The sequence below is a fragment of the Myotis davidii genome, unplaced genomic scaffold, assembly GCF_000327345.1.
Source record: "Myotis davidii unplaced genomic scaffold, ASM32734v1 scaffold448, whole genome shotgun sequence".
Classification (NCBI taxonomy): domain Eukaryota; kingdom Metazoa; phylum Chordata; class Mammalia; order Chiroptera; family Vespertilionidae; genus Myotis; species Myotis davidii.
This window is the reverse complement of record NW_006383009.1, coordinates 577,429-632,569: the sequence shown is the minus strand read 5'-3', so window position 1 is coordinate 632,569 and position 55,141 is coordinate 577,429. Positions and strand designations below refer to the sequence as shown.

At 47.2% G+C, this 55,141-nt stretch overlaps 2 protein-coding genes and 1 long non-coding RNA gene across 8 annotated transcripts in view; 2 read left to right on the top strand and 1 right to left on the bottom strand.

Annotated features, from left to right (window-relative positions):
* Positions 1 to 20,385: 20,385 nt before the first annotated feature.
* LOC107181585 lies at positions 20,386 to 32,003 on the bottom strand. Its single transcript, XR_001512244.1, has 3 exons — positions 31,961 to 32,003; positions 29,880 to 29,882; positions 20,386 to 20,396 (listed from the first exon to the last, which is right to left on the bottom strand). It is a non-coding gene; the product is annotated as an uncharacterized LOC107181585 (long non-coding RNA).
* SLC39A14 (solute carrier family 39 (zinc transporter), member 14) lies at positions 30,681 to 45,750 on the top strand. 3 transcript variants are annotated; one of them, XM_015557741.1, is made up of 9 exons: positions 30,681 to 30,949; positions 33,066 to 33,252; positions 34,049 to 34,218; positions 36,466 to 36,555; positions 38,479 to 38,601; positions 39,328 to 39,516; positions 39,642 to 39,849; positions 40,721 to 40,905; positions 43,558 to 45,750. In XM_015557741.1, the coding sequence occupies exons 1-9, from the start codon at positions 30,695 to 30,697 to the stop codon at positions 43,702 to 43,704; spliced, it is 1,554 nt and encodes a 517-aa protein (XP_015413227.1). In that variant the 5' UTR covers positions 30,681 to 30,694; the 3' UTR covers positions 43,705 to 45,750. The 3 variants fall into 3 exon arrangements, with proteins under 3 accessions (XP_015413227.1, XP_015413229.1, XP_015413228.1); XM_015557743.1 differs by lacking the exon at positions 34,049 to 34,218 and having other exon boundaries at positions 36,386 to 36,555; XM_015557742.1 differs by lacking the exon at positions 36,466 to 36,555.
* Positions 45,751 to 55,087: 9,337 nt separating this feature from the next.
* Positions 55,088 to 55,141, top strand: part of PPP3CC (protein phosphatase 3, catalytic subunit, gamma isozyme) — an 84,087-nt gene continuing 84,033 nt past the window's right edge. For 3 of the 4 annotated variants that reach the window (XM_015557756.1, XM_015557754.1, XM_015557753.1), the window contains exon 1: positions 55,112 to 55,132. The gene's annotated coding sequence lies outside the window, so the exon portion shown is untranslated. Of the gene's footprint in view, positions 55,133 to 55,141 lie in introns of all 4 variants that reach the window. The other variant, XM_015557755.1, reaches the window with a different exon arrangement.

The following is a 55,141-nucleotide window of genomic DNA, read 5'->3' as shown; positions in this document are numbered from 1 at the left end:
CTGGACCGGGGAGTCCCTCGGGAGGGTCCGCGCACGGGCCCGGGCGCTGGATGGAGGCGACACCTGGCCGCGGTGCCCCGTGAGGTTACTGGGAGCGGAAAGGGAGATGGCAGGTGCGGTCCGATGGGCTGGCGAGCGCAGGATGTGGGGGTCAGAGAAGGTGCCCAGAATGTGGAGAGCCGCGCTGCAGGCTCCGGAAGGCTTCCTGGAGCTCACCTTTAGCGGGGACAGAAAAAGTGGGGACGAGATGGCCAAATCTGGTGGGCAGCTCTTGGGGCGGCCCGGGAGAGTCACTGGTGTCCGTGCTTTGCTTTCCAGCAACGGTGGACCCCACCTCACCTCGGCCAGACTGTGCCCCAGCTGCAGATAAATGACCCAAACCTTCGGGCTGGCCGGTAGCCGGAGATGGAGAATGGCAAAGGAGGGACTAAGCCAACTCCGACCTGGCTTGCCCACAGGGCATGGCTTTTTAGCTATATTTGGTCGGTGCCGACCAACTTAGGTGGTCTGGTTTAGGCTGCCCTCTCTTGGTGGTTTAGGGCAATAGGACGAAATAACCATCCAAGCATGTTCACCTTGTGATCCTGAGGTCCAGTTAAGCCGAGAAATATCCTCAGCTCTGGATTGTGGCTACAGTTTTGAGGACTTAGTGTCTGCCAGGGCCTGGGTGTTCTGAGGACTGTGAGCGTGATTGGTGAGGGGCCTGAGGATGATGGAAGCGGGAGTGGCTCTGACCTGACCCTTCCTCCCGGAGCCACCTGGGCCTGCGGTTGTCTTTACTAGTAGTCACTTTTCCTTAGAAACCCAGGCTACTTGGGGAGGGACGTGGCAATGAGAGTGTGCAGTGGGGACCCGCCTTGCTGAACTGGCCTCTGTCCCAGCTCTGCTCCTGACCTGCCCTGGGTCCATGGGAAAAGGTCAGTGCCGAGGTCAGACTAGATCTGTGGTTTCCTATCCGTTAATCCTGACCTCTTAAAACAAGAACCATTAAAACAGAGGAGCTTGGTGAAGCAAGAGAAAGAATGTCCAGAATCGTAACTTTTAGCAGCTGGGATTAAAAGCCACATATTGTTTCCTTTGGAGACTCAGAGGCGAGTTTTAATAAATTGTGTGGAGGCCCGGAGATAGACTGGTGCTGCTCTTCCTGTCATTGGTCTGCAGGTTGACTAGAGGGCACCAAGCGCAGAATGATGGGCCTTACCATTTGGGCAAGAAGAAGCTCCATGATTCCGAGTGGTCATTCGTCCCTCAGTCTGTAAATGAGTCACAGGGCCTAGTCTGTGGTCGGCTCTGCACTGGCCACCACAGGATGCAAAGAGAGTTGAGGCCCAGTTCCTCCCTCACACTCTTGTTGGCCAGAAAGAACACCCACACATGCATGAAGAATGAGGTAGCAGGGCAAGAAGAGGTCCCAGTGTTGGGTTCCATTAAGTTCACAGAGAACTTGAGCAGTTTGCTAAAAGGTGGTGTCAGGTAGAGAAGAATGCTGTCTTCTGAGCCAGATGAATCTGTTCAAATCCTGGCCGCCTCACTGTCCAGCGGGGAGAAATACGTCATCTCTGGGCCTGTTTTCATCACCATGCAGCATGTTGTGATTGTGTCTGGAACATAGTAGAGATATTCTCCTCCTTATCAGCATCATCATTGTTATTTCTGTGGGATGGACTGGATTATTTAGGGGTCCCAGAAGCTGGTAGGTGGGTTGAGTTGTAGGAATGGGGTGAGCCCAGATTTAAGGTTGGTTCATCTCCTCCTCAGGAACATGGGTACAGTTTTCTGACTCTCTGCGTAGTCCTCTTTTCTGTGGCCAGGGATTGTCCACGGATTCCCTGGGCAATGGGAAAGGGGCTTCTTTCCCACCGTTAAGTTTTTGGAGCTGCTCTGATTTCTACAGGTAATGGAAACTCCTCTTTGGGGCTGATAAAAAAAGGCAGGAAGGCCTGACGGGTGCACGCATGCGTGCGTGCAGTATATATCAGTCACTGGACTGGTTCTGTTTTCACATCCTTCCCACCTCCATCTTCCCTTACCTGCTCACACTCTGCTCTATTCCAGGAGCAACCTCAATCCATGGCAAGTATTTACAGCATCTTGGAATCTAGAGTAGTGCTGTGAATAGATGGTATATGTCTGGGAATTGAGACCTTCTCCCCATTCTGCCAAAATAATTCAGTCTGTTTGTGTTTGATGCCGGAAAAAAATCATGCACGGATATTCTGCAGAACCACAGACTATAGGATGTTGAACTGGAGGGACTTGGGGAAGCTTCAAGTGTAGCCCCTTTGTTTTACAACTGAAGAAACTGGATATAGAGAGGCTAATGGGTGTCCCAAGTCACATTGCTTGCAAGCAGCCAAGAGGCTTGATGGTGAAGACCAAAGAAAAGTTCAGTTTTTGTTCCTAAATGTGATGATGAAATTGCTGATAATACTAGTGTTTTTCTTGAAAATGTGAAAAGCAAGGAGCCAGTTGCTCTGCTCATTTTGGGGGGGGGGAAGGGGGGACTTTGCTTGTGTGGAGAGAAGTTTCTCCTGGAGAAGTCCTCTACCTCTTTCTCTTTTTAGACTCCCTGGGGACATGGGAGGGTGGGAAGTGGGTGAGGAAGGGTCATGCTGCGGGGCCCCAGCCAGGACTCATTAGATATCAGAGAGGACTTCTCTGACCTCGAGGCTGGTGGGCTGGCACAATGCCAGCAGATAAGGAGTCCAGAGTCTGCTGCCAGCCAGGGGCCTCGTGGTGTCCCAGGGGACAAGCAGGGCAGCCTCCCCACAAGGTCTCCAAGCCCCAGCTGCTCCATTCCCACTCATACTGTAGCTATGGAGGCTCCCAGAGGGGATCCTCTGTTGGGCCCAGCTGAGCTGCAGAGACAGGGCCCCCCCTCCCCCCCCCAGTGGGCCCTCTGGGACTCCCACACAGGTGGGAGGAAGGACAGCCACAGAAGCAGCTTGAGAGAGCCTGGCATGACCAGCCATGGGAAACCAAATTCCTTGCTTTGGGAACTGGAGCTCTGACTGCCTGCTCAGGCCTCCTAACCTTTTTCCATCATCGGGCCCAGGAGAGTCGGGGGTTTGATGGAATGAGATGACTGTCTTGAATTTATTATGGTGGGTTCTTAAAGGCTCTTGGTCAGTGCACTCAGGATCAGTAGTTAATGAAGAACATCAGCCCTGGCCAGTGTGGCTCAGTTGGTTGGGTGGAAAGATTGCTGATTTGATTCCCAGTTGGGGCACATGCCAAGCTGCTGGCTTGATTCTCTGGCGGGGGCTGAGGGGGGCGGGGGCATGCAGGAAGCAACAGATCAATGTTCTGTTCTTACATGGATGTTTCTCTTTCTCCCTTCCTCTCTCAAAACCAATTTAAAAATATACATTAAAAAAAAAGAAGAGCAGCCAAAAGTTGGGAATTAAAAAAAAATCCAGGTTTTAAACATTTAATTTTACCTTAAAAGCATGTGCATTTATTTTTATTTGCCAAAGCTTTGATTTGGGCCGGGGCCTTTTCTTTGGGTCTCTACATCCCCTAATAAAACTTGAAAATTGTTTGTATATAAAAATCACACCACCTGGGATTTCTCTTTATTTTTCATTAAATGTTTTTCACCAGGTCATATATTTACAGAGCTCAAAAATCAAAAGGCTAGCCCTGGCCAGTTTTGGTCAGTGTTTAGAACATCCGCCCTGGGACTGACGGGGTTGTATTCTGGTCAAGGGCTCCATCCCCTGGCCTGGTCCAGGCACGTGCGGAAGGCATCCTATGTGAGACAGATATTTCTCTCTCTGTCTCTCCCCCTCCCTTCCACTCTCTCTAAAAATCATTGGGGAAAAAATATCCTCAGGTGAGGATTAACAACAACAAAAAAATCAAAAGACTAAAAATAAAAAGTTTAAAAAATCACACATGTGCCCTGGCTGGGTTCGATCCCAAACAGGGCATAAGGGAGGCAGCTGATCAATGTTTCTCTCTCACAATATTTCTCTGTCTCTCACTCCATTTCTCTCTAAAAATCAATAAACACATCCTTGGATGAGGAATAAAAAAAAAAGGCAACACCAATTTTAAAAAGTCACGTGTTCAGTATTCAGTGAGACATCTTACAAATGCTGTAAGTTTGCATTTTAGACACTTGTTTAGCATCTTGTTTTTTCACCTATCAACTGTATTAGATCTTTCCGTATCAGCACATAGAATACTTTTACCATTCTTTTATTGTGACTGCATATTATTCCAGAATACGGGAGTGCAGTAAATTTTTAACCAAGGTATGTTCTCCCTCTCTTCCCAACTTGGGTTGTTTTCTGTATTTTGTCATTATGTACAGTGCTGCAGTGAAAAATTGTACAGATGACATTTACTACATTGTGTGAATGTGACTATAGAAGAAATTCTCAGAAGTGGAATTGCTGGGGAAAGTATTTACATGTCTGTTAATTAGTTTTCATTTTTTAAAAAAAGACATTTGCAAACCAGTCCACATACAGAATTCTACTTTTTTATTGCACACACCTAATTTTTTTTTCATTTGTAACACAGTTCTTAAACTTTTTGATCCTAGGATTCCTTAATACTGTCTTCTTCTTATTTGGCTATACCTATTGATACTTACCGTGCTAAAAATTAAAAGAAAAATAACTTTCAAAATAAAGTTTTTATACTTTTACATATCTTTAGGATTTCAAAATAATTATTTGTTAGATAATTAGATAAACTATAATAGGTATGATGTAAGTTTGATGGTAAATACGGAGTTGAACAAAATGAGATAATCTCTGAAAATGTATATATTTATTGATTTTTTTGAGAGAAATTGAGAGAAAGAGAAACATCGAGATCGATTTGTTGTTCCACCTGTTCATGCATTTATTGGTTGCTACTTGTATGTGCTCGACTGGAGATCGAACCCGCAACCCTGGTGCATCGGGACGACTCCAATCAACGGAGCCACCCAGCCAGGGCTGAAAACGTATATATCTGGACTCTAAACTTCTACCTTAGAAATTTCTAGAAAAACTCAAAACTACCTGGCACACATTCATCACACTTTCTGTAGCTTCTGAAAAATGAGAATGAAAGGGCTTTTAACATCTTAATATTATAAGAAAAATAGTTTTTACCTTACAGACCTCCTGAAATGGTCTCAGTGACCCAGCTGTCCTCCAAGGCCACAATTTCAGAATTGCTTGTTCTAGAACACTTCCTTTACTTTCGAAGAAATCAAAACTGTGTCTCTCTGCATTTATATTTGTTACTATTTAACTTAATTATAGTCATAAAAACAAATAGAAGCGGCATAAAGAATTTTGGGAATAGGCACCATAGACTCCTGGTCAGTACATCCTCAGCTTGTGACCAAGGGGCCTGTGTGCTGCAGGGATGTGCAGGGGGACTGGAAGGGATTGTCCAAGCCCATGGTGTTCAGCCATAAGAGCGCGTCCACTCCGTGCAGACAGGCAGAACATTGTTGCTCTTCTAAAGATGCTGGTCAGATATGTGTGGAGGTGAGCTGAGTACCCATGGGGAGTTACATGCTATCTGTGGCATTCCTTAAGCTCCACTGAGCAGACAAGAGACACTTAAGGATGCGGGGCGGGGTGGGGAATGGACAGGTGAGCCAATTGGGGCCGTAGTGGTCTGGGAAGGCTTTCTGGAAGTGGAAGGAAAGCAAGTTGAGGGAGAGAGGGAGGAGGGGAGTCCTGGCAAGGAGAGTCGTGTGAATAACGAATGAATGTTCCTGGAGCAGGGGTGGTCAATATAGGCCAGAGCGGCTGATGGAGGGACACGTGATGTGGCTAGAAATTTAGTTTGGGTCCAGCAACTTTAAAGGGCTCTGGAGTCTAAGGTACCAATAGTCTGGGTTTCCCTATTAAAGACTGTTGCTCTGTTTTAGCAGCCCTCTGTCTTGGGCTCCATCCTCCTCTTAGCTAGAACAGTTCCTTGGCCCCAAACCGACATCATTTGTATCAGTCCACATATTCCAACCTCTGCCTCTGGTTATCAAAGGTAACGCATACTGCCCTAGCCGGTTTGGCTCAGTTGATGGAGCGTCGGCCTGTGGACTGAAGGGTCCCAGGTTCAATTCCGGTCAAGGGCATGTACCTTGATTGCGGGCACATCCCCAGTAGGAGGTGTACAGGAGGCAGCTGATCGATGTTTCTCTCCAATCAATGTTTCTAACTCTCTATCCCTCTGCCTTCCTCTCTGTAAAAAATCAATAAAATATTTTTTAAAAAAGTAATGCATACTTGTTGTAAAGATGAGCATAAAGATGCATGCGAGAAAAGGTCTGTCATCCTGAGGCAACCTCTATTAATTTACTTAACCATTTCCTTTTATTTCAACCTTTTTATTTGGGACTAATTTTAGACTTACAGGAAAGTTGTAAAAAAATATATAGCAGAGTGCCTTTTTATCCCTCACCCCATGGGATAGTTACCAAGAAAAGGAAATCAGCATTGGCACTTCAGCTAAGCCACAGGCCTTATTTAAATCTCACCAATATTTTCACGAATATCCTTTTTCTGTTCCAGGATCTGATCTGGAATCCCGCATTGCGTTTAGTCATTATTTCCCATCAGTCTCCTCCAGTCTGTAACAGTTCCTCTTTCTTTCTTAGAACGAGGTTATGCATTGTTGGCAGGAATGTCACAGTCACGATGTTGCATCCTTTTCAGAGCATCGGGTCAGGGTGTCAGTGTCATGGTCCTGGTGGTGTTTTCCTGAGTCACGTGGTTAACTTGGTGTCTGCTGGACTTCCATACCGGAAGTTACTCTCTCTCTCCCAGGTTGAATCCTTCTTCTCATGCTTCAAGCTCCCTTTGCCAGCAAGGGCCTGTCCGTTTTAAGGGTTCACCTGATCAGTTCTGGCCATTACAGGATAGTTTTCCCTATCTCCAGGTCCGCTAAGTTGGTCAGCTAATTCCAGCAGAATCCCTTTTGCCTACATAATGTAACACAATAACAGGAGTGATATCATATTTACAGGCCCTGCCCACACACAAGGGTGAGGGTCATTGGGGGTCATCTTGGAATTCTGCCACCCATAGCAAGGGAGCCTGAGATAAAGGGTCTTAATTCTGGTTCAAGATGTTAGTGTCCTAGGGGTGCCCTAACAAATTGTCACAAACTTGGTTTGTGAAACCAAGGTGCCAGCCAGGCCACATTCCCCCCACAGCTCTAGGGAGACTCCTTCCAGCTGCTGGTGGCCCCAGGAGTTTTTGATCCTTGGCTGGTGACAACATCACTCGCACATCTCTGCCGTCTTCACGTGCCTTCTCTCTGTGTCTGTGTCCAGATCTCCTCCTTCCTCATGTAAAGGTACCAGTCATGGGCGTCTTAATTATATCTGCACAGACCCTCTTCCCCAAAAGCTCACCTTCTGCACTTTTGGGTGGACATGGATTTGGGGATGTTATTCAACCCACTGCCTTCAGGATGGGAGGAATGTCCTTTGTAAACTCTGGTTCACAGAGCTGCACAGGAACGATTTCTTTTTAAACCTAAGACAGAAAGCAGGCCTGGTCCCCTCAGGTTGACACAGATGTGAGAAGCAAGTGGGTATAAGTTACAAAGTTGCCTCAGAGGCCCTGTGTTCTTAGGACCCACAATCCCAACAGCTTGCCTCTGTGGGAGGAGCTCTCATTGTCAGCTCCCCTGCAGGCTGGGCAGGCTGAGGTCTGGTACCACAAGTGGGAGAGGGGGAGTTCAAAGAGTTCAGAGAAATCACAGGATGTCGTAGGTGGTCCTGTCTAGTCCAGCCGTCCTGAAATGTCAGACCAGTGCCCAAATGAGCAAGGTTCATCTATCAGAACTCGGTCTGCAGATACTGGATCTCACCCAGGAAGCTCTGATTCAGAACATTGGGCAGCCAAGTTAGGTAATTTAAAAAGTTTTTTTCCCCTGCAAGAATAAATGTACAAGGATAGCCAAAAACAATTTTAAAAAGAAAGTAGTGAAGTTGGACTTGCTTTACCAGAAAAAAATAATAGTGACATTGTCACAGGGTTAGATAAATGGAACAGAATAGGAACATCCAAAAACAGACAGACCTCAGTATGTGTAGGAATTCAGCAACCGGTAATGGTATTATTTATTACCAATTGTGTGGTTTTGTGCAAATCTACTTAGCCTGTGTCCTCATATGTAAAATGCTTGCTGAATTTTAAGATGCTGTTTGTTGTTTTAATGTTTCTGAAATAGGGAGTTGTCTTATAGAGGTGCAGGTAAGCCAGTGTCTTTCTCTACTCAGAAGAGCTGTCATTGATACATATCATTGGAGAAGTACTGTAAAATGTGTCTTGTTGAGATTAAATGAGATAATGAAAACAAATTGCTTAGCACAATGCCTGGCAAGTAACAGTAAATCTTAGCAGTTCTTATAAAATTAAGGGAAAAAAAAGATTATGGTTGTATTACAAGGGGGTGTTTAGATGCAAATAACACCATCGTCCAGCCAGTGCTGATTGGCAGATAGTGAAGCATCGTGGGAGGCCGCGTTCCTGCTCAGTGATACCTGTGGGAACCCAGGCTCTCTCCAGTTATCTGTCTGCTCTGCCATCCTTGGCACATTGGACTTGGACCTCATGGTTGTTACTTGCCAGCTGTGCCCCTGAGCAGGAAGGAGGAAGTGAAAGAGATGGCACCCACACTATGCTCCTACATGTCATTAGCTAGAGCAGCCACCTGTGGCCTCTCTGTGCAAATGATATATTTGACTTTACCTCAATTTCTAACTTTCTATCGACTCCACAGTTGAGGTTTACAAGGAAAATGGATATTCATTAAACAGTATTGAGATAATTGGCTAACTATTATTAAAAAGTTAGATTCTCTTTCTCTGTGCCAAAATTAAATTCTAGACAAATTAGAAATTTAAATTTTTTTAAAGGGAAGAAAATATAGGTGTGTATTTCTATAATTCCAGGGTGGGAAAGGATTTTCCAGGCATGCTACTAAAAGCAGAAACTTTATTTTTTTTTAAATATATTTTATTGATTTTTTTTTACAGAGAGGAAAGGAGAGAGATAGAGTTAGAAACATCGATGAGAGAGAAACATCGACCAGCTGCCTCCTGCACATCTCCCACTGGGGATGTGCCCGCAACCCAGGTACATGCCCTTGACCGGAATTGAACCTGGGACCTTTCAGTCCGCAGGCCGACGCTCTATCCACTGAGCCAAACCGGTTTCGGCTAAAAGCAGAAACTTTAAACAAAAAGTGTGATATATTAACTTTAACCTTTTAAAAATTTTTATCAATAATACTGTCAACATAAGAAACATTCAAACCTGTGAAGAATTTTTGTGAATTTATTTGAGCCAAACTGTTGACAATTGCTGGGAAGCAACATCTCAACAGATTGAGAAAATGCTCCAGAGAATGGCAGTTTTGCACCTTATTTTATATATTACAATCAAAAGAGGAGACTTAAGTGGGTTACATGAAATTCTTTGGTGATAGATTAGGGAGGTGAGAGAAGGCAATAAAAAGAAAAATGATAGACATATGCATCTTTTCCATAGGTGGGTACAGGATAATTAATAGCCAACAATTAACACAATAAAAATAACCGAGGATTACAGTCTCCACTCTGGTGCATTGGTGGAGCCCTGAGGGGTCCGGAAAAAGGAAAGTTACCCTGACTTTTCAAAGGTATGTGATTCTAGAGTCTAAAGACAATAAGACAGGCTCCGTTAAGGTAAACACTGACTTTGTCAGGGAAGATTCTAACCTAGGATATGACTGCTTTTTTAATTAAAAAGTTTGTGGTTATTTTAGGTCTCTGAGTTTGCAAAGCTGCCACATAGGCCTTCCCTGTGCTTGTCAGGTTAGCATGTGACTGCCTTGAGGCCACAATATCAATTAACAAAATTAAAAGGCAGACGATTAGGAAGTTATTTATAATATGTGACAAAAGGTGAATATGTTATTAGTCCATACAGTGAACTCTTACATACACCGATAAGAAAAAAGATGAATGTATGACAGCAAAAATGGGCAAACGATGGTAAACAGTCAATTTGTGAAGAAGAAATATAAATGTTAGTAAACCTGAAAATGTGATGAGCCACACTAGTAATCAAAGAAATGAAAATGAAGAGATTATAAGAGTGATTTTTAACCAATTTGGCAAACATGGAATACTATTTTAATACTCAGCATGGGTGAAAATCTTATACAACAGGTGCCCTTAAGGTATAGGTGGCGGGAACTGCACCAGGTGTTAGGCCGGTGGGGTCACACTGGGCCTTGGGTTCTGGCTAGGAAAGATTCAGAGCCAAGACCCAAACTATAAGAGAATATTTATTTATAAAGTCACAGAGGTAGAAAAAGTGACTCCTACAAGAAATAGGCTTAGGAAACAAGTTATAGAGGTCAAGGAAGGCTCTCTGAGCTTGGGAGTGAGGGAAGTCATGGTAGTGCCCTTGAGGGAAGGGGAAAGGGATGGAAAGGCAGAGATGGGAGTGGGGTGGGGGAGTGGTGCTTCTGGAAGGGAGCCAATGGGTCCTCTGTCCTAAGGGTTTTAAGGGTGGAGATTTCAGCGGAGGTCCCAGGGGGAGATATTAATTGAATTTTCAGCAGCTTCCCAGGTGTGTCCTTTCTGCGTCTAGGTCTCTACTGATTGGTTGGTTGGTGCCAGGGCAGGGAATCACTATATAATGCAGGTCATCCATGCAGTCCACTGGTCTGGTTTTGTTGCTTTTCTGGGCTTGGAGCTGAAACACAACTGAGGCCTAGATGTTATCTCTAGGGAGGAAACATTAGGGGGTCCAAACCAAATGACCAGCTGTGTGCCAGGGGAGGAAAAGTCACCCTGTACCTGGCCCATCGTCCTTGCTCTGCTCATGTCCGTCTAACTGCCCACCACACTTACACACAGGTAGTAGGATTATTAAATTATTGAATCTCCAGAAGGATAGTTTAGCGAATTGTATAGTAAGTTCTTAGTAAATATTTTTTGACTGCTGTCTTGAGGCCAGAGACTGTCCCCAACTAACTTGCTCCTGATCTCACTGATTCCTTTTCTTCTGGTAAGATCCCCTTTACCGCTTAGGGCTTTCCCTGTGCCCTGCTGACTGGTAGGGGTAGGGGCAAGGGGAGGCAGCCAGCTCACCGAAGGCCTCCACCACCACCACTCCCCACCCAGCACCCCCCGGATTGCTGGGCTGTCCTCCCCAAGGAAGGCGGGGAGGACAGGCCCAAACCACAGTTTTTTCCTTGTGTCTTTTACTGGAAGCCTGAAAAGTTGGCTTGTGTGAGAAAAAGAGGGTGGTATATGTGTGTGTCCTGTGAGTCAAGAGAGTCCTGTGAATCGCAGGGAGCAGGCTGTACTGTCGGCTCTCTTTCCTGGAACCCAGAGGGCTCCGGACCAGCGCTCCCGTGGACTCTCCCTTCTGCACACGGTGGAGCTATGCTGGCCTTCAGGAGCCTGGCCCTGCTTTTCCTCCCAGCACGTGAGCCAGAGGTGGTCGGCCCTGGCATCCCGTCCTGTCCTGTCCTTTCCCCTGCTCACGGATGGTGGGTCCCATGCTTTGCCATCCCAGGACCGGGTGACACTGATGGGCGTATATGTATTTCAGTGCTGACCATTTTCCTCATGTTGGAGACTTTCCATGTGAGAGGCCCAGCAGGTTCCCAGGAGATCAGGTCCCTGGGTAGTTTCCAGGGGCAGCAAGCCACAGCCGTTCTCATCAGCTTTCCCAGAAAGGTGCAGCAAGTACCAAGTCACCCATCCCCCAGGCTCCAGCCGCTCGCCAGGTGCCCTTGGTGGTCGCCTGACAGGCACAGGAACAGAGATTCTGTTCTGCTCCTTGCTCCTCTTTTGTCGGCCGCCCCTGATGTCCAGCAGACACTGTGCGGGGTACCTCCGGCGACAGAGGCCTTGGCCCTGGGTGAACGCTGGCGTGTGCACAGCTCTGTTGCCCAGATTGTGCCTGTGACCTTGGCACTTCCCACACCACTTCCTCCCAGCAGCGGCTCGTGAGCCCCTCCCCCGGCGTTTCAGGATGTGTGTAGTTGGCACGTTGAGAGAGGCTGTGTTCAGCGGGACCAAGACTCAGAATTTCCATGAGCAGCTGAGAAATTCTAGAAACAGCCTATACTTGCGGGGTTGCCTTTGCTTTTCTGCCCCGGCCGCAGGGAGAGTTAATGTGTTCTCTTTGCGAGGATTATCAGATGGTTGCCTGTTCTCCACACACTGGTGTTCAGGGTTGTGGGGAAGGGAGGCTGCCTGCCTGTGCCTGCCTCTCCCACCACCTTCCTCCTGGATCCCCTTAAGTTTTTCTTTAATTTTTCTACCTTATGTTTTGTACTCCAACTTCAGTTCTATTGAAGCTGCAGGAGAAGGGGTGTCCTTCCCTCTGAGGATGCCTGTAGTTCAACTGGGGGTAGAGACCAAAGCACAAAAAAATTCTAAACTGACAGGTGGGCGGGGGAATTAACACACTCATTCATTTGGGCAGCCTCTCTACTAGGCACTCACTCCTCCAGGCTCTGCAGGGGGGGAAATAGGCCAAGTCTCCACTGTGGAGGCTAGTATGTATGGAGGATATTAAATGTGTAAACAACAACAAAAAGACTATATAGGTGGTGATAATAGACTAAGAAGACAATAAAACAGGGTGTTGGAGTTCTGAATGACTGTGAGTGGGCTCCCCCCCACCCCCTTTCTTTGACCAGGTGGCCCTCCACTTTGAGGAGGTGACATTTGAACTGAGACATGATATGAAGATCTAAGGGAAGAGCATTTAAGTTAGATGGAACAGCAAGTGCAAAGGCCCGGAGTTCAGAATGCACTTGATGTGTTAAAGGGAGAGAAAGAGGGCAGGGCAGGATGGCTGGACCCCAGTGAGAAGAGGGCTGACTAATAAAGGCCAGTGGAGTCAGCAAGGACTCATTGACACAGTGATTTATAGGCCAGAAATAGGGGGTTAGATTTTATTCCACTTATACTGGGAAGTCATTGGCGGGTTTAAAGCAAAGAAAGTGCTGTGATCAGATTTATCTTTAAAAGGATGACTCTTTCATTGAGCATTACACTTAAGATTTGGGCACTTTACATGGGTATCTGTTATACTTAAAAGAGAGAAAGGCCCAACCAGTGTGGCTCTGAGGTTGAGCATCGACCTATGAACCAGGAGGTCACTGTTCAATTCCCGGACAGGGCACATGTCTGGGTTGTGGGCTCGATCCCCATTGGGGCTCCCCCAGGCAACAGAGAGAGAGAGGGAGAGAGAGAGAGAGAGATGGGTTTTCTCCAGGAACTCCGGTTTCCTCCCTCATCCCAGAAATGTGCCGGTAGGTGTACTAGTATGTCTAAATGACCCCAGTCTGAGTGAGTCTGTGTGTGTGTGTGTGTGTGTGTGTGTGTGTGTGTGAGAGAGAGAGAGAGAGAGAGAGAGAGAACCCTGACAGTATAGGGACAGGTGCCCAGTGGAAGCTGGAAGACTAGTTAAGAGATTTTATTTCAACTAGAATTTCAGCATTGCCTCCCTTCACATGCCCTGTGATGTGTCGACTTTACAAGGAAAACTGGAATGGGCTCTGGTCCTCAGGGAGGGTACAGAAGTTCCTTCCAGATCTTCCTGGAGGGGAGAGGTCATGAAGAATGAGTAGCACTCAGTGACCTCTTTCTGGAGGGGAGAGGTCACGAAGAATGAGTAGCACTCAGTGTTAAGGGCGCTGTAGTCTGTTCTCTGTTGTATATACTTCTGTTGTGAGGTTGGGTTTGTTTACTCACCCACTCTCCTGCTGTTGGGCTTTTGGGTTACCTTCAAGGTTTTTGTTATAGTGAAAAGTGCTGCCGTAAGAATTCTTATGTCCATCTCTCTCTTTTTTTCCTCTCCCTCTGAGGTTGAAAGTCACCCAAACAAGAGCATGTCTGAGTTGCAAGGGAAAATCAGAAACCCTTCTCAGGTGGCAATATGATTGCCCTTGGTTTGGGGTTAACCAGAGAGGTCGTAAGCCTCTAAGTCTGGCGGGAATGTTGATCCCTTTTTAATAGCAGTTTGTAGGAGGTAGGGGAGTGGAATTGCAAATGGAAATATGGGCACAAGTTGTTCGGGAAGTTGCTGCTTTTGCACCATATTGTCTGAGACTGCTCCGTACCCACTCACAGCCCACATGGGGTAGTTTAGCTTGAGGCAGGGTAACTGACTGACTATGTGGGTCTTTCTCTGGCCCTGTTCTGTATCCAAATGTGACAGGAGCCAGAAACCCGCTGCCTTTGCTCTGGACGCCATCTGTGAGTGCCCTTGACAGCCTCTCCAGAGCTGATGCCCTGGCAGCGATGGAAGGACCAGGAGGGCACAGGGCCGGGTCGTCATGCTCTCCTTTGCACCTTGGACAGGAGGAGCTTTGAGAAGACCCCAGGGCCCTAAATACTGCATCTTCAGGGAAGTCTATCCCAGCCATTCTGTAGTCTGTAGATAAGGTGAGGGTATATCTGTTTTATTTTTATTTTTTTATTGATGGATTTGAGAGAGAGAGAGGGAGAGAGAGAGTGAGAGAGAGAGGAAGGGGAGTAAGAAACATTGATTTGTTATTCCACTTACTTATGTGCCCTGATCGGTGATTGAACTGCAAAGTTGGGGTATTGGGACGAGGCTTTAACCAGCTAAGCTGCTCTAACCAGTTGAGCTACTCTTTATGCCTTTGTATTTACATATTCATGTGGCAAGTACTTATTCAGATCCTACCGGCCTTCTAGGATTGTTAGTGGGACAACAAGGGCGTTAACTGAAATTTAGCACTGTCTTTCTAAGACAGCACGCCACTGAGACGGAGGGGCAGGGTTCAGAGGGAGATGAGAATGGTCCCCAGGGGCCGGGACTTGTGGCAGGGAGGGAGGATGTGATGGTGCTTCTTCCTGTAGTCCATCCTTCTTTTACATCCAGGCCTTCACACTTGTGGAGAGAGTGCCCGGAACACGTGCAGATACGATCAGCATTCGGACAGATGTTTCTAACAGATGTTCATCAGACTTCTAGTCCTGTGGGTGGGCATGGAGATGGGAGGGGCAGGAGTGGGCATTTTGGATGGAGCCCAGGGTTCCAGGCAAGAGAGGATGGCAGGTGAGGGGGAAAGGTGGTAGGAGCCTAGTTGGAGGGACCCTTGGCTGCCAGGCAGAGGAAGTAATCTTTGCTGTTGGGTGAAGGGGAGTGATACATTTACTTTATGATGTATGTATTTCACATACATCACAGAGGAGTGTAGCTGGAGAGTGCTTTGATCCAAGTGGGTGGGGTGGGTTGGAGGGGATGTGACAGAGTGGGAACGAGTAGCACGAGGCAGCCGGCTCTCGTGGTTTCTCGGGAATCTTAGCAAGAGGGGCGCTCTGGTCACTTACAGAGGCCCACAGTGGGAAGGCCTTTCTCCCCAATAATCAGATGGTAACTGCCAGAGACCTTGGGCCATTTGGGAAGTTTGGGCAGGAGGCGGGAAAATGGAGGAATTATGATTCAGTAATGCCATTGCTCAATTTCCCTCCCTTTCCTACCCCTTTTCTCACTCCAATTTGGAAATCGGGGGGTTTTCTTTCTTTTTCCCAGTAACCCTCTTTCTCATGGGAGGAGGGCTCATTCATTGCTCTGCTGATAATGTTTATGGTCATTGAGAAATCTAAGGTACAGCCTGTGCCATTCTACTGGGGGCCCTGGCCATGCGCCTGTGGCAGTAACTGCACAGAGGCTGAGTGTGGGGTGGGAAGGGGCCGCCCCTGGGCAGCAGTGGCTCTGGCCCTCTTTGGTGAAGAAACCTGGAGCTCTAAGGAGAGCTCTTGATCTTCCCGAGAGTAGTGTATAGCGTGGTCACCTGGAGGGCTTTTTAAGACACAGTTTCTGATTCAGCAGGTTTGGGTGGGGCTGAGAATGTGCACTTCCCAGTTCCCAGGTAGTGGTGATGCTGATGGTCCAGGGACCACACTTTGAGAACCACTTTCCTTAGAGAAATGATGACACAGGAGTCAGCGTCTCTGCTGTAGAGGCTGGTGTGGTCGGAGTCTTTGAGGAGGAGTGGGGGCTTCAGGATGGGAGGGTTGTAAAGGTGGAGGCAGTGGATGGAGCACAGGGGCACTGAGGCAGGCAAGGAGGGAGGGAGGTGGTGGAGGGCGTGCTGCCGGGGCAGGCAGATCAGTGGAACTGCCCTGGGGCCTGGCTCTTGCTGGAGGGAGGTTCACTGTTCCAGGGAACCCGAACGTGCCTCTGCCTGCTGTGCTGTCTTGTCAAGGCTCATGTAGGAAGCGCCTGCCTCACCTCCCGGAGGGAGCCTGGTGCTTGGCTCAGAGCAATCTTCTGCCCCTTTCCAGGAAGAAGGGATCATGGAGAGACTTCTTGTGAGAAGCCCTTGGTGGCAAATTCTGCCCCCAGAGTGTTGCTGCCAAGGCGTTGGGGTTGGCATTTATGAATGGCTCTCCTGCTACAGAAAGAGACTGGAGCCAGACGAGGCTCGGGCTGATTCAGGAGACGATGGGGGTGGTCGGTCCTCTCACACTCACCCTGATACTCTGGGTGATGAGGACAGTGAAGGGGCTTGTTTCTCTACTCGTGGCCACTACAGGAGCCTATTCAGTTCCTTAGTGGGAAACGGTGAGGCCAGCAGCCCCCAAAGCAGGGGAGGCCCCGGGCTGCATTGAAGCTGGAGAAAGAAGCCTGGCTCTTTAGACCACGCTGCGTGCTCCCATCTGGACACCAGAGAGCCTGCTACTTGGATTCTGGCTTCTGTGCTCACCCACCTCAAGGCCATTCTCCACACTGCAGCCACATGGACATGCCAAAACCTCAAATCTGACTATATCTCTACTGAAAATGATCCCACTGCTCTCCAGACGAAGTCCAGCACCTTGCCAATAACAGGCCCTTCCCTGCCCTGGTTCTTACCGCATCCTCTCGAGTCTGCCTGCCACACTGGACTCTTAAGTTCTCAGATGTGTGTGTTTCACAGGTCTTTCCAAATGCAGCTGCGTCTCCCTGGGCCGTTGGTTCCACCCACTTCTCCGTCACCTTCACCTTCACCTTCACCTTCACCTTCACCTGGCTCACTTTTACCGCCCTTCGGGTCTCTGCTGAAATAATGTTTCTTTTTCGAGGCGTTCCCTGACCCCTGACACTAGGTTTGCTTGCCCCACTGTGTTCTCTGTAGCTTCCTGCACTTGGCCTCATCGTGATCCGTGGTGGGTGGTGTGGGTGGGCTTACTCGCAGGCACCTCCGTGAAGAAAACCGTGTGGCTCACTCCTGTTGTCCTGGCGTGTTTATGAATAGTGCCTCCTTTCACTACCAAGTATGCTACTTGGGATAATGCATTTTAGTCCAGCCCTCTAGAAGTAGAGAATCAAAAACTATACTTTCCAGACATCCTTGCACTAAAATTCACATGTGACTCTGCCAGTTGCCTGCACTTGGCCCAGTCTTAAATGTGTGTCCATCCCCTTCCTCCCGATGGGCTCTGGGACATCCATTTTGCTGGTGTGGATCACGGCAGGGGCGGCATAATTCTGTGCAGGCCACTTCTTTGTACCATACCTGATGGTGGCAGGGCCCCCGCGCCCTGACAGCCCAGCTCTGCACTGAGTTTTGGGAGGAGCTCCTGGAAGCTCAGTCTAGACCAGGGGTGGGCAAACTTTTTGACTTGAGGGCCACAATGGGTTCTTAAACTGGACTCAGAAGAAGGAGCTGCGGCAGTGTTTCCCGACGTTGCCATGTTAACACTGCTGCTGGTGAAGGAGCGGAGGGGAGAGCAAGAGAACCCTCCGCTCTTTCGGCTCCACCGGCCGGATAGAACAGCCGAATAGGCTGGATCCGGCCCGTGGGCCGTAGTTTGCCCACGGCTGGTCTAGAGTCTGTTTCTCCAGCCTTTCTGATGATTCCTAAGCCATTTATTTAATACCTCATACAAATCCCCTTCCTGCTCAGATTGCCCAATTGATCCCTGATCAAAACATAGCCCATGTCATCATCGCTCTTGCAAGTCACTTGTTGAATTGTTTTTCCCTTATCTGCGAGGGCAGGTACTAGACATCCCCAGTGCCCAGCATAATTCCTGGTATGAAACTGGTGGGCAATGAGTGTTTGCTAAACGAATGGACTATTGGACTGAGTGTGTAAGTCTGGTAGGTGTAGCTAGCTTTTACTAGTAGTTCAATGAGTACAGGTGAAACGGAAGGAATGGAGGTTATTTAGTCTAGGGCAGTGGTCCGCGGATCACTGGTGGTCCGAGAGGTCCGAAAGGTTGGCGACCACTGGTCTAGAGAAGAAGAGTAATAAGGGTCATGACAACTGACTTCGGGGTTAAAGTTGGTCTGTGGGCCCTGGAGAGTTAGAATCCCTGTGGGTGGGAGGAGGTGCTGAGCTCCTGACCCTCATCCAGCCGGGCTTCCCATCTTCCAGCAGACATTCTCTGCTCGCCCCTCTGTGTCGGGGAAGAGCAAGGGGAGGGGAGGGCCCTCCTTGCCGGTAAGAGCAGTAGTGTGCTGGAGGGGCGCTGCAGGAGAGCGGCCAGTAGGAGTCCACGGTAGTTGGAGAAGAGGGTTCAGAGAGGGGGCCAAGAGGCTTCCTGGGAGAAAGGGTAGTTGAGCTGCCACTGAAATAGGCAGGTTTAGGTGGAGGGATCGGCTTGAGAACTTGGAGGACAGGAGACAAAGGAACAAACCTAACATGTACACTGTACCTTTAAGCTCTGTTTTATCAGAGTCCCCCTAGGACAGTGGTTGGCAAACTGCGGCTCGCAAGCCACATGCGGCTCTTTGGCCCCTTGAGTGTGGTTCTTCCACAAAATACCACGTGCGGGCTCACATGTACAGTGCGATTGAAACTTCATGGCCCATGTGCAGAAGTTGGTATTTTGTGGAAGAGCCACACGCAAGGGGCCAAAGAACCACATGTGGCTGGCGAGCCGCAGTTTGCCGACCACTGCCCCAGGAGGTTGGACGTTTCATAGTGTGATTGTGACGGGGTCACATGGTAAGTTAGTGGTAGGCCCCTCATTTGAACCCAGGGCTGCCCAACTTGCCATACTCTCTCATGATTTAGTGACTAGACCATATGTTTTGCTTATTAATTTGACCCTGAATAACAAGCCAGGGAGTTTGCTTCAAATGGGTGATGTAAGTGGTAGATGTGCACAGTACCAAGATTCCTAAGCCGCATGCTGGGCCCCGTGGCCTGACAAACAGGAGTGGACTTACAAGGACAGCAGGTCAGAATTTTGCAACTGAGTGTCTGGGAAATGTTGATGGATGAATGATGAGAATCAGGGTGATTCTCGCCATGCTCTGGCGGAGGGAGGCTGTGGGTGGGGTACTGGGCTGGCTGCTGCTCACTGGGCTGCCTGGCGCAGGCAGTTAGTTTTGGAAGACTTCTTAGCTTTGTCAAGCCCAGGCCCCAGCTGGAACAGTGCAGCCAGGCAAATGCACTGCCTCTGTCCCCTACTGTCCTCACTGGGGCTCAGCATGTGGCTAAATCAGCCGTCCCTGCTGTCTGTGCCGCTGCCCTGGACTGACTCCAGTGTCGCCCTCCCTCTCACAGGCACTGATACACGCAGTGGGGAGCTCAGTAAATATTGGTCAGTGAGCAGCAGGCTGCTGGTTCTAATTTTGCTCCCTGCTTCTGGGTCACCACTTATTTTTTTTAATGTTTTCTCATCCTATCCCTCCCAGCAACATGAGGTTTCATGAGGAGAGTAAGTGAGCTGCTGTCTCTAGGCACCCCTGCCCCCTGGCAGCCCTCCTGTGCTGCCCCCGAAATCGCCCACCCTGGGCGGCCATTGACTGGGCCAAAGTTTGAGGCTGAGGTTCTGAGGGTGGGCCCCGGGAGAAGAGAGCACGTCCTTTTGGGGTGTGCTGGAGAGCAGTTAGGTGGGAGGCCAAAGGAGGCAGGAAGAGAAAGGGCCCATTGAATCCTGGGCTGCGTGGCCTGGCTTTTAAGCTGTAATATTTGCACTGTGCTTGGGAGGGGTTGTAGCCTGTCTGGGAGGAGAGTGGCCTCCTGACCATGCTCATTAGGGGGGTGTGGAGTCCACAGGATGGGTAGTTTTTCTCAAAGCCTTTTGGACTCCAGAGAGCCTGTAGGGAGATCGTGGCGAGCCCTGGGCTGGAGCTGTGAGACTGCTGGATTCTCCTGGGTCAGCTGGGACTTGCACCGATGACTGCATCATTAGTTGACCAGCAATACTGGGAATATACTAATCTTTGTAGAACACTTGGCAGTTTTTGTTTTTAACTGTGTTAGTTATTGCTTTTCCCATGTCTAGGTTTTGTACCATATTTAGAAAATTCTCCCTACCTCCTTGATTATAAAAATAGTCAACCATGTTTTTTTATAATGCCGTACCCCCACCACCCATTGGGACACATCAGTGATTTGAGGTAAAAAAAAAAATAATAATAATCATAATAATACTAACCAAAACACTCCAAAATTTCATCACTCAGAAATATCACTAATATTATGTGGACATTACTACAGATAATCTTCCAAGCATACTCACAAACAGATATAGAAAGGTAGATACAAAAACCATAGCAAAATTAAAGGAATTATTAAGCTTTAAAGAAATGTGTTTTTCATAAGAGAGGTTATTTCCTCAAAGACCCCACTAAGGTTAGGTGGGGAAAAAGACCTTGTGCCATGGCCAGTGTAGCTTAGTTGGTTGAGTGTCGCCCCATTCACTGAAGGGTCACTGGTTTGATTCCTGGTTGGGGTACATGCCCTGATTGCAGGCGCGGTTCCCAGTAGGGGGCATGAAGCAGCTATTCTGTGTTTCTCTCCCTCTCCCTTCCTCTCTCTCTAAAATGAATAAAAAGATTTTTAAGAAAAATAAAACCTTGTGAGTCATCGCTATAATTACTTGTTTCCATTTTAAACACTATTGATTGACTCTTTGCCATGAAAAATGAAGACATTCGTATTTTCACATTTTTTCTCGTTTCCTTTCTTCCGTTCTCTTGTTTTTATTACATTATTAAATTGTCCATTTTTATAACATTTAGGTTCTTTCCTAGAACCATAATCCCCATAGTTGTTTTTAAAAAATTGTTTAAAATATGTTTTTATTGATTCTAGAGCGAGAAGAAGGGAGAGGGAGAGAGAGGGGAACAAGGGTGTGAGAGAGAGTAACTTTGCACAGACGCCTCCCACACACACCTAACTGGGGAGTGAGCCCCAACCTGGGCATGTGCCGTGACTGGGAAGCGAACCATCGACCTTTTGGTCCATGGAACTACACTCAACCAACTGAGCCACACCAGCCAGGGCCCCATAGTTTTTTGTAATTATTTCTAATTTAAAGGATTTATTGCTTACCATCAGTCATCTTATCATGGTTTCTGCATTCCTGGGCTCCTTTTTAAAAATGTATTACTTACCTGCATTTCAGGTTGGTTGAGAATAATATCCGTGGTTCATATTTTCTTTTAGAATTGTGTAAACATTTTCTTGTGATATTGAATGTTGCTATGAGGAAGATGAGGGCAGCCTGAATTTTCTGCCACTTAAAATAAGTTTAGAATGTTTAACAATTTTTGTAATAAAATATTTTGGTACAAAAAAAAATATTTCCTCTGGATGCCTGACGAGGTCTCTTACAGTTCAGTAGCTTAACTGAACTGTCTGTCTGTGTTGGGAATTCTGTCTACATTACATTTTTGTGGAATACAATGTATTATTTAAATCTTCAGATCCTGGCTTTTTCTTTTCGTTTCAGGGAAATCTTGTATTTATCTTGAAATGTACCCTCTATTCCATCCTCGGGTTCTCTGTTTCAGGAACACCAATTAACTACCCCTGTGCTGATCTTGTTACAGTCATATGCCCCATAACGACGTTACGTTCAATGCATGACTGCACATATGACAACACTTCCCTAAGATTATAAGCTGAAAAGTTCCTGTTGTAGCTTCGTGACGTTGCAGTGCAATTGCTTACAGTGTTCAGTACAATAGCATGCTGTATGGTTTGCAGCCTAGGAGCTGTAGGGGAAGAGGATTTGTCACCCCAAAATATGTCTCTTTGGCACAAGGATTATTTTAGGCTGGTTAATTTAAGGAGCAGCACACATGTGAAAAGCTCTGAAAACCAAGTAGAAGTTACCTTTTGTAAAGGACAGCCACACTTGTAAGGGAACCCTTCATTTGTAAGGGTGCCTCCCTCACTGTACCCGGAAGAGGGGGTGACCTTATCTCCAGAAACTCTTATCAGTGCAAAAGGCATCTGCGTCTGCTTAGCCACCTTAACAACCCTGCCCTGGTTTACTCTGCTTTGCCTGGCAACTCCCATAACCGACTCCCCCACCCTCAACATCTTTTTTATTTTTTTTTATCAGAGAGAGAGAGAGAGAGAGAGAGAGAGAGAGAGAGACATCAGTTTGCTGTTCCACTTAATTAAGCATTCATTGGTTGTTTCTTGTATGTGCCATGGCTGAGGAGCCAACCTGCAACCTTGGTGTATCGGGATGACGCTAACTAACTGAGCAACCCGGCCAGGGCTCCAGCATATTCTTCTGTCTTCACCTGAAGGTGGTATTTAAGGTGGTGGCTTCCGCTAGAGTTACTCCAGTTTAACTGGGTCTCTCCCAAAATTATTTTTCCTCCCCTACAGAGCAGTAGCCTATACCATGTAGGTTTGTGTAAGTACTAGTACATTCTGTGATGTTCACAATGACGAAATTGCCTAATGACACGTTTCTGAGAACGTATGTCTGTCGTTAAGCCGCACATGACTGTATTTGTTTCAGTTTGTCTTAAACTTCTGCGTCCACTGTGATGATCTCAAACTTTCCTCTGTCAGTATTTTCCTTTGAAATTACTGACAGAATTTTGATCTGTTCATTATAATTTATTCTTCGGGGCTACTGTCTTGTTTTTGAGTAGCCTGCACCTCCTTTTATCTCATGTGCGAGCTGTGTATTGCATCACATTCTGATTGAGTTACTCTGCATGGTGAGGCAGTCGTGGGGAGCTAGGTCGCACTTTCAGTTGGCATCTTGGTCTTTTGCAGGATTGGCCTGCTGTTTCTTTTCATGTTCATGCTGGTGCTCTCTCGCTCTGGCTCCAAAATAAGACATGGCTTTCTTCCCAGCACGTTGAGGGAGATTTGACTCCATCCCCAGCAAGGCAGTGCTGAGAGCTGGGTGTTTGTGACCTGTTTTGTAGCCTGGCTGAACGGGGCCTGTGGGTGTGAGGAGGGGAGACGGAGTGTCTTCTGTTCTGGGATTCGGTAACAGCCCCATGGTGTGGCGCAGCCACTTATTTAGGGGGCGTGCTCCGTTTCTCTTGGAGGCGGAGGGAAACTCAGTTTTTCCTCAGTTATTCAGTATGTGCCTCAGAGCCCGGCTTTCCCTCAGAGAGTCAGCCCATTGTTCTTTGAATTTCACCTATTTGGTGTTCTTCCCGGCAGCTTTCCCCAGTACTCCCTATATTGAGTGAGGAAACATTGGCAATTTTCCATTCCCTCCTACCTCCCCATTTGGGAGAAGTTGGAATTCTCATGATCTGCTTTCATTACCATGGCTTCAGGCCTGGGCCGGCAAGGAGGCTAGGAGATGAGCCGGGCTAGGAGGCTAGGTACAGTGGTCGGCAAACTGCGGCTCTTTGGCCCCTTAAGTATGGCTCTTCCACAAAATATCAACTTCTGCGCATGGGCGACGAAGTTTCAATCGCACTGTACATGCACTCCCGCACGTGGTATTTTGTGGAAGAGCCACATTCAAGGGGCCAAAGAGCCGCATGTGGCTCGCAAGCCGCAGTTTGCCGACCACTGGGCTAGGAGGTGAGCCGGGCGGGATGCCTCCACGTTCCTTTCCTCACCTATGGTTTTGAAGTTATTATATCAGAGTTTGCCCATCTCCTTGTTTGGCTGCTCTTGGTGACTGTTTTTCTTGCTTGCTTTTTATACAATTTTTTTTTTTTACTCAAATGTTAATTATCAAGGGAAGGAAATTTTTGATGCCATTTCAATTCTCCCTCTTACCTCAGATCTTTATTTTTATAAAGTGTTTCAGCATTCTTTAACTTCCTTACTCACACCCCCGCGGGTTTGTTTTCCTGTTTCCAAAATGAGGAAACAAACCTGGTGAGGTCAGTGAGTTGCGTGGAGTCGCTGCAAACTGGACTTCCTACCCCAAGCCCATGGGCCTTCTGCCGCCAGAGTTGGTGCTGCCCTAGTTAGTATCACCCCTGAACCCAGCGAGGTGAGTGCGGGATTTCTGATTCCTCGGGACCTCCTCCTCCACCCGAGGCCTGGCTGTGTTCGTTGCCTGCAGGTTTCAGGGATTTTTGATGTCTCCCCAGGGAGGCTCAGGAATGTTGCCCCTGGACTCACTCAGAGCCATCTGCCTTTGGGAATGTCCACTGGGGAGATGGTCCTGTTAGGTTGACAAGTCCCAGCCCTCTGATGGGGTGGAGTGGGACAGTGGAAAGACCAGTCTACTTGACAGTCTGCAGAGATGAGCCGTTGGTGGGAGAGAACCCCAGAGGGGTAGGAGCTGCCTTGTAGTAGTTGGTTGTGTCGTTGATGCTCCCAGCCCTGGAGGAATGTGAGGAGGCCACAGGTGTCTCAGAGACATCAGCTGTCTGTCCTGAGAGGAAGTAAAAGAACTAGACACCTCTTTAAAAAGAAAAAAAATGTATACACTGAGTGGCCAGATTATTATGAATATCCCATCAGTACTTCATTGGGCCACCTTTTGCCTTCAATACTGCGGCGATTCTTCTTGGCATTGACTCCACGAGATGCTGAAAGGTGGTGCGAGGAATCTGACACCAGGCCTGATGAATAGCACTGTCCAGTTCTGTGAGATCTGATGGTTGTGGAACCAGCTGCCTGATGGCTCTTTTAACTTCGTCCCACAAATGCTCAATTGGATTGAGATCTGGTGATTGTCTCCCTCATGTTCTTGAAACCACTCCTGCACAATACGAGCACCATGGCATGGCATATTGTCTTGTTGAAAGAAGCTATATTGATTTCCAAGAGGAAGGGAGAGAGAGAGAGAAATATCAATGATGAGAGAATAATTGATCAGCTGCCTCCTGCTTGCCCCCTACTGGGGATTGAGTCCACAACCGGGCATGTACCCTGACCAGGAATCGAACTGTGACCTCCTGGTTCATAGGTTGACACCGAACCACTGAGCCACACCAGTGGGGTAACTACACACCTCTTTTATGTTCTTGGGATTTCAGGTAGGGATGAAGACAGTTGAGGGGAAGCTCAGGATGATTCACTGAGGCCATCAGAAGTGGGACCAGCACTCTGGGAACATCATTCATATCACTACAGCATCCCCTTCCTCCCACATGCTCACTACAACCCCTCATCCACCCCTCCAGCCCCCAGGGTTATTATTTGGTGTAGCAGCCAGCCTTTTCTCAACTTTATATAAAGTGCTATGAAAAGACCAAATTCAGATTGCCCTTGCATGGATTGCTACCCCAGCCGCCTGAGACCGCAGCTGAAGAGTTCTAGCGTTGTAATTTATTGTGCTTTCACATAGCCCATACTTTGAGGTGGCACCAACTCAACATATTGGGTAGGATTTCAAACACATGTCTTACCCGTTTTCTGTGGTTTACCAGTTGGCCTTGGAAACAGTTATGCCTTAGCCAAGTTTGTCTCTGGAGCATTAAAAAAATTTTTTTAAACACGTTTTTATTGATTTCAGAGAGGAAGGTATAGGGAGAGATAGAAATACCAATGATGAGAGAGAATCATTGATCAGCTGCTTCTTGCATGCCCCCTACTGGGGATCAAGCCCACAACCCCGGCACGTGTCCTGACAGGGAATGGAATCATGACCTCCTGGTTCATAGTTCAATGCGCAACCATTGAACTACACCAGCTGGGCTGTCTCTGGAGCATTTGATCTTACCTTCCACATGTCATTCCTGGCCCCAGAGGAATCTGAGAATAGTGGACTAGCTAGTCAGCTGGTGGTCAGGGAAGGGAGTGGATGTTTTGAGGCCTAGCAGTTCCCAGGCCTCACAGGTCTCTGCTGCCCGTTCTACTCACATCAATGTCCACCCCCTGGACCAAGTATCATGGCATGTCACTACTTTGTCACCCCAAAGAGAAGTAAATGTTTGTTCCCCTCTGAAAGGGGAGCGGACATAGAAAGAATGCAGCATGGTGAATCCAGCAGTCAGGTACGTCCACAGGACAGAGTGCGGCTTCTAAGATGAGGCATTTCTAGACCAAGTGAAGGTGAGGGGCAGGTGCAGTTCTGATTTAGAGCCTCCAAGATGGTAAGGGCACCTCTGAAGTTCCACAGAGGGTCGGGCTTCCTCATAGGTCTTTCATTCCCCCCCCAGACCCCCCAAGGATTGGGTCTAGCGCCTTGGAGATTGAGCTAAGGCACTAAAATAATTGACTTCTTTGAACCCAAGCCGAGTGAACAAAGGGACGGGGAGACTGCAGCTTCTCTTTAGTGGGAGAGCCTGGTCTTCTGAGCCAACGGCACCCTCAAGCCTTTGTCTCTCCAACTTCCTTTAAAAAAAAAAATTGATTTTTTTACAGAGAGGAAGGGAGAGGGATAGTCAGAAACATCGCTGAGAGAGAAACATCGATCAGCTGCATCCTCCTACTGGGGATGTGCCCGCAACCACGTTCCATGCCCTTGACCAGAATCGAACCTGGGACCCTTCAGTCCGCAAGCTGACGCTCTATCCACTGAGCAACACTGGTTAGGGCTCTCCAACTTCCTTTGATGCCCTGTCCCACATGCTCTTCTTACCACTCCTGGAAGGTGTCCTTGAGGGCAGTGGGCTCAGCTCCTTGGGAGGACTGCAGCGGCCCACCGGCCTGCCCATTTCCATGGCCTTCGTAGACCCGGCTTCCTCCTGCAGCTGGGGCTACACGGCAAGGACTTGCCCAACTGCACCATCCAGCTATACCAAGAGCTGTGTGTGTATTTGGCCACTCTTCTTTCTTTTTAGAAACCTTTTTTCTAAGAATAACTTGTAGGTAAAGGGAAGAAAAATCTGCATTGGAGCGGAAAGCTTTCCTTCTCATGTCTGCCAGAAGTCCGGGGTCACTTGGATTTGAAGTGTCTTGAGCAACTCCCAGGTGCCTGGACCAGACTTCTTACTACCCTCCCGTTGTTATTAGGCTCTGGGGGGTGGGCTACGTCAGAGTGCTGGCCAGGCAGGCAGGCTCCACTTGCTGAATCTACCCACCCGCTCCAGGCTGCCATGGCCCCTGGGTCAGTGAAGAGCCAATGCTTAATAAATGCTGGCCTTGACATGAATACCAAGATGAGCTAAAATTCATGCTTGAAGAGATTTTTATATTTGTTTTTTTCTGATGTTTTGAAGTTGCTACAGATAAATTTGAGAATTATAGCTGAAGTAGAACGGTTGTTTTTGTTGAAGTGGTTCTATAGAAGGAGCCCTAAAATACAGGCCAGCTGCTGAGGCGTATCTGGGGGTTCCTCTACACCGGAGCTTCCTGGGCTGATAGGAGCTGGGGCCCGTCTGCCCAGAGGATGCAGGATTTTGTGGGTCTTCATGGGAGCCAGGGTGTGTATTTTTGTGTCTCTATCCAGCAGGGATAGTGGTTAAGTGCCCTGGCTTTAGTGTCCTTCAGACCTGGCTTCCTTCCATGAAAAATTTAGTTTCTGGCTTCACTGCTCTATTTGCTGGCAATGGATCACATTTCCTAATCTCTGAACCCGTCTCCTCATTTAGTATAAGTGTCGCGATTCTCTTACAGGAATCATGAGTATCAGTGCAAAGCAAGGTGCACACGGGTAGCGCTAGCTGCCTCTCTGCCTGTCTGCCTCTCCTAAGTCCACGCAGCTCTTCATTTTGACAGTCCAAGTCGACCCTTAGACAGACGGGTGTGGTCAGGCGGAGAACAGCTTTCTTCGTACAATGGGGTTTAGCCATTTTGGGCTAAGATCCACCCTGCACACCATAATTTAACTTTTGTTTCTTGGTGGAGATTTGAGAGTTGTTAGTCTCAAAGTAACACTTCTACGAAGCATCGTTTTTGTGATACCCAATCCATTCGTTTGCGTGACTCGAAGTATATTCCATAAAGAGTGATGCTTTGTGCCTCAGGTTCTGTGTATGCCCCATACCGCCTGGAATGTCCCAGATGTGCTTGCGGTCAGGGACTTGTGAGATGTGCGCGCCACTGGCCTGGAATAAATAAAGTCAGCCAGAGGGATAGTTCTGTTAGCAGCTCAGTATCTGGGCTGAGAAGGAGTCAAAGTAGAGGAACTCTGCTAATTATAAGTCTTAAAGTAATAGCCATACTTCACTGAGTGCTTTCCAAAGCCCGTGCACTCAGTAGACTTATCGTAGCTCGTGGCAGTAAATCTTCACAGTAACCCAATGAGCACTACCAAGTTTATAGACGAGAGAACCAAAGTGTGGAGAGAAGCCAAAGTAACTTGGCCAAGGTCACTCTGGGTAAGCAGTATTGCGGGAATTCAAGCTAGGTCTTTCTGACACCAAAGGCCATCGCTGGTCTGGGTGTTTCTAGAATGTTGACGCTGGTTAATACCTCACCGGAGATCACACAGCCGGTAAGGGGCAGATCCGGGATGCAAACAGGCCTGCTCTGAGCTGTTGTAGGCAGCCGGCACGGCACTAGGTGTCTGACCAGTGGGGTCAAACCTAACTTCGGTTCTGCAACCTTGGTAGTTGGGTTCTGGCTAGGAAAAAATTCAGAGCCAAGACCCAAACTGTAAGAGAATATTTATTTATAAAATCACAGAGGTAGAAAAAGTAATTCCTAGAAGAAAAGGGCTTAGGAAACAAGTGACAGGTAAAGGAAGGGCCCTTGGAGCTTGGGAGTGAGGCAGGGCAGGGAAGGGACAGGGAAAGGGAGAGGCACTGGGTCCTCTGTCCTAAGGGTTTTAAGGGTGGAGACTTTAGGGGAGGTCCCAGGGGAAGATCTCAATAGCATATTCAGCAGTTTTCCAGGGGTGTCCTTTCAGGGTTGTGGTCTCCACTGATTGGCCGGCACCAGGGCAGGGGGTCATTATCCAATGTAGCTGGTCCTGAGGACAGCTGTGGCAGGTTCTGTTGCTTATCTGGGCCTGGAGCTAAATAAAATATGACTGAGGTCTAGATGTTATCTCTAGGGAGGAAAGGTCAGGGGGTCCAAACCGCATGACCAGCAAATATGCTGGGGGAAGAAAGGTCACCCTACGGGGCAGGTCCCCCCCCTACAATGGGTTGTCCCTTGCTAAGCACCTGGGGGTTTTCCACCCAGGCGACCTTCTGTACCTGGCCCATCGTCCTTGCTCTGCTCATGTCTGTCTAACTGCCCATCACAGAACCCCTCTGCTGTGTAGCTCCTCTGTCGCAAGCAGAGGCTGGAGGTGGAGTGACCCACAGCCAGGCCTCACGGTTAGGGAGGCGTGGAAACTACTGCCGTGACTGGGTCCTGGGTCTGGATTAAGTAGGAGCCTCCTTTTCCCTTCCTGATGTTTATTTCACTAATTAAATTATAACTGTAAGAAGGGAAATGATTTAACAAATGAAAAATCGTGTGTCCTGCTGTCTTAAAGCTTTCATTTTTCTTTGTTCCTTCTCAGTTCTTAACTCTGCTACATAATTGTTTTTCTTCTTAACGTTAAATTTCACCCTAACACATCTTTCTGCCTGTAGCCTTTTTGTTTTTGAATTGCTCTGTGACTGTAAATTCTGGAAGTAGAATTACAGATTCAGAGGATTTGAATACTTCTATTATCATAGCTTTTCTTTTTTTTTTTAAATATATATTTTATTGATTTTTTACAGAGAGGAAGGGAGAGAGATAGAGAGTTAGAAACATCGATGAGAGAGAAACATCGATCAGCTGCCTCCTGCACATCTCCCACCGGGGATGTGCCCGCAACCCAGGTACATGCCCTTGACCGGAATCGAACCTGGGACCTTTCAGTCCACAGGCTGACGCTCTATCCACTGAGCCAAACCGGTTTCGGCAGTTATTATCATAGCTTTTCAAGAGTCCCATTATTTTATAGCCACCAGCCGCATCTTCTTTAGTTGTTCAGCCTCACTAACATTTGGTTTTATATTTTTTTAAAAAATCTGTGTTGCTATTTTAATAAGTTGCAGTAGCATTATCCATCGTTTCCATTTGTACTCTTGACAAACCGGAGAGACTGCATGTTTTCCATGTGTGTCCCTAATTTAGGGAGGATAAAGTAAACCTTTGTCACATTGATGGTGTGTATTTTTCCCAGTCTGTTTTTTCTTATTTTAGTGGTAGTATTAATTTTTTAGGTTTTTATTTTGGAGAATTTCAAACATATACAAAAGTAGACTGAATAGTATAATGAGTTGCCATCTACACATCACTTAGGTTCAGCAATGACCAACTCATGTCCCATCTTGTCTCATCTGTACTCCCATGCCAGTACTCCTCCTTAATTACGTGGAAGCAAATCCCAGATACTATTTAATCCATGGTTATTTCTGTATCTTTAAAAGATAAGGACTTTAAAATTGTACTTATTTATTTATTGACGCTAGAGGGGGGTGGGAGAGGGAGGAACAGAGAGAAGCATCAGTTTGTTGTTCCACTTGTTTATGCATTCATTGGTTGACTTTTGTATGCGCCTTCAATGGGGATCCAACCCACAATCTTGGCGTCTCAGGATGATGCTCTAACTGAGCTACCTGGCCGGGGCTGAGAGGTAGGTTTTTTAAGCCTCACCTTCATCTGCCTTTTTGTTCTCGCAGGGTTACTGATCACCATGAAGCTGCTACACCCTGGCTGCTTCCTGCCGCCCCTCCTCAGCTTGTGGACAGCTGCTCCTGAGACACATGCTGTGTCCACGGGGACGCCAGCCATCAGTGCCGCCTCTTTCCTGCAGGACCTCATGCATCGCTACGGGGAGGGTGACAGCCTCACTCTGCAGCAGCTAAAGACCCTGCTCAACCACCTGCATGTGGGAGTGGGCCAGGCCAATGTCACCCAGCCCCTACAGGGACAGAGGAACCTGTCCACGGTAAGGCTCCCTGCTCTGCTCAGCACTCTGCTCTCAGGGCTCACAGTCCAGTCAGGCACAGGAGCTGAGCTGCTGGAGCAGGGGCTTGGGGTAGGCAAACCTTGATGACACAGCAGAAGCCAGCTCTTCCCATTGCCTGCGTCAGCAAGTCTGAATCTCCAGCTGCGCTGCCTTCCCACCTGCATGGGTGTTTTGAAGCCATTACCAAAGGGTAGCAGCAAGTGGGGTTCTCAGCCCTCCAGACTCTTCCTTGCAGCTGCACTTAGATCACCCGGAACTGCTGGAGCTCCCAACACAGCCAGCATTTCCAACAGCGTTTGTAGATTACAAAGCCCTGCATCCTCTCTCCTAGTTGAGCCTCGCAGCACCTCTAGGTGCAGATGGAAAATCTTTAGTCTATGGGACAGAACACCGAGGGTCCCATAGTGACATCCTGGAGGGACCGGGACTAAGGCCAGGTCTTTGGCTTCTGGCTCCTTGTTCTTTCTCCCACATCATCTTGGCTAATCTGAATCTAAGGCTATTTGAGGCAGCCAGGTAGACGTCAGCCAGCAATTGCTTTATATCCATTTTGTTTCCTATGCTGAGTGTTGTGAGAAATAGAGAAAGATTGAAACGGGACAACGCTTGGGTCCAGACTGCCTGTCACTACTTGAGCCAGTTAAGCGGCCACCAGGGGAGAGCAGTAGGTCATCCACAAAAGTCTGCTCTAACCGCCTACCCCCATAAGCCAGCTGCTTATATTGGGTAGAAGGACAAAGATTACATGGGGAAGTAGGCAAAAGGAATAAGAATGGGTGTAATGGTTACAGATCACAGGGAAAGCAGCTGGGGTAGAGGGTTTGGGGGTTGCAAAGGGCGGGCACCTCCGGAACGCCATTGTTTCTCTTGGCAGCAGGGTTGTTAATCTTTCCATGGTGATAGGCAAGGAGAATGAATGCAGGGTTAACTCCCAGGTCCAGGGGCATAAAACTTCCAGCCAGGTCAGCATGTGCTTTCTTAAATGAGAACAAATCATGGTTAACAGAACATGATGAATATTTCTTATAACTATAGTTAGTCCCCACTATTCTCTCCCTCCTGCCCCTAACAAAATGAGTCGTGTTTAGGGGGTTTGTTGTCAAGATGGGGAACTCAGCCAATGAGAACAAAGTTAACTGATATTGCCATGAAGCATTAAATGCTGTGGGTTGGACAGTCCTTGTAGGATTAAAGAATGAGAACGGGAGATGAGTGTGCGCTAGAGCAGTCCAGGCAGGTCTGAGGGGAGGTGTCCTGGAGCTTCGCCTTGAAGGAGAGATCAGGGGCCCATGTGGCCTGGACACAGAACCACAGGAGCGTGGTGAGTGCCTGCGTTGGTGAGGAGGCCGCCGTCGGGGCTGATGCAGCCTGACCCCAGAGGCTTCCTGGCACAGCAGCAGTGTCTTGGGGTCAGTGGAATTCTCAGCTTTGAAGGCCCAGAAACTCCCTTGTCCACACACCCACAAGGCTGATTCTAGAGATAGACCCACGCAAATCCAAACTCAGATAAAGACTGACATGTATGAAGTATAATGAGAAGGAAAACTGCCGTGTTTCATAGGAACGGTGTGTGAGAACAACTCCCCTGCTGCCTCCCAAGGGGATGAGAGTTCATGGCCAATGGCCACTGACTACTGCCACCCCCCCAACCCTCCCCCCTCACCTGCCGCTCAATAGCTCTGGAGAAGTATCTGGAATCTGCATTTTAATAGGATAGTTCCCTGGGCTATTGTGATGTGCAACCAGATTTGCTATCGGGTTCAATCTGTATCTTAAGGTGTACAGATAGGCTCGTGTTTTCTAGAAAGCACATCCTGGTAAGAATGATTGGAATTCAGTTTCTTCCAGAATCTCTGGGCGGCCCTTACAGATGTTGTATGTGGGGTATGTATATGTATAAACCCGATGGCTGATCTCTAAGATAACTTACCAGTTTTTCTAGTTGAAGGACCCCCTTGCTCCCACCCCTGTAGATTAGTTTTACAGAATCAGTGATACATATTTGGACAATTCTTTCTTGGAAGGCTGAGTCAGTCACTGCCTGGAGCAAGGTATGACCGGTTCTAAGACTCTCTGCCCCTCACCTGTGTTTCAGTGCTTCAGTTCTGGAGCCCTCTTTGCTGCCCACAACTTCAGCAGCCAGTCGCAGATCGGGCCGAGTGAGTTCCAGGACTTCTGCCCCACCATCCTCCAGCAGCTGGACTCCCAGGCCTGCTCCTCTGAGAACCAGGAGAACGAGGAGAACGAGCAGACGGAGGAGGGGAGGCCGAGCACAGTGGAAGGTGAGCTGGGACAGGAAGGCCTGGCCCCCGTGCTTGTCTTCACGTGGACCTCTGCTGATCGAGAGTGCTGCTTGCTCAGTGTGTAACTGGTGACCAGCTTATCCACGTCAGGAGGGGTGAATGGGAGTGACGGTGATACTGGTATCCTTGCACCTACAGAGCTGGTAGTGCACGTGGTCAGATGGGCCCGTGTGGCCAGTGCATTGTTTAGTGTTGGGTTCTTTGGACCAGCCCAACTATGGATTACTTTTTATGGCCACTTTGCCACTTTAGTTTTCATGAAACTACAAGGGGGCCAATACCTGGGCTTTTCATTTAGCATTTCAGACCTTACAAGGTCTGTCGTCAGCCCATCCCATCCTTCTCCCACCCCTGCCCAGGACCCCTGCTCCCACCTCAGGGGACTCACCAGGGTCCGTGAGTGCACATGACTCCCGCAGGCCCAGATAGCCCTTCTGAAGTGCCGTCATGCTGGTGTGTGCTGCCCACACTGATACCCAGAACAGGCTCCCTGTGTCAGGCCTCATTGTTTCCTGCGATCGTTCTTGAACTCTTAGTCTTTCATGTTTTCACCTGCCTCCATCTGAAAGGTAAGCTGCTTCTGGACAGCAGCTGTGCAGTATTTGTTTAGGCTTCTCCGCAGCACCCAGCAAGAGACGGACTCAGCAAATACCTACTGCTGGGCTGGTGCATTTCTGTGTGCCCTGACCACAGCTGGATTCAGGGGGGCTGCCCAGGCAGCAGGAGCACCCACTCTCAGTAATGGAGGCCCTCATCTGTTCTTGTTCCTCCACAGTGTGGGGCTTTGGTTTCCTCAGTGTCTCACTGATTAACCTGGCCTCTCTCCTGGGAGCCCTCGTCCTGCCCTGCATGGAGAAAGCGTTTTTCAGCCGTGTGCTCACTTACTTCATCGCCCTGTCCATTGGAACGCTGTTCTCTAACGCGCTCTTCCAGCTCATCCCAGAGGTGCAGTAGAACAGAACGTGCGCGTCCTCTTCCCCTGGGAGTCCGCCGAGCCTGCCCCCCACCACTTCCTGCCCCCCACCCCGTGCTCCCAGGCACCTGACAGCTGCCCCCTGACAAATTAACTTCTCCCTCACATCAAGGGACACAAATAAGTCTGACTTTGGGTCTCAAGGGCCTTCTCTCATTCCTGGGCACCCAGGTGTACTCTGGTCCCCTCAGGGGATGTCAGGTGCAAGGCGCTTAGCGTTTGCCCTCCTATGGGGGTCTCGGCCTCCTGCCTCCATGCCTTTCCTAAGCCCAGTTGCAGGGCTCAAAAGGAAAGTTGCAGCCGGTGGTCTCCATCCATGCCCTTGGCGCTCTGTTCTAAGTAGAGGCCCTCACAGTGCTCAGGGGTGGCCACCAAGAGATTATCCATCTGGAACGAGGCAGGAGTAAGAGGTTACCAGCTAATAAGTAGAACTGGCCTAAAAGGTGAGCAATCCTCTTTTTTTAAAAAGCAGGCCACAATTTGTAGCAGAGAGCCAAACGTAGAACAAAGGCTTTCCACCCAAACAAACGAAACGAAAATTACGAGATAAAGGAGAAGGGGCCCTCCGTCCTTCCTGCCTTGCATCTTGACTTTCTCCTGACAGGACTGGCTTCCTGGTGCCCTCACCTGACTGTTTGGAAATGTTTAATTTTGTTGTTTAATTGTGACCACTGAGGAGCTGCAAGAAATAAGACCCAGGGTGACAGTCTGCCCCTTTGTCAGCTCAGGCAGGAAAGTTGATTATGCGGGGACCTCCTTTGGGGATGGTCTTTCTTTTCTTTTTTAAGTTTTTTAAATATATGTTTCTTATTGATTTCAGAGAGGAAGGGAGACGGAGAGAGAGATAGGAACATCAATGATGATGATTCTCTTCAGATAATCATTGATCAGTTGCCTCTTGCATGCCCCCTACTGGGGATCGAGCCCACAACCCAGGCATGTGCCCTTGGCCGGAATCAAACCTGGGACACTTCAGTCCGCAGGCTGACGCTCTATCCACTGAGCCATGCCCGCTAGGGCAAGGGGGATGGTCTTTCTTAAAGAACCTGTGTCAAGGGCCGCCCAGCCTTTCTCAGTCAGAAGACTCTCAGCCAGAAGAGGTACCAAATGCAGTGCCCAGACCTTATCTGTCCCTTCTTAACAATGGGAGAAAAATCTGGTTGAAGTTAAACCGTCTCAGGTTTGTCTCAAAATTCCCATGAAGCACTTCACAGGGAAGGCCTCATCTCGGGCTATTTTTTTCAGCTCCAGAAATAAAATGTATTAATTTTTTAATAATTATGTTCATGAAATGCCTGGTTACCTGTTGAATGGAAATAGAGTAATTGTACACACCCCAGGCCTGTGGCTCACAGGAGAGTGCCGCATCCTGGCCCAGGTTTGTCCACACTGGAGTGTGTGACGCTGGGAGATGGTAGAGGGAATATTTGCTGTTCAGGGTGATCTTGGAACTCTGTTCTCCACACTGGAGCCCTTTCAAAGCAAAGGAAAACAAACAAACAAACACACATCTTGAGAAGTTAAGAATCTGGAATTCACGGGCATTGGGCCTTACTCATCTCCACTGCTCGGCCCTGCACTGGGTTGTATCTTGTGCCCACAGACCAGGCCCGGGTGTTGTTGCACGTGCCTGTGCAGTATGGGTCAGGTGCACAAAGCAAGGTGGTGGAAGCACGGTCATCAGTTTCTTTTCAGATGCTCTTGTTTCCTATTAAAGAGAGCCTTGGGTCCAGTGTCTGTGTGGCAGCTTCTGGGTAGACCTGCACATATCATGGCTGTACGCCGAGGTGGCAACCCCCTGTGCCAGTCACACCAGCTGGCAGGTGCGACCTGGGCAGCAAAGGCAGCGGGGACAGGGGCCACAGAGTTCCAAGGCCATCTTGAATTCCTCTTCATTTCTTCTTAATTAATTAAAGGAAATTGCATCAGACTTGAATCACTAACAGATTTTCTATTTCTCTCTCCCTCCCTACTTGTCTCTCTGATTTTCCCTTTTGTTGCCTTTGTTAATACCCACCAAAACCTTCCTTGTTGCTGCCCCACTCCCTCCACCTTTCCCCCCCTAAATGGTATTGTCGTGCCATGGGGTGCTCGCCCTTCTCCCTGTCCTGGGTGGGCCTGGCTCTCCCCCAATGGCAGTGTGGGGGTATGGTCTCCTCTGCGTGACCATCATCTCCCTCTGCTCCCTGCTGGGGGCCGTTGTGGTGCCCTTCATGAAGAAGACCTTTTACAAGAGGCTGCTGCTCTACTTCATAGCTCTGGCGATTGGCACCCTCTACTCCAACGCCCTCTTCCAGCTCATCCCTGAGGTATGGCGAGCCAGGGCCCCTCACCCAGGAGCACACCGTCTCCTGGGGACAGCGGGCACCGTGGGAGGACCCTCCAGTTCCATGGAAGGCAGAGGAAGGAGGTGCTTTCCTTGAGGAAGGTGAAGCTAAGCCTGGGCAGAGCTAGGGTAGGCAAGGTAGCACAGGTATAAGAGCTGGGTTCCAATCCAGCTTCACTGTTGACAAGTCGTGTGACTTCTGGCACGTCACATAACCTCTGTCCTATTCCCTCTTACGTGAAATGGGGAGAACAACAGGCCTGAGTTGATGATGATGTCACGGGGGTTATATGACTTAATATTTGTCAGGTGCCTGATGCCTTGGAAGTGCTAACTGTTGGTGAAAAGATGTAGTGTAGTTAGATCACTGACAGCTCCTAATTTGTAGCTCTGGCACAACAAATATTCAACAGAATGCATAGGTCACAATAAAAAGGTCCGTCCTCCGTAGGGCATTTTGAGGCAAAGGTAGCAATCCAGATAGAAAGTCTGGTGTCACGTGCCCCTTGGCCCAGGTTAGTGAGAAAACCCTCCACGGAGGAGGAGGAAGCTCAGACGTGGGTTTGGCCGCGGCCCCAGAGAAGCTGCATCTGGTTGGAGCCATCGGCTGGAGACCCGCTGATGACGGCAGCGCAGGCATTTCACTGCGGGTGGCCTGACAGGCCTGGGCAGGGCCGGGGAGCACAGAGATGACGCCACATGCTTCTCCTGACCTTCTGTTTTCCGAGATGTGGTTCTGTGCTTTCTCAGTTGATCCTTAGATAAATTCTGTAATATCTAGAGAACAAGTAATGTCTTACTCGTCTTCCAGCCGAGGAACCTTACCCGGACCGAGCCCCTGTCCCAGAAGCCAGGCTCGTGGTCCCCGGGGCCGTGCTCAGTCCTCTGCCAGCGTCCTGGCTTCTGTGGGGAACATTATTGCCTCTTTTTACTCCACTTCCCTTAAGATGATGTGACGACTGTCCTGGAAAGTCGATCCAAATGTGTTCTTTCCACTCTAGAACTTGACCTTTATGTCACTTAGAAAACTAATAACTGGGCAGAGATTGCATTTTGTCCCTTAAAAGCAGAAAGGAAAACAGCTACCGTTTAGGCAGCCCAGAGCTCCTGGTACTTAGGATCACTTTTATCATGGGCCCATTCATGAGAAGGAGGGAATTTATTCCCTTGAAGGGACAGTTACCGGTCAGAAAACTGAGGAGTAGGTCACTGGACTCCTTCCCAAGGCCCCACTGCAGGCCAGGGGCATCCTCGAGAAAGGAATTCTCTTGATTTCTACTCCTGTCCACTCCCTAATGGATTCCACCCCCCAAAATAAGCAGAGTTTCCAGAAAGAACTCAAAATAGAACCCCAAAATTGACACGTGCAGCAACAGTCTGCTTTCTTGGCCTTGCGGTCACTGGGAGATCTGTGGTCAGGAAGCTGCCGCAATTCTTGCTATTTAACTGGGGAATGGATTTCCCATTTTAGAAAGTGTAATTACACCACCTCCCTTGGTGTTTACGGGCAGATCATGCAAGGGCATGAGGTAGTGATGAAAGTGAACACAAATGTCTTCTCTTTACGTACGGGATGTGCAGGCAGAGTCTAGCAAATGGAGAATTAGGGGCAGAGCCCTCAATAAAAGCAGAAAACTGTCTCCAGGCTGTTCTGCCTGACAGTACTATTCCGAGGATGATCTGTCTTTTGCATCAGAAAATAAGCTAGAGAGAACCTAGGAGGCCTGGCGACGGGACAGTCGGGAGACATCAGGAATTAGCTTCCGCTGGAGAGGGACGGATAGACGCCAGCTGTCCCAGTGCGCTTGTCCCCCTGCACACAACCAGGGAAGAGGGTAAGCGATGAGAGGGGACCAGTGGAGAGTGCTTATTTTCTCAAACTTATTTTCTTTGTTTGGGTCCACAGGCCTTTGGTTTCGACCCTCTGAAGGATGATTACGTCTCCAAGTCTGCAGTGGTGTTTGGGGGTTTCTATCTTTTCTTTTTCACAGAGAAGATCTTGAAAATGCTCCTTAAGCAGAAAAATGAGGTGAGACCCAGTTGTTGGTAAAAGAGGTGCTCCCGGGGCAAGCATCTGTCTCCGGAATGCGGTGTGTCACGGTGGTGGGTCCTCGGCACCCCTGCAGTGGCCTGGGGTGGGGAGGGGGAGCAGAGCCCACAAGTTTCATGAGTGGACACCCCATTTCGCCTCATGAGGATAATAGCAGGTGGCACGGGCAGACCAGAAACCAGACCTGGCCTGTGTGCCTCTGACTAGGCTGCAGTTCATTCTCTCTGCTTTATTCTAAATGATTTCCTTCACACGCTTTTATACCTTTAGGAGACGAAGGAGGGGCTGGAAATGGACACGCACTGTGTATGAAGTATGACCGCAAAGAAATAAGGCTGATTATTATAATATAGATCCAGAAAGATACCGTTAGTGCCTGCTCTGTAGTTATTCCCCAGATAGCTGCTGAATTGAATAAAATTAGCCGTTGCAAAGGAGAAGCTCTCAATATTTTGGGCAGTGCTGCCTCTGGAATGAGTGTGGGCCCTGCGGTCACTGTTTGGTGTCTGCCCTGTGCCAGGCCCTTGCATTCACCTTGGTTCCGCGCTCTAACAGGCTGGGTTTCTGTGGGTGTTGCCTGCTTGTGATTTTTCTGATGGTGGGAATGGGTCTTCCCAGTGCTCGGAGCTTTGACTCAGAGCAGGTCCCAGGAAGCTTTATGGTCTTGGTGAGTGTCGTCCTCACCACTCCTTGTGGTCCCTCCAGCATCATCATGGACATAGCCATTATGCCTCCGAGACGCTTCCTTCTAAGAAGGACCAGGAGGAGGGGGTGACGGAAAAGCTGCAGAATGGGGACCTGGACCACATGATTCCTCAGCACTGCAGCAGCGAGCTGGACGGCAAGTTGCCCGTGATGGACGAGAAGGTCATTGTGGGCTCGCTGTCTGTCCAGGTCAGTGGGTCATCTGCCGCTGGGTGGGGGCCTTTCAGGGTTAATGGCTTTGGTGTCTCAGGCCTACCTCGACGGTCCCCCATCCGTCCCTGACCTGGGGGCCACGGGGCCTGGCTTTCTTGCAGGACCTGCAAGCTTCCCAGAGTGCCTGTTACTGGCTGAAAGGCATTCGCTACTCGGATATTGGCACTCTGGCCTGGATGATCACCCTGAGCGATGGCCTCCACAATTTCATCGACGGCCTGGCCATTGGAGCCTCCTTCACTGTGTCCGTTTTCCAAGGCATCAGCACCTCCGTGGCCATTCTCTGTGAGGAGTTCCCACACGAGCTAGGTGAGTGCCTATGCTCCCAACCCCGTTCCACGTGGCCGCCTCGTGATGGGCACGAGCCCCCTTCTTATGGCCGACTCCTCCCCAACTTCAGACCACTTGTTATAATTGATGAATACATTCAATGCGAGGTGAAATCTAACCACTGATTCTTAACAGTTGAATTAATAGTTGCTGTGGCTCAGTTTCCTCACCTATACATTGGGGTAGGTGACAGTGCCTGCCTCATAGATTTATCATGAAGGCAACAGGGAAAGTTGTGAAAGGGACTTTCTATATGCTGTACGCTATTCTAAGTGCTTAGCAAGTGTTATTTGTTATATCCTATTAATTTCCCAAAGACTGGGATGCCCGTTAGAAGTCTGGTGGTTGGAAGAAGGTAGATGAGCTGGGAGTTTTGTGGAGGCCCTTTGTTTTATCAGAGGGGGTGTATAAAGTCTGGACTTTGGAGGCTCAGAGACTCAAGGTCAAGCCCTGGTTTTGCCATTTATTGGCTTGTGACTGTGGGAAAATTACCTAACTTCCCTCAGTCTCAATTTTGTTTCCTAAAAATACCATTCATTGTGGTTCTGAATAGGGAAGCTCCTCTGTTTCTCTATCAGTCAGGAGAGGAATGAGGCTGTTGCTAGTTGGTTGTCTATTTTGCGTTATTTTCAGCCTCTTGTCCGGGGCGTACATGGCCAGCTTTGCAAACAGAGATAATTCCAGGACACGAAGGTGAAGGTGCCTCCGTCTTGTCACCATAATCTCATGTCTGGGGCTGTCTTGATTTCGGCACAGACTTGATCCATACTTTAAGCAGTCTGTCTTCATCGCGCTCTCGGTCCCACCTCCTAGAGTGACTGCCGCACTCTCCCCTCTTCCTCCCCCCCAGGAGACTTTGTCATCCTGCTCAATGCTGGCATGAGCCTCCAGCAAGCACTCTTCTTCAACTTCCTTTCTGCCTGCTGCTGTTACGTGGGTATGGGCTTTGGCATCCTGGCCGGCAGCCACTTCTCTGCCACCTGGATCTTCGCGCTGGCTGGAGGAATGTTCTTGTATATTTCTCTGGCTGATATGGTAAGTCCTGCATAGTTTATACCATGAGAAAATCACAAAAGCTGGATTGGGTTATTGAAGTCATTGGATGGGAGGACACCCAAGGAGACATTAGCTAGGAGTTTTTTATGACAGCTTTATATAAGGAAGAATTATTCTCCCCACACACAGTTCACCTACTTCAGGTATACAATTCAGTGCTTTTTAAAGGGACATTAGATTTCAAAGAACGAAAAGCTTGTTTCCATTAGCAGATGTCCTTAAAGAAAATGATTATTGCCTTAATTGGTTTGGCTCAGTAGATAGAGCATCGGCCTGCAGACTGAAGGGTCTTGGATTCGATTCCGGTCAAGGGCATGTACCTTGGTTGCAGGCTCGATCCCCAGTGGGGGGCTTGCAGGAGGCAGCTGATCGGTGTTTCTCTCTCATCGATGTTTCCAACTATCACGCTCCCTTCCTCTCTAAAAAAAAAATCAGTAAAAATATATTTAATTTTAAAGAAAAGAAAATGATTACTAAACTCGGCTCCAGGGTCCTTCCTTGAAAATGGGAGTATGATAGGATAGATACAGATAGGTCAGTGGAAAGCATTACCAGCAGTGTCTGGATGTATACATTGTACCGTTCCCGCTAACATCTGGTGTGACAATTTAAGTAGTTTTGAGTTTGCTAGTGAAATACGTGATTTGTCACATGTTTTGTATAACTAACCTTGTTTGTGGGCGTGTCATTTTCTTTGACATATTTGCCTGAATTGTTTTCTGTCGCCTTTGAAAATAAATTTTTGTTGTTGTTGTTAATCCTCACCCTAGGATATTTCTCCATGGATTTAAGACAGAATGGAAGGAGGGAGAGAGGGGAAGAGAGAGAGAGAGACATCAATTGGTTGCCTCCTGCACATGCCTTGACAGATGTTTTATGTTAAAACAAATAACATATGCCAGGTATATGCCCTTGACTAGGAATTGAACCCATGACCCTTCGATGTGAGGGCCAGTGCTCTAACCATTGAGTAACACTGGCCAGGGCTGAAGATAATATTTTTGAGAGATGATGAGAGTAGACCACCAAGATCCAGCCTCACCATGGAAACATTTTTAGATTCTCCTTTCTTATGGGGAGCCCTCCCCATGGTGAGGGTTTTTTTGCATCACTTGAATTGGAAGTTGTCCTTGTTGCCTGCCTTGCTGTCCAGCAGCGAGAGGCCTTGAGTCATAGCTTCGATCTCTGGCCCCTTGCATAGTCGCTCAGTTTCCCTAAGAAGTGACAGTAACATTTTGAAAGCAAAAGATATCTTTGCAACTGTTTTTAAGGATCACAATAAAAAGTTTATTTTTATCAAAGCAGTTATTTTTAGCCAGCACCTAAGCACATCCAGGATGACATGCCTGTGTTGTACTCTGTTTTACCTCAGTAGTTGTAAAGTATGGTTGACCCTTGAAAAACAAGGATTTGAACTGTGCAGGTCCATTCATACATGGATTTTTAATTTTTTTTTTTCCAGTAAAAACCTGTACTACTTTCAGTCTGCAGTTGGGAATCTGTGGATGTGGAGGGCCTACTATATACTTTGTTCTAAGCCATTTTATATAGTGGCCTTGAGTATCCACAGATCTTGGTACCTGTGGTGTGGTGGGGTCCTGGAACCAATCCCCTGTGATACTGAGGGAGAGCTAACTTTTGTGGGAGTCACGTTACACGTGGATTTTCAAATGCACGAGGGTCAGCACCTGTTACCCCATTTTCAAGGGTCTGCTACAGTATAATACCCTTGGGGAAAGGCTATTACATTTAAGTTCTAGAGGCTATTGCTGTTAATTTTCTTTGTAAACCAATTGTGTGTGTGTGTATTTTATATCTTAACTAGAGGCCCGGTGCATGAAATTTGTGCACCGGTGCAGTCCCTAGGTCTGGCTGGCGATCAAAGTGTGAGCGTCTGGTGTGAAAGGGCAGATCCCAGCTGACCTCTGGGCCCTGGGCAGCACCTGGGCCCCTAGGGCCCTGTGTGCCCCCCCTCCGCCTGAGTCATCAGGTCCCTGCCTGGCTCCCTCAGCACCTGGGAGCCAGGCAGCAGCCCGTCCCCCGCTGCCGCCGCTAGTCACTGTCTGCAGGGCGATTGATCTGGGCCAGGCCCCCGCTCACACCCACCTTGGCCTGGTGCTGCCTGCTCACCTGCTCCACCATCCCACTGTGGTCTGGCTCCTGTTGGGGCCCATCAGGGCCTGCAGTGCCTCCACTGCCACCCGCTGCCAGCACCACATCACTAACGCCCGTCATGTTCCGTGCTGCCCCCTGGTGGTCAGCACATGTCATAGTGAGTGGTCGACCTCCCCGTCCTGCCCCGCCTGCAGTATGCAAATTTAATGGCCATCTTTGTTGGGTTAATTTGCATACTCTTCTGATTGGCTGGTGGGTGTAGCGAAGGTATGCTCAATTAGCATCGTTGTCTTTTATTAGTGTAGATTATATATTATATAATTTTCACCCCATACTAATAATAGCTACTATAATAGTCATGTTACATACTAATTGTTACTGTATTAACAATATTAATAGAGTAAGTATGATAACAGTTATTAGATATAATATTGACATTGCAATGAATTCTCTTGGATGTACAAAGTTAGGAACGGAACTGCAGCTCTCCTCTCTTGTTTTTTTCTCCTTTCTCAGTTCCCTGAGATGAATGAAGTCGCCCTGGAGGATGAGAGGAAGGGCAGCATATTGGTCCCCTTTGTCATCCAGAACTTGGGTCTCTTGACTGGCTTTTCCATCATGCTGCTCCTCACCATGTATTCAGGACAGATCCAGATCGGCTAGGGCCCTGCAGGAACCTGAGGAACTGACGGTTGGCCCCTTAGCCCTCGGACACGGCATCCATGAGGCGCCTCAGGAGAGGCAGTTCTTTTAGAAACTGTGACACGGACGGTATTTCTCCACGGAAATGTCAATTGTTTTTAAAATGCTTTGTGCTAGTAATACGCTGCCTGGTAACAGTCTCCCGGTAGCACCTCTCTCCTTTCTTCTCCCTCCTCAGAGTGACTCTGGAACCTGAATGCAGCTTAGCAGACAAGCCTCATTTTTTCCTCTGGTTACCCTGGCCCCTTTCTCTCTGAACCAGTGCTGAGAGATTTGGGGTCCTTTGCCCCAATGCAAAAATATAGGCAGCAGTTATAACCTGGTTAGAAATATCAGGAAGTGAATCTATGGTTTAGGGCCTATGAATCTGTGTATCCTGGACCTCAAGATGACCCATTTTTTAGTGAATATAGTCCTATTTTTTTACAGAAAAGGTACAGGAGACAGGAGTTCCTGATTTTCAATCCGTTCAGTTGCCTCTTCTCTCAGAGAGAACAGAACGTTGGGACAGGCGTAGGGCGGGAGGAGGCGAGGTCATCCTGAGTGAGAGGGAAGGAGAGCCCGTGGTGTGCGTCCTGTCGGACCGTTGCTTGTGCCCGCTGGAATGCTGGTTTTGTGGCTGCACCTGGTGTTTCCTGGCCGTCCAGCAGAGCTAACATGTGGGTTCAAGTACCTGGACCTCCCCTTCTTTCAGAGTAACACTAATAACAGAGGGCGGAGAAGGAAGGCCTGCAACAGATCCACAGGTTTTGCTGTGATTTCCACCTCCTCTTCCCCACTCCCATCGTAGCTGCCTGCCTAGAAGCACATTCTGAGCACATTCGATGCTGGTGTTAGAGGGGCGGCTGCTCCGATTTCCCTCCCCTGGGCCACATGTCTATGGAATGAGGGTGCAGCTTCGATCAGGGTACCAGAAGAGGAATCCGTGCAGACACCGTTTAGGATTTGCTAATTTTACGAATAAGAGTATGAATCAAACAACTGTGAGATGCAAGGTCCAGAACTTGGGTTGGGCTCTGCAGGTGTGTGCAGAACAGAGGGCCCGCTGAGTCTGCTGTGAACGATTTTAACGGGCACTGTCCTCACCCCAAACAAGAAAGGGCGAATCCTATATCGATATCAGTTGCTCTAGCTCTCTTCAGAAATGGATTGACAGACTTGTCTGTGAGCCTTGGCACTGTGGAGCCCTCTTCTCAGAACGCTGGCTGCAAGGGGAGCTAATCCAGGTTCACTAGGTGAATTGATTTATTATTATCATATTGATAATGTGAGATTCTTTAGCCACTTTGGGGAGCCAGCCTCTCCAGAAGCCTTTCTTAGTGGTGCCCACAGTTGCAGCCCAGGGGTTGTGTTCGCAGACGGATTCGTGTGCATGACTGACAACTGCTGGTTTGTTGCCAGCACCTGTGAGTTTTTCTCTACTACCCAGAAAAACTTCCCACGGAACAGGAATTAAAAGCAGCCTCTATCTCGTTTTGTTTTGTTTTTTCCTTCTTTGAAAACATCCCTCAAACCAGGAATATTCTTGAAAAGAACATGAGCAGGAAAACTGCTGGTGATACTTTAGAAGTTTTTCCTCCTTCTCCGGCCTGTTGACTTGAGAATGGGCTAAAGAAGAAGGAAAACAGTTACCAAGATTCTAGGTTAGATATCAGGTCTGTCTCCTGATAGGATTATGGTCCAGTTTTACCAAAGAACCAATTCCTTGAATGTTGGAATCTAACTTTATGTGAACATTGTTATTGTTACTGATTCTTTGTCTTTTCTGTTGTTGTTTTTTTTTTCTCAGATTGCTTTCAGGAGCTAGCAGAAAATAGCACTCAAACTTTAAGACTTTAAAAGATTTTGCTTTCCTTAATTCACATTGATGTATTAAATTTACAGTTTTAGCATTCCCTATAGATCATTCCTTACGAATACCATTCTTCTTGGAGTAAATTAGTTAGGGTTAATGGGTTCCTAGTTTTAGAAGAGCTCAAAAATAGAGTGTTTAACAAATTTTTTTTTAACAATTGAAGTAGTAAGGTGCTTACCCTTTCTGTGCACATGTGTATTAAGAACCTTCCTTTCAGCCGAAACCGGTTTGGCTCAGTGGATAGAGCGTCGGCCTGCGGACTGAAAAGTCCCAGGTTCGATTCCGGTCAGGGGCATGTACCTGGTTCGATTCCGGTTGCGGGCACATCTCCAGTAGGAGATGTGCAGGAGGCAGCTGGTCGATGTTTCTGACTATCTCTCTCCCTTCCTCTCTGTAAAAAATCAATAAAATATTAAAAAAAAAAAGAACCTTCCTTTCATAGACAGCTGCCTCAATCAATAAAATATATTTTTAAAAAAAGAACCTTCCTTTCATAGACAGCTAAAGGGAAATTCTCTTTAAACTGTAACTAGTCCAGAGGCCAGTCCTGGTTGGAGCTTAGAAAGGGAGAAAACACTCAAATCGTTCAACTGATTGTATGTTGCTATTGGCAACAGACCTGCCTCATGTGTTGAAAATGTGGCGACTTCTTTTGAACTTTTGTTGAATTTGCTGTTTTGAAAGCGTTTGTATATATTAGAAGTCTGAGGGGTAGTGAATTTTGAGGACTTTTGCCCCCCTGGCATTCACATCATCTACTTCTATACCCGGATGGACCAGTTCCTATTAACAATAGCAAGGAAGGTCTGTGTCCTGCAGGAGCAGTGAACTGGGACCAGGGGTCCTGCCGCTTCTCACCCTCGCCCTGCCAGGCAGGCTGCCTCCCTTCTTTGCCTCCAAAGGCCTTTTGTGTCTAGTGTCAACTTGGGGCTTTCCTTCATTGGTCCTTCACCCTGGATTTTAAAAAAGGCTTCTCTGTTTGGGTATCATATGACCTGTTCTTAGTAAGTCTTCTTCCAAACACATGGTAGTATGCTGGAAATCTGCTTAAAAACGAAAAGTCTGATTTTTCCAAGAGAGATTAGGTTTTTATTGTTTTTATTTCCTTTTATAGTTCTGCAGTTCCATCACAGTATTTTTTAAAATAACTCAGGAGTCATGACAATAAATTAGAAAAGAAAATAAGTTATGGATTTTAAATGTTTTGTTTGTAAGATTCTATAAATAAAGCTATATTCTATAATTGTTGAATCCCTACGTGTGATTTTTTTTTTGCAATAATGTGGGTGCAATGAAGGCTGTTAAACACAAGGTGGCGATGGTGTCTCACTTGACTTCAAAGCTTTGTTTTATTGGTCCACCTTACCTTTGGAGAAGGGATTTTAGAAGGAATCTTAAATATAACATGCTCATTTTATTTTATCTTCTTATCTTTTAAAATATATTTATTGATTTCAGAGAGGAAGGGAGAAGGAAAGAGAGATAGAAACATCAATGATGAGAGAGAATCATTGATCGGCTGCCTCCTGCAGGCCCCCTACTGGGGATGGAGCCCGCAACCCAGGCATGTACCCTTGGCTGGAATCAAACCTGGAACCCTTTAGTCTGCAGGCTGACGCTCTATCCACTGAGCCAAGCCAGCTAGGGCCATGCTCATTTTAAATAATTTATCTTTTATGGGCCTGTGACATCACTGATGTTACATGATAGAACTGTGGTGTTTCCTAAAGAGCTTTCCATTTCACTTTTCTCTTGTTATAAATCCACGATTTAAAACTTGAGTAGTAATTTGGTTCATGTAAAGCACATTTCCTTTATATCTTACAGGGATAAGTCCCGTCATAACACTTAAGTTATAAACCTTTTCTTATTTATCTTTAGTCACAGGACAGGAATTTGTTTGACACTAAAAATGAGCAGTAAGATAAGAGAATTGATGCGATCTTAATGCTATGGTAGAGGTTCCCCAATGCTTACTGTTGCTGAGTCCTTTCACTTTTTAAAAAATATTTTTATTGATTTTTCACTGAGAGAGGAAGGGAGTAAGAGAGAAACATCGACGTGAGAGCAGAACATAGATTAGCTGCCTCCTGCATGTCCCCTACCAGGGATCAAACCCAAGACCCTGGCATATACCCTGACCAGCAACCTTTTGATGCATGGGATGATGCCCAACCAGCAGACCCACACTGGCCAGGGCAGTCCTTCCACCTTTCAAACTGGAGTAATAGATTAAGTGGTTCACATTGGTCTTTCACTGGTAAATTGCACTATTAGCCACTATAGTAGACTACAGTCTGCTGTTCAAAATGACATTCACTCTGTACTTTGGCTTGTGCCCCCTGTAGAGAGCCTTCCGAGGCTAAGTCCACCTAATACTGGACTTACACACCAAGTTCCTTCTGGGTGAAGCTGTATCTGGTTTCTTGCTGTGATTTCAGCACCTGCCACCCAGAATGAATGAAAAGACCAAGTGAAGGGCCTGTGAGCTGTGTTTGCGAGCATGGGCTCCTTTCCCACTGGCAGCAGTTTCTGTTGTGTTTTCCTGTCACTGGTGTTGGCTCTGCCTGTGCCTTGTTACCTGGTCCTCCTTTACTTAGAAATGGGTTTGAGAGGTGATTGGGGAACAGAGCTACGCAAAGTAAACAGGTCATTAAGAAGTTTAAGACTGATCGTAGCCATGGCCTTATAATACTCTTAACCAGCTAAGCCATTTAGGACCTTTTTCATGGAAGGTGAACACCCATTGTGTTGCTTCTGCGTGCTCTTTACTATTCAGTGATGTTAGATCTGATTTGAGCAAAATCCATTTCAAGAAATAATAAAGAGCCCAGCCAGTGTGCCTCAGTGGTTGAGCGGTGGCCCATGAACCTGGAGGTCATGGTTGGATTCCGGTCAGGGCACATGCCCTAGTTGTGGGCTCAATCCCTAGTAGGGTGCATGCAGGAGGCAGCTGCTGGATGTTTCGATCTCTATCCTCCCTTCCTTCTCTAAAATCAATAAAATATATTTTAAAAAGAAATAATAAAGGCACCAAATGTGGATACAGGGCTTTTGATTTGTGGGAAAACAAATGCTCATCTATCTTAAAGATGTTTGTACTCTCAGTGATCTAGTATGAAATACCTAGACTTCTGAAGAAGTTTAAGTCCAAATCCCAGCAGAAGCAAATCCCTTTCATCCTAGAATAAAATGAATTACCTTCCATTTAAAGTAGGAAAAAAAAATGGTGATTGGAAAAGATCCATAGGTCCTTATCAGCCCTTAGCTAAATGTTTAGAGCTGCTAGCCAAAAACCATTCTTCTTTCCAATATCACAACCCCACTTGCCAGATGTCTATTCAGGGTTTATTTTAGATGAAGGAAGGGAGTTGGCAGACTACCCTTCCTGTATTACAGCAATCTTTGACCCTGGCAGTGGGTGGGATTCTGAGATGCTAGCGTCAATTATAGTTTAGGAGTAACTCAAAGTGTTCTCACTCTGGCAATAATAAGCCAAGAAGTAGTTCTTCCACTAGGCTCTGGATTCCCCCCTCCCCTCTTGTCTGTGGTTTGATTATAGATCTTTGGAACATGGAGGTTGCCTAAGAATAAACTTAGGCAATTATCTGTATAGTTTTCTTTACAAATACACCTGTAATAGAAAGCCATCAGGAAATTCCTAGTGGAGGCACCTGACACCTTTTGATGAAGTAATTCTAAATGTGAAATGCACTCTTAAAATACGTATTATCCTGCATTTGGTTCTTTTTTTGTGTGAGCACATTTACTTAACCTGGGAGGTGGGGTATTCCAGTCTGTAGATGTATATGGAGTGGTAGGGAGACAATCAGAGAGGCTTTTGCCCTGGAGTAAGAGGCTGTCCTGTCTCCAGGCTTGGATGTGGGGAGCAGACTGAGGGGACAGGAGGTGTGTAATGGGGAGCTCTGTACACATCCTTGGGACCACAGTCCAGGAACACCCAGTCACCAAAGCAAGAATAAAGTAAGTTGCAACCCTGGGTTTGGGAGATGCTGAAGAGGAAGGCATTGGTGCACCAATGTCCACAGCCCCCATTTAGTGATGCCAGGTCTGGCTTACCTCCTGGCCACACCCTCTGGTCCAGTCACCCTAGGTCTGTCACATATGAGCGAGGCAGGGCCCCTGTGCAGCTAGTAGAGATAGCATAGGTCTTAAAGAAGTTCCCGGCATTGGCGACCATCATATGGCGGTCTGAGGTCAGTGCCAGGCCCTATGGCTCTGCAGATGTGTTGATATAGGACAGGAAGGAGGCAGAGCTCCTGGATACCTAGATGTGGCTGTTACCCAGGTCAGCTACAGGATGTTCCCATTGGAGGCCACAACTGCCCACTGCCCTCGCCATGGAAACCAGACTTGAAGAGGAACTACTGACACTACATCTCCAATGAGTGATTATGAAAACCAGTCACTACAATCTCATTCTCGTCATTCACAACCACAAAATGAGGCCCAGCCATCAGTGGCTCCAAATCCCCAAGATGGCCAGCCAGCCTGTCATTGGGCTGGAAGGTGAAGACATGTTGACTTGTCAACCACAATATGTCCATCCAGATCTAGGTTCACTCCTTGGGGGCCCAGGAGGCTTTCCGTTCTAATCTTGGTCTTGAACTTGCCCTCAGGAGAAAGGATGCTGAGCCAAAGGTATTGTCTGCCACAATGATGTCTCCACTGGTGTCCCCTGCCACATCTGTGAGCGCCGAAGCTGCCCAGGCGAGTGCCCTCGGGCCCCGAAGTGAAACTTATACTGGCCCTCATTGGGTAAAACTGGATACATTGGTTGTTGCTGTCTACTATCACTATGCGGCTGCTGCTAGCTAAAGGCCCACCTGGGAATTGGTGAATTCATCCATCTTCCTTCCACAACTGCCAAGGTCTTCAAGGTTATCCTGTTTGCTGCCTACACTGTACTTGGAGCTGGGCCTACATATTGCCACCTGGTGCAGTAGAGAGTGTACTCAGGGTAGTAGGACTCTGAATGCCCACAAGCATGCTGCTTAGCTATTTTTAAATGCATTAAAATTTAAGAATGACACCCAAATCCGTTAGATGAAATTTTTTTTTTTTACAAAACGTGTTAACCTTGCTGCTTTTAAGGGGAAGGAAAGCAACTAATTCAGTAAAGGAGACCTTTTCCCCTTAAGATAAAGGATTAGGTCTTTAATTATAGATGCTAGTAAGGAAGGGAAAAGTCTCTTTGATCTGTATCCTCCCAGAATGGCATACTCTTTATAACTTCTTGAGGTTAATAAAACAAGCTCATTTGAGGCCAGTGTTTGGTTGTATTCTATCGACATGGCCCTCAAAAATAAATATCTCATGCTACCAAATTCACACACTTTAAACATTTTGTAGTAGTTTTCAAAATAAAGTTCTCCCCACCCCCTTCTTTTGAAAAATCACATGAGCAGAAGAGAAATTAAGTCTAGATTTTTTTTTCTGGAAAAACTAATTTTTAAAAATTAAATTGCTTTTTCAGTTTAGATGGTTCAATTATGTATCCTAACTAAAAGGGTAGATAAAACCTAAACAGTAGAGATCTCAACATTGTTTTCATTCAGATTTAGGGTGTGCTATATTTATTCGTACAAATCTATTTTCCTAGTTATACTCTACTTAGCCTCATAGAAAACTATTTTGCATTCCTTGGTTTATACATTAAAATTTTGCATGCACTGGCCAGTGTGGCTCAGTTGGTTGAGTATCATCCCATGCACAGCAAGGTCGCTGGTTTGATTCCTGGTTGCAGACTCTATCCCAGTGGGGAGTGTGCAGGAGGCAGCCAATCAATGTTTCTCATGTCTGTCTGTCTGTCTGTCTGTCTCTCACACCTATACATATACCCTCTCTCCCTCTCTCTCTAAAAAAATAATCAATAAAAAGTATTTAAAAATGTTTTTGCTTGAAAACTGCCTTGATTTAGCTGATATTTTTCCCCCATTGGAAATGTAAAGCCAGTCTTAATAAGCAAGTTTAAATAAGGAAGTTCTTAGAGAAGTTTAAGTTTGGTACCTTTGAAAGTAAGTAAGAATGAATGCAGCCCTCGTTGGTATGGCTTATTGGTAGAGCATTGGCCCTTCCACCAAAGGATTGTGGGTTCGCATGCCAATCAAAGGCACATACCTGAATTACAGACTGAACCCACACCCAGACTGGGGCACGTGTAAGAGGCACCTGATCGATGTGCCCTTCTCACATCAATGTTTCTCTCTCTCTCTCCCCCTTCCTCCCACTCTCTAATAATCAATGGAAAAATCATCCTTGGGCAAGGGTTAACAAAAAAAAAGAAAAGAAAAAGAATGCAAACGTACTAGCCCAGGGTTAGTAGGTGAAACAGCACGGGATCTTGAGTCCAAAAGAATGCATTTGTGGCAATTCCACCATTGACTGGCTGTGTGAAGTCTGATAATATGTTTAACCTCTCTGCACCTGTGTCCCTGTTTATGAGGTAGAAATAATCACTTCTATACTACCTATCTCTATAAATGTAATAAGAATTACATGTATAAGTGCTTTATAAATTAAAATTCTATACCAGTGGTAATGAATATTTTTGTTTGGATTCCTTTGAGAATCTGAAAAATATATGCTTTCCCACACATTTCTCAGACACACCCCAAAGCACTTCTAACTATTCTCAAAACCTTAATTTCATTTACAGCTGTGAGCAGGATGGGGAGGAAATGATTTGAAACCTTTGCACCATAGGTTAAGAACCTCTGGGGCAGACAAGAGTATGATGATATTCATTCAATAAATTGAGTTTCAACTTCATGACAGGTACAGCACAACGCTGGTGAATCAGACAACGGTTCGCCCCTTAAGGAGTGAGGAAGACAAAGAAAAAGGTGCTACAGATACATTACTTAGGGTAATGGGGTAGAGAATGGTGGGAGTGCTGTAGGTGGATAGGGAAGGCTTCTCTCAGGAGAAGGCGTTTGAGCTGAGCTATAAGTAATAAGGGAGCTTTGGGAAGATCTAGGAGAAGAATGTTCCAAGCAAAAGTGACAGCAAGTGCAAGAGCTCTGGGACAGAAATACGCTTGGTCTGTGTGAGGCCAGTGTATATAAATCACAGTATACAGGGTATAGACCAGGCACTGTACCTGAGCTGTACCGGGCATAGGGGAAGAGATCTGAGCTGAGGTCGAAGAAACAGACAGGCGTCTTGAGACATTTGAGGGTTTGCAGCTGAGGAATGACAAATCAGAAAGCTCTGTTGGATGAAAATGGACTGTAGGGGGAGTCAGTTGACAGGATCTGATATGTGAGGAAAGAACCTTCTCCCACTTCCCCCCACTACATTTTTGGCCCAAGTAACTTGATGAATGCTAGTGCCTTTACCTGTGGCATCTTGCCTGGGGAATGCTGGAATGAGAGAGCTATTAAATTCTCTTCTCCTAGACTGTACTGTATTATGGAGCCAGGAACGACTGCCACCATTTTCTCCTGCTTCCTAATAATGTGGACAAAAGTAACAGGGAGTGGTGGCAGCTCTGGGGCTCCCCAATCTTTGTCACAGTTGGGTTTGTCACAGTGGGTTTTCCCAGGAAGTTCAAGGAAGGGATAGCACACCGTTAAGAAGTTTATATATTTATCATTCAGCAGAACTTTTATTAGCATTTTTTTCTTACAAGTGTCTAAAGAGAGTATTAATTTGATATCAGGCTATTATTGGTAGAATGTTGCTTTGGGCCATGTTTTTCTAATTACAACAAATATATATATTTTAAATCTGGATTTGTTGATTTTTTTTAAGACCTTAAGACTGTCGGGGGTACAGTGAGGTTCCCAGATCCTAAAAATTGGGGATGTATGCTTCATGTAGCTATTTAAATATCCTTAAACAGCATATTTCTGTGGGCCCCGTCCATGCCCATCCTTAACTCTCCATCTACCCAATATATCCTATCGTTCCATTTCATCATACAAGCCACTGGAATAGTGAATTAAGATGGTGAGTCAGGTGAGACCTTTCAATTGACACCTTTGTCTTCTGTAAAGAATGGTGTTGACCTGGCTACAACCACCTCCCTCTCCCTTCTCTCCACTAAAGTCAATTATTTTGAAAAGGAAAAAAAAAAAAGACTACAGGGGATGGGGTCCATGCCAAGGTAATTTAATCAAAATTAAAGGCACTCATGGGAACATATGAATAAAATATATTGTATGATGTCCATACAATATGTTACTAATAAAAACATTTTATGTAGTGCTTTTCATATAAAATTAGAGATTATATACTACAAAATATCTTTTGTTCTGTGTAGCTACTTTAGAAATGCTCATTTTACTCTAGTTTAAAAAATATTCTACAGTTCTCTTGCTTATATTTGAAACAGAAGTTTAGCATTTAATGGCTTCGTAAAAATAGAAACTGAAGCCTCGTAGAAACGAGGATTCCCTGTGCTTTTGTTAAATTAAAAGGATTCATAATTATTTCTCAGAAGAGCTGGTCATTAATTAAGGTTTCTGAAGTGCTTAGGGAGTTTCATAAGGAAATATACGAAGTCTCACAAGCCCTATTAGATGCTAGATTTGAAGAAATTAATAGAAATGCCAATTAAACGTGAACCTAGGTGATTTCAAATATTTAGTCAATTCTGACCATTGCAGGAAAAGGAAAGAGAATCAGGCTCACCAATTTGATGAACACACTGGTTGCAATGTTTTTTAAACCTTTTTGTTTGTAGCCAAACCTATCCTGTTTATGTTCTTCCAGATGAATCTTAGCATCTGTCATGCGGCTTATTTTTGATCTTTAGGGACCTGCTGTTTGATGACGGTGTGGAGCTCTGGTTGCTTCTTAAATGAAGAACTTCCTCAGGATAGCTAAATAATTCTCTTGGTTGGAAACCTGAAGTCAAGGAAAGAGAACCAAATTCTATTCAGTTCCTCAAGTGCCCCTGCCTTGCTAGGGGCGTCATGAAGGGCCTTCGGGCAAAACTCCAAGGCATAACTCAGGGTCCGGTTCCAGGGTATACCTCCCCGATACGGAAGTCTATAGTAATGCAGGCTTGGGTTTACCCCCTATAGTCTTGGAGCTGTCCTGAAGAATGTCCTGCTACGATGGCAATGTCCTATTTTACCATGTCGCCAGCCACAGGTAATTATTGAGCACGTGGCTAGTGCCCTTAAGGTACCGAATATTTACATTTTCATGCAATTTAAAGGCTCATAGCACCTATGACGTCTTACTGGCCACCGTAGGGACCGTTAACCTATAATCTGGTTTGCCTATAATTTGCATATACACCCTTGCATCTCTGTTTCAATGTTCCATTATTACTGCTAAAATCAAAACACAGCTGACTTGGCTAGGCACTGTACCCGGGGAGGGAGGGCAGTCCAAGACAGACAGTGTCTGCCCTAGGCTTACAGTTTAAGGAAAGAAAGGGTCCGTTTTAACCTAGCGAGGAGCCGGATTAAGGCTCTCGGGAGAGACTGGCCCCTCGGGTTGCTCAGTGAACAAGAGCGGGGCCCGCAGACACCGCGCCAGCCGCCGGCGGGGAAGGAAGTCCCGTCT

Excerpts from the sequence above, each read along its gene's own strand:
- SLC39A14 (XM_015557741.1), top strand. The coding sequence starts at position 30,695 with ATGAAGCTGCTACACCCTGGCTGCTTCCTGCCGCCCCTCCTCAGCTTG. Across the intron at positions 36,556-38,478 it reads TCTTCCAGCTCATCCCTGAG|GCCTTTGGTTTCGACCCTCT; the intron begins GTATGGCGAGCC and ends TTGGGTCCACAG. Across the intron at positions 39,517-39,641 it reads TGGGCTCGCTGTCTGTCCAG|GACCTGCAAGCTTCCCAGAG; the intron begins GTCAGTGGGTCA and ends GCTTTCTTGCAG.